This window comes from Pristis pectinata, chromosome 8 (genome assembly GCF_009764475.1).
Source record: "Pristis pectinata isolate sPriPec2 chromosome 8, sPriPec2.1.pri, whole genome shotgun sequence".
Taxonomy (NCBI): domain Eukaryota; kingdom Metazoa; phylum Chordata; class Chondrichthyes; order Rhinopristiformes; family Pristidae; genus Pristis; species Pristis pectinata.
The window spans coordinates 87,465,768-87,537,856 of record NC_067412.1 but is presented as its reverse complement, the minus strand read 5'-3'; the positions used below and the strand labels follow the sequence as shown (position 1 = coordinate 87,537,856).

The following is a 72,089-nucleotide window of genomic DNA, read 5'->3' as shown; positions in this document are numbered from 1 at the left end:
CAGACTTCATCTCAGAGACGGAGCCCCTACGGTACAACACTTCCTTAGATACTGCAGTGGAGTGCCAGCCTAAAGGTTTCTGAAAGGGATTGACAGAAAGACTCATGCCTCTCAGTGGAGAGTATAGGACTGGAATCACAATCTCATTCACATTTAAACTGAAATGAGAACAAGATTCTTTGAAGCAGAGGGAAGTAAACTTTTGCAATCCTCTACCTCAGAGAGTTCAGTTATTGAGTACATTCAAAGCTGAGGTCAATAGATTTATAGTTATGAAGGGGATCAGAAGATCAAGTCAGGTAAGCAGACGTGAGGCATGGGATCAGATTCTACTGGCGGACAGAGCAGACATCTGACCTACATCTGCATTTGCCTCAATATGTTTTAAGTGGAGTTGGCTCACTGCAGGTGACATTGACCACTCTGTAACAGCACAGCCTTCCTCCTGAGTCTGAGCGCCATGCGCTCCAGCCCTATGATGTGGCCATGACTGTGACCATTTTGTTTCATGTGGCAACAGCTTCTACAGATATGAGCCTCGCAGATTCTCTCTGCTCCAGACTGGGCTCAGAATTCCTATTGTGGGATTTCTTCCAATAGCTGCTGTATCACTGTGTTAGAGATGAAACCACTGCAATTTGCAGTCTTAGAAACTTAAAAGCCTCAATATAAATGTGAGCTCAGAACATCTTTTGTTTCATTCACTGCTTTCTGCCACAGAATTTATTTGGGTGGAATGGAGTCAAATATAAGTTAATCATAGTGAATTTAATGTGATGTTAGATTAATATCTCCATTAAAATGATAATAAACATTTGAAATATACTATCAAGTTCGTAAGTTTAAAGACGTAGGGAGTTCAGTTGGATGCTTAGCTAGGTGAACTGCCAGAGGAACATATCTGTTGCTTTGTATGGTCCTTTGCCCTTATCTTTTTTTTGTGTGTTTTCATACCTTTAAGATCTGAGGCAAGAACATTTAGAACATAGAATAGTACAGCACAGGAGCAGGGCCTTCAGCCCACAATGTCTGTGCCAAGTATGATGCCAAATTAAACTAATCCCTTCTGCCTGCTCATGATCCATATCCCTCCATTCATTGCATATTCATGTGTCTATCCAAAAGCCCCTTGAACGTCACTGTCATATCGGCTTCCACCACCACGCCTGGCAGTGCATTCCAGACACCCACCACTCTCTGTGTAAAAAACCTGCCCCACAGATCCCCTTTGAACTTTCCCCCTCTCACCTTAAAGCCTCTAGTATTCAACATTTCTACCCTGGGGAAAAGATTCTGGCTGTCTACCCTATCTATGCCTCTCATAATTTTATAAAGTTCTATTGGTATTGGTATTGGTTTATTGATATTGGTTTATTACTGTCACTTGTACCGAGGTACGGTGAAAAACTTGTCTTGCATGCCAATCGTACAGGTCAATTCATTACACAGTGCATTGAGGTTGTACAAGATAAAACAATACAGAATGCAGTATAAAGCGTCATAGCTACAGAGAAAATGCAGTGCAGGTAGACAATAAGGTGCAAGGTCATAACGAGGTAAATTGTGAGGTCAATAGTCCATCTTATTGTACCAGGGAACCGTTCACTAGTCTTATAACAGCAGGATAGAAGCTCTCCTTGAGCCTGGTGATATGTGCTTTCAGGCTTTTGTATCTTCTGCCCGATGGGAGAGGGGAGAAGAGAAAATGTCCAGGGTGGGTGGGGTCTTTGATTATGCTGGCTGCTTTACCAAGACAGCGATAAGTATAGACAGAGTCCATGGAGGGGAGGCTGGTTTTAGGATGTGCTGAGCAGTGTCCACAACTCTGCAGTTTCTTGTGGTCACGGGCAGAGCAGTTGTCATACCAAGCTGTGATGTATCCAGATAGAATGCTTTCTATGGTGCATCAATAAAAATTGCTGAGTGTCAAAGGGGACATGCCAAATTTCTTTAGCCTCCTGAGTAAGTAGAGGCACTGGTGAGCTTTCTTGGCCATGGTGTCCATGTGTTTGGACCAGGACAAGCTATTGGTGATGGTCACTCCTAGGAACTTGAAGATCTCAACCCTCTTGACCTCAGCACCATTGGTGTAGACAGGAGCACATGCACCACCACCCCTTCCTGAAGAAATGACCAGCTCTTTTGTTTTGCTGACATTGAGGAAAAGGTTGTTATCATGACACCATGTCACTAAGCTCTCTATCTTTATCCTGTACTCTGATTCATCATTATTTGAGATACAGCCCACTATGGTGGTATCATCTGCAAGCTTGTAAATAGAATTGGAGCAGAATCTGGCCACGTAGTGATGAGTGTATAGGGAGTAGAGTAGGGGACTGAGAACACAGCCTTGTGAGGCACCAGTGTTGAGATCTCCTCAGCCTCCGACACTGGAGAAAACAATCATAGTTTGTCCAACCTCTCCTTATAGCCCATACCCTCTGATCCAGGCAGCATCCTGGTAAGCCTCTTCTGCTCCCTCTCCAAAGCCTCCACATCCTTCCTGTAATGGTGCAACCAGAAGCACATGCAATTCTCCAAGTGCAGCAGTTTTATTGAACTGCATCATGACTTCCTCACTTTTATACTCTTTGCCCCTAGTGATGAAGGCAAGCATGCCATACGCCTTCTTTACCACTCTACCTACTTGCATTGCCTCTTTCAGGGAGGTATGGATTGGACCCCAAGATCCCTCTGAACTCACTTTGGTAGGTCAAATATGTTGGCAGGATATAGTATTAATGGTAGGACTCTTGGCAGTGTGGAAGATCAGAGGGATCTTGGGGTCTGAGTCCATAGGACGCTCAAAGCGGCTGCGCAGGTTGACTCTGTGGTTAGGAAGGCATATGGTGTATTGTCCTTCATTAATTGGGGAATTGAATTTAGGAGCTGTGAGGTATTGTTGCAGGTATATAGGTCCCTGGTCAGACCCCACTTGGAGTATTGTGCTCAGTTCTGGTCACCTCACTACAGGAAAGATGTGGAAGCCATAGAGAGGGTGCAGAGGAGATTTACAAGGATGCTGCCTGGAATGCGGAGCATGCCTTACAAAAGCAGGTTGAGGGAACTCGGCCTTTTCTCCTCGGAGAGATGGAGGATGAGGGGGGACCTGATAGGGGTGTATAAGATGATGAGAGGTATTGATAGGGTAGATAGTCAGAGGCTTTTCCCCAGGGCTGAATTGGTGGCCACAAGAGGACATAGGTTTAAGGTGCTGTGAAGTAGATATAGAGGAGATGTCAGGGGTAAGTTTTTTACTCAGAGAGTGGTGAGTGCGTGGAATGGGCTGCTGGAAACGGTGGTGGAGGCGGATACGATAGGGTCTTTCAAGAGACTGTTAGATAGGTACATGGAGCTGAATAAAATAGAGGGCTATGGGTAAGCCTAGTAATTTCTAGGGTAGGGACATGTTCGGCACAGCTTTGTGGGCCGAAGGACCTGAATTGTGCTGTAGGTTTTCTATGTTCTATGTTCTAACAATGCTGTTAATTTTCATAAATTTCCTTCAACATCGCAGCAAAGTTGAAACAACAATAGATACTGAAAAAGGTTTGTTAGTATTTTCTCATCTACATTAGCATTAAATTTAACCGAATGAAAATATGGTTCTTAATGAGAAACTGTGCGTCATTGGCCTCTGATATGACAAGTTTGTTTCCCAGTGCTAATTCAGGAAGTTCCATATTGTAAATTTTTAAAAAAAGATCTCCTCAAATTTCTCACATAATGTTCAGCAGACTTTCTGAAACCTGCTTCCTCTCTAGTGCGGTTGACCTCCAAATTGCTTTAGTTTTCTTTTTCCTTTCACACCAACAGAGGCTGAGGGAAAGAAGTCAATAAAATGGAAGATCAAACCAGTGTTCTTCCACCACCCTACTTTGCTAGTTTGAGTCTTCGTGTGTGGAATGGGGCCTGGTTACGATCTGTTAATTTGACACATGATGTGGCACACTTTTAAAGAAATTAAATGATACTGATATTGTCAGATTACATGAAAATTAATTATTTTTCTGACACCACATTGATTCTTTCAAATAATTAGAATGTCTTAGGAATTGTGTTGCAGTGATGATTGGAACAGCTCAATATTTGTAAGCAATATGGCTGATTTGTTTTAATAAAAAGACTGGGAAACTTTAACCCTCAAATATTTCCAAACAGACTATTAATGTCAGCAAACATAAAGTTAAGACATTGGAAATAAAAAAGAGATAATCTTGGAAATATTCAGAAGGTCAGCCAGCATCTATGGAGAGAGTAATGGAATTAACATTTCAAGGCAGATGTTCGGGCATTGAAATCAGTTAACAAATTTGGATTGAGTATTATGTGATCATCCTATGAACAAAAATTTTTTAAAAATACTGCCTGTACTGTTTGGCCACATTTAAGTCTCACAACAGATCACATTAGGAGACACAAGAGATTGCAGAAGCTTTAATCTGGAACAATAAACAAGCTGTAGGAGGAACTCAGAGGGTCAGGCAGTATCGATGAAAGCAAAGGGATAGTTGACGTTTCGGGTCAAGACCCTGTATCAGGACTTTTGGAGGTCTTCTCAAAATATCCTTAGAAATTTCAATAAAATATGTTAATTTAAAACCCTTCAGTGATGTAGGGAATTGAAGCTGAATGGATTGGACTGCTCCACAGGCTGCTGGCAGGGAGTCACTGCCAAATGGCCTTGTTCTATGCCATAACAATTTTATGATCCTGTGTTCCGTACTGTTCTCTATCATAAAATTTTACCTTAAATAAAAATAAGGATGAAACCAAATCATTTTGCTTCAGAAACAGTCCAGTTAAGTACAGCAGCATTGATACTGTCATCTCATTAACTAATTTTAGGGGATGCTCCCTTGTTTCAATTTATTCCATTATACTTAACAATCTTTACAATTGCAGACACTTCTTCCTCACATACAGACTGCAATGAGCAGAAAGTACTGTACTACACGTGTGTGGATAGAGTTGGTCAGTGTATGCTCATGCAAGATAGAACTTGACCACTTCCAGGCAGACCGGCTATGCCTCAAGTGGTTGATGTCAGCCGATTAAAGCACAGGAGGCAGAGTGTTGTGACTCTTCCTATCTTGGCCAAAGTTATCATGGCAGTCACATTGTAGGCTGTGGCCAACAAGATTTAATCTTTTTTTCAGAACATTACAGCACAGTACAGGCCCTTCAGCCCACGATGTCGTGCCAACATTTTATCCTGCTCTAAGATCTATCTAACCCTTCCCTCCCACATAGCCCTATCATTCATGTGGCTATCTAAGAGTTTCTTAAATGTCACCAATGTATCTGCCCCCACAACCTTTGCCGGCAGTGCGTTCGACACACCCACCACTCTCTGTGTAAAAAACTTTGACATCCCCCTTATGCCTTCCACCAGTCACCTTAAAATTATGCTCCCTCATGTTAGCCATTTTCGTCCTGGGAAAAAGTCTCTGACTGTCCACTCGATCTATGCCTTTATATCTTGTACACCTCTATCAAGTCACCTCTCATCGTCCTTCTCCCCAAAGAGAAAAGCCCTAGCTCGCTCAACCTATCCTCATAAGACATGCTCTCCAATCCAGGCAACATCCTGGTAAATCTCCTCTGCACCCTCTTTAAAGCTTCCACATCCTTTCTATAATGAGGTGACCAGAACTGAACACAATACTCCAAGTGTGGTCTAATTCTTCACTTGTTGAACAAACTCTTTCTTCCCAGTTACTTATGACCATAGGAACATAGAACTAAAAATTCAATTGCATTGTGATTAGTTTTACACCCAATGTCATTGAATGGAAGTGTCAAATCCATTTTTAATCAGGATTGGCTCTTCAAAAATCACATAGCACCAAGTCATAATCATAGAGTTATTGAGTTTTACAGCAGAGAACAGGGCCTCTGGCCCATCAAGTCAATGCTGAGCTTTTTGCCCATCTACTAATCCGATTTGCCTGCACTAGGACCGCCATATACTTCTATGCCTTGCCTGTTTAAGTGCCTGTGTAAATGTCTCTTAATCATAATGATTGTATCTGACTCACCAGCTCCTCTTGTAGAGAGCTCCCACTCTCTTTGTAAAAAAATTCTCCTCTCAAATACCCTTTAAAACTCCATCCTCTCACCTTCAACCTATGCCCTCTTGTTTTTGATACCCCTACCATGGGAAAATCATTATGACTGCCTACCCTGTCTTTGCCTCTTATAGTTTTACGTACTTCTATCAGGTCACCCCTCAACCTCGAGACACAAGAGCCTGTAGAAGCTGGAATCTGGAGCAACAAACAATCTGCTGGAGGAACTCAATTCCTTTCCCCCCGCAGATGCTGCTCGGCCCATTGATTTCCTCCAGCATGTTGTTTGTTGTACCCCTCATCCTCCTATCCTCCAGGAAAAACAAACCCAGCCTGCCCATGTCTCTAATCCAGGCAATGTCCTGGTGAATCTCCTCTGCACTCTTTCCAGCACAACCATATCCTTCCTATGGTGTGGCAAACTGAACCACACACAATCCCCTAAGTGCGGTCTAACCCAACTTTTATATTCTATGCCTTAACCTATGAAGCCAAGCATGTCATATACCTCCTTCACCACCCTATCTACACGTATTGCCACTTACAGGGAACCATGGGCTTGAACCCCAAGGTCTCCCTGTTCATCAACATTCCTTAGCACCCTACCATTTACTGTATATGTCCCACACGATTTGAATTCCCAAAATCCATCACCGTGGACTTGTTGGGATTAAATTCCATCTGCCAACACTCTGCCCAACTTTCCATCTAATCTCTATCCTGCTGTAGCCTTAGACAACCTTCCTCACTACCCACAACACCACCAACTCTCGTGTTATCCACAAACTTACTAATCATACTTCCCACATTCACATCCAAGTCACTACTATATATCACAAACAATAAGGGTCCCAGCACTGATCCCTGTGGTACACCGTTGATCACAGACTTCCAATTGAAAAAGCATCTTTCCACCACTACCCTCTGCCTCCTATTACCAAGCCAAGTTTGGATCCAGTTAGCCAGCTCACGTTACATTCCATGTGCCTTAACCTTCAGGAACCTGCCAAATGTCTTTCTAAACTCCATATAGACAATGTCTATTGCCTTGCCTTCATCAATCCTCTTAGTTACCTCCTTAAAATCTCAATCAAATTAGTGAGGCAGCTTTGCCTCTGTACAAAGCCATGCTGATTGTCCCCGATCAGCCCCTGCCTTTCCAAATGTACATAAATCCTGTCACTTAGGATTTTCTCCCATAATTTCTCTACCTCTGATGTAAGGCTCATTGCCCCGTAGTTAACTGACTTATCCCTGCTGCCCTTCTTAAATAAAGGAACGACATTAGTGATCCCCCACTCTTTTGGTGCCTCACCTGCGGATTATGAAGATGAAAAAGTATACGTCAGGGTCCTAACAATCTTCTCCCTTGCTTCCCATAGCAACCTGGGATAGATCTCATCTGGCCCTGGGGATTTACAACCCTTGTGCATCCCATGACCTCTAATGCTACTTCTTTCTTAAAACTTTCCTACTCTGGATTATCCATGTACCCTCCATGTACTCACTAATTCTGTACCCTTCTCCGTGGTGAATACAGAGAAGAAATATTTATATAGGACCTCACCCACATTGCCTGGCTCCATACGCTGATTACTCCTTTGGTTCCTAAGAGGATCCACTCTTTCTTTGGCTTGACTTGGGATTCTCCTTAATCCTACTTACCAAGGATATTTCATGGCCCCCATTTTTCCCTCCTAATTTCTTTCCAAGTACAAAATGAATCGTGCATTCCTATTCATGTGATGTGCCCACACATCAAAATATTAGAACAGACAGTGAGAGTTTCAGTAGGTTTGTAAAAAGAAGCAGACTAGCAAAGGGCACAGGTAGGCCCCATTCAGACAGAAATGGGAGAATTGATAATGGGAATAAGGCAGAGGAATTAAACAACTACTTTGTGTCTGTCAACATAATTTGCTATTCCATGGGTGAAGAAATTTCTTCTTATCTCAGTTCCAAATGGCCGAACCCTTATTTTGTGTACTTCAATGACATCATCGCCTAATCTTCAAGAGAATAAAAACCCAGTTTGCTTTATCTCTGCTAATAGGCAAACCCTCAATCCCAAGGATCATTCTGGTAAACATTCACTGCATTCCCCCTGTCTCAAATATAACTTTCTTTAGATGAGGAGACCAGACCTTTCAATCTCATACCACTTAAAGAAAACTCCGCTTTTCTATGTTTTTCCACAAAAATAATGGTACGAAATGAATACAAATTGATATTGTTCTTCTGCTCGAGGCTGAAGGCAACCCCACAATCTGTTACTGGTAAATACATTCAGAAATACCATAAAGATAATACTTACGGGAAAATAAATCCTTTATTTCAGTACCCCTCTAGTCATAGCCTGTTACTGTGAGGAAGATCCATTTATTCCTATTCTTTGTTCACTGACTAAAAACCAATTGTCAATCCATGTCAGTACGTTACCCCCGATCCCATGCACTCAAACCTTGTTGATCAATCTTCCACGTGGGACCTTATCAAAAGCCTGAAAATACAAATATACCCCATTCACTAGTTCCCCCTTATCTATTCTACTAGCCAAACTCCATCAGTTTTCCAGTAGATTTTTCAAACATGAGTTTCTTTTGTTAAATCCATGCTGACTCTGCTCAATCCTATAATTCTTTTCGAGATGCTCTGTTAGTATATCTTCATTATAGATTCCAGTATTCCCTAATGCTACTGTTTGGCTAACAGATCAGCAGTTCCCTGTTTCCTGTCTTCCTCCCTTCTGGTGGGGTAACATTTGCTACCCTCCAATCCACAGGAAAATTCCAGAATCTATAAAATTTTGGAAAATGATACCCAGAGCATTCACTGTCTCTGAAGCCACCTCCTTCAAAATTCTGTGATGTAGATCATTGGCCCTTGGGATATATCTGCTTTTAGTGTCTACAACTTCTCTAAATCTTTTGACATTGCCCTCAGTTCCTCTTTCTCACTAGACCTCTGGTTCTCAAGTATTTCTGATATGTTTGTTGTGTCTTATTCCATGCATGCACACATTACCTTAAGCATGGGTAAAAATTCTAGTGGGTCTCATAGAGAATACCTCCACTGTGGAATATAGGGTGGGTAAACCTCAGTAGTAATGACCAACAGCAAGATACTGAGTTAGACATAAAGAGGCCTGGATATCCAAACCACCAGCCTAATCCCTAACTGGGCAGTTCACACATTGCACAAATGAAATGGAGTCTCAGGTAGCTCACCTATGTGAGTGAGAAACTCAACCCGAGGCGGCCACATCATGAAATTCTGTTCCTTTGAGAAGCGAACATCACTGTAGACAGAGCAAATAAAAACAGACCAGAAGTACTGAACAAAAGAGTGCAAAGTGGGGGCCTAAGTACAGATCAGTGGTGAAGAATACAGCAGTTCCATCAGTAGAAAACAAAATGTCACAAAATAATCTTCACCAGGGAGGAATTTTTAAGCCTCCGTTCTTTGCTGTACACCACAGAACTCCAGACCACCAATATCATCTCAACATCTTACCAAACTTTCTCTTGCAAGTTACCTGCAATCAGGTCAATCTTAATTAAGGTGATTCAAAGAGCAATGCAGAGACTCCAGTCCAGAAAACCCCTGAACCTGACGAACTGGACACGTTCCATTCAGCTACTATTGGCTCCAGCTTGTCTGATACATCTTTTGCTTCTGTTAGAAGGGTGTGGGTTCAAATCCTACTCCAGGCACCTGAGCTGCTTATATAATGCTATGTGCCTGTGATACCGCTGCAAGTAAGTTTTTCCATTGCATCTGTGTATACATGTACTTGTGCATATGACAATAAACTCGACTTTTGACTTTTAATACTCCACAACAGTTCTAAGGGAGGTCTGCACTGTCAAAGGTGCTGCCTTTAAGATGAAATGTTAAACTGAAGCCTTGTCTGCACTTTAGTGCATGCAATAGATCAAAAAGCAATATATTGATGAATAGGGGAGCCATCCCAATGTTCTGGCCAATAATTATTCCCTACTCAACAATGTTACAAGAACATTGATCCATAACACAATGATTCTTGATGTGTGCAAGTTGGCTGCAGTATTTCCTACAATGTTGGCTGCAGTTCAATAATACTTCATTGGGTATAAAGCATTTTAGAACAAAGGAAGGATGTCATTAAGCTGGAAAGGGTGCAGAAAAGATTCACTGGGATATTACCACGACTGGAGGGCTTGAGTTATAAGGTGAGACTGGATAGGCTGGGACTTCTTTCCATGGAGTATAGGAGGCTGAAGGATGACCTTATAGAAGTATATAAAATCAGGAGGGGTGTAGAGAAAGTGGATGGTCACAGTCTTTTTCCAGGATAGAGGAGTCTAAACAGATTTAAAAGGGACCCCAGGGGCAACCTTTTCCACACAGAGGGTGGTGGGTATATGGAACGAACTGCCAGAGGAAGCTGTAGAGGTGGGTACAATTACGATGTTTAAAAGACACTTAGACATGGATAGGAAAGGTTTGTGGAGGGGGGTTATTCTGACTGGAGGTCTGTGAGAAGTGTAGCGTCGGGATCAGTGCTGGGGACCCGGTTGTTTGTGATTTATATAAATGATTGGATGAAAGTTTGCAGAAGATGCAAAAATTGATGGGATTGTGGATGATGATGAAGGTTGTCAAAGGATACAGCAGGATATAGGTGAGTTGGGAATATGGGCAGAGAAATGGCAGATGCAGTTTCATCTGGATAAGTGTGAGGTGTTGCACTTTGGGAAGTTGAATGTCAGGAGAAAGTATACAATAAATGGCATGACCCTTAGGAGCAGTGATATACTGAGGGATCTTAGGGTGCGGGTCCATAATATCCTGGAGGTGGCAACACAAGTAGGTAAGGTAGTAAATAAGGCATACAGCATACTTGCCTTTGTCAGTTGGGGCATTGAGAATAAAAGTTGGGAAGTCATGTTGCAGCTGTGTAAAACTTTGGTTAGGCCACACTTGGAGTATTGTGTATAGTTCTGGTTGCTGCATTACAGGAAGGATGTGGAGGCTTCAGAGAGGGTGCAGAAAAGGTTCACCAGGATGTTGCCTGGATTAGAGAGTACTAGCTATAAGGAGAGGTTGGGCAAATTTGGATTGTTTTCTTTGGAGTTTTGGAGGCTGAGGAATGACCAGATAGAAGTATATAAAACTGGGTAGATCAAGTCTTTTTCCCAGGGTAGAAATGTCAAATACAATAGGGCATAGGTTTAAAGTGAGAGGGGGGAAAGTTTAAAAGAGATTTACAAAACAATTTTGTTTCACACAGAGGGTGGTAGGTGCCTGGAATAAGATACCAGGGGAGGTGGTGGAAGCAAATGCAACAGCAACATTTAAGAGGCACTTAGACAGACACAAGAACAGGCAGGGAATGGAAGGATATAGACCACATGCAGCCAAATGTGCAGTTTAAATTAGCATCATGGGTGGCACAGCCATCGTGGGTCGAAGGGCCTGTTCCTGTGCTGTACAGTTCTATGTTCTATGTCCTTCACACAAACTAATGAGATTATATAACACAGCAAGCCACAGGGCCAAGAGACAGTGGCATTGACTTATTGGTCAATCACACAGAACAGGTAAAGCTGTGTTACTGTTGAATAGGAAGGGACAACATGACCATCCTAACTGGCTACATTAGGAGCCTCAGCAAGAATGACCAAACATGAGAACCATTCGAATCACATATCAAATGAAAGGGCATTTTCTTTAAAGAGAACAATATTGTGGAGGTTGAAGACAATATCACGAAAGCCCAAAATAATGTGATATCTGAGAATAAAAAAGCAAGGGTCCTGAGGGAGATTGGGCCTGAAGCAGATGGCTTGCTGCCAAACCTTGCTTTGTGCAAGGTGAAAGATGTCTTGTTTAAAGACACAGAGACTGGAAAGTCAGAAACTGTTGTAAAGATATGAGAGCTGAAAGTTCGAGATGAGGAGCAGAAGCAAAGTTAAACACTTTATGAGCACATTGTTTCATTAAAGAACTTATCCATTGCCTTACAATTTTAGTGTCCATGTGGATTATGCCTAATGCTTTAGGATTGGTATGTGGACTGGTAAATGAACAAATTTAGTCAATGTTGAGAGGACATTTGAACTTCCATGCAGAATTGCTACGTCAATGGAAGTGACATCCAAGAATGGCAAAGAATTTCATCCAGTCCCATACGGTCTAAAGAGTCAAGCTGAGATCAAACTGGAGAGGCTATAACAAAAACGGTGTGCTTACAAAAATTGACCAGAGTGGTTGTTTCTAAGGCAGAAAAAAGACTATGCAGCTGTGCGGGGACTACAAAGTCAAACTCAAACAAACTGTAGATAGTGAACAATATCTGCTATCCATTTCACAACCCTTGTACACAGGGTTAACAGGATCAAAGGTATTCACATAATAGGACCTCTTCCATGCTCTCACACAATTAAACGTTGACTAAAGCAGCCAGCAGTACCTGACCATCAACACACACAAAGGGCTCTACTCATACATAAGGCTACCCTATGGAGTCACAGTTTTTCAGGCTGCAATGGATAAAATCTTGCAAGTGCTTGTGTTACCAAGATAATATGTTGATTGCCAGAAGCACAGAAGTTTCTCTGATATTGAAGGATCCAGGAGATTACATGAGCAAAGTGAAGGATATGCACACTTCTACAACGAAATAAGATGTACCTTGGTTTGAAGGGAGATCCAATGGCCTACAATAAGTGCTAGAAAAAGTAGAGGTCATCACCAATATGTCAAGGACTGAAAATGTGGCAGAGCTAAAGTCATTCTTTGGGATCATGCAGTCTCATATGCGGTTCCTCCCAGAATCTTGCTCACATCATTGCATCACTATTGAAAAAGGATGCAAAGTGGTTGTGGAGCAAGGAGATATAGTTGCATGCGAGGAAAGCAAGAAGAGAAAACCAAGTGAACTTCTCCTTGCTCATTATGATACCATGCTTGAGCTGGAGTCTTCAATGTGATGCGTCAGGTTATAGTGCAGGTGTTGTGATAAGCCATGTGACTGATGAAGGTTATGAGAAACCCATCAATTTCACTTTCCGCTTTTCCACAAGCATTTAAACAACAATCAAGGAAGCATTTGGAAGAGTGTTTGGAATCAAGAAATTCTCACAGTTTCAACTAGGCAAATCCTTTAACCTAATAGTATCGTAAATCGTGACTAGTGACATTAGGTCCCCAATTAGTGATCATTACTGTCCTGTAATCAAAGATCCAAAGATGGACAATCCTTCTATCACAGTAAAATCAAGTACAGAATTTCCAAGTAGAATGGGATTGTAGCTACCTCATGAGAACTTAGATGTCGGAAGTGAAAGTGTGATCTGTACATTAAATGCAGTCAATGACAAATTTTCAGTAAATGAGACTGAAGTTGCAAATAATAACCAGAAAGACCCAGGACTGAAAAGGATCCATTAACAGATATTGAAAAGATTGACGTGATTTGACCAGTGCACAAAAGAGGAACTTAAACTAATTCTACATTCACTGTAATGAGTTGTTACACAAGTGGGGAATCATTATAGAGTGGTAAGACCTGCTGCATTGAGGGAAAAGATTTTGTTTCAATTTCATATTGAAGATGCAGGAATGGATGGTATTAGGAGGAGTTAATTTTGCTGACTCCATTTGGACAGTAATCTTGAACCACTGGTAAGTAATCACAGTATTTGATAAGGTTGTAAGAACAAGCCACAACATTTTTTGCAGTTACAATCATGGCCTAATAGATATTTCCAGAACATAAGGGAATGCCAATTTCCTTGTATGGACTGATAGTTACTCATAATGGATTGAAGCAAAATCCATGTGTTTATGCAACCTAACCGAACTTACTTTAAACATACTATAAACCCAGTCCAAAATATCTTTAGCTACTTCATCAATCACCTTCCTTCCATCATAAATTCAGAGGTGGAGATATTCATTGATGATTGCACAACATTTAGTTCCATGAACAGCTCCTTAGCTAATGAAGCAGCATGTGAATGCTTACACCCAGTCCCAGATGACATTCAGACATGGGCTGATAAATGTCAAGTAACATTCATGCCACAAAACTTTTGGTCAATGACCATCTCCAAACAGAGTGAATCTGACCACCTATCCTAACATTCAATGGTATTATCTGTATTGATCCCTTACTATTGATATTCTGAGGGTCGTCATGGACCAGAAGCTCAAATGGAGTTGGAAATGGAATTGGTTTATTATTGTCACTTGTACCGAGGTACAGTGAAAAACTTGTCTTGATACCGTTCATACAGACCAATTCATTACACAGTGCATTGAGGTAGTACAAGGTAAAACAATACAGAATGCAGAGTAAAGTTTCACAGAGAAAGTGCAGTGAGGTAGATTGTGAGGTCAAGAGTCCATTTTATTGTACTAGGGAACCTTCAATAGTCTTATAACAGCGGGATTGAAGCTGTCCTTGAGTCTGCTGATATGTGCTTTCAGGCTTTTGTATCTTCTGCTAGATGGGAGGGGGGAGAAGAGAGAATGTCCAGGGTGGATGGGGTCTTTGATTATGCTGGCTGCTTTGCTGAGGCAGCAAGAAATATAGACAAAGTGTCTATGGAGGGGAGGCTAGTTTTCATGATGTGCTGAGCTGCAGTTTCTTGCGGTCCCAGGCAGACCAGCTGCCATACCAAGCTGTGATACAACCAGATAGGATGCTTTCTATGGTGCATCAAAAAAAGTGCATCAATGGACCAGCAACATAAGTATTGTGGCTACAAGAGCAGCTCATTGGCTAGGTATCCTGAGGAAAGTAACATACTCCTAATGCCCCAAAGCCTTTCCACTGGCAGAAGCCACAAGCCTGCATGGAATACTCTCCAGTTAACTGGATGAATGCATCTCCAACAACACTCAAGGAATTCAGCATCAGCCAGGATAAAGCAACCTGTCCATCCATCACCTTAAACGTTCATTTCCTCCGCCACCATCGGACAGTGATCGCAGTGTACACCATATATAAAATACTGCAGTTACCCACCTAAGCTAATCTGACAACATCTCCCAAACTCATAAACCCAACCACCAAAAAGGCAAAGCTACAGGCACTTGGGAACACCACCACCTGCAGGTTCCCCTCCAAGTTGCGTGTCATCCTGACTTGGAAATCTATTGACTGTCCTTCATCGTCACTGGGTCTAAATCCTGAAAGTCCCTATCCAAATAGCACTGTGGCATTCTCTTCACTGGAATAACTGCAGCAGTTCAAGAAGACATCTCAGCACCACCCTCTCAAGGAATGGGGCAATAGATCAAGGTGTTGCCAGCTATGCATAGATCCCGAAAAATGCTGTGTTTATGATTTGATGTGCATGTCTCTGTTTGCCTCAAGAACTCATGTCAAAGACCACAATTCCAACTACTGTGTTCGCAAACAGAATGGTTTCAAATTACTTTCATGGAATCAGAGAGAAATACAGCACAGTGAGGGGGAAGGGAACCAGAGGAGTAGGTCAGAGGAAGAAGGGAATGGGGAAAAGTTAGATCAAACAGGTAGAGAGGCTTTGGGGAAGGAGAAGCAGAATACAGGCTGTAAAAGTAGTAAGGTAGATGGACTGAAGTGTGTTTACTTAAACGCAAGAAGTGTCAGGAATAAGGGGGATGAACTGAGGGCTTGGATAAGTATGGGGGACTATGATATCAAGGCTATTACTGAGACGTGGCTGACGTCAGGAGAGGAGTGGATATTGAATATTCCTGGTTTTCGGTGTTTTAAGAGGGATAGGGAAGGGGGGAGAAGAGGTGGAGGGGTGGCGATACTGGTCAGGGACACTGTTATGGCTGTGGAAAAGATGGATGTTGTAGAAGGATCATCTCTAGAGTCTGTATGGGTGGAATTAAGGAACAAGAAAGGAGCAGTTACTCTAATAGGAGTATTCTATAGGCCCCCCGGTAGCAGTAGAGATATAGAGGAGCAGATTGGTAGGCAGTGTTTGGAGAGAAGCAGAAATAACAGGGTTGTTATAATGGGAGACTTCAACTTCCCAAATATAGACTGGAACCTGCTTAGTGCCAAAGGTTTAGATGAGACGGAATTTGTTAAGTGTGTCCAGGAGGGATTCCTGACGCAGTATGTTGACAGGCCGACTAGAGGGAATGCCATGTTAGATCTAGTTTTAGGAAATGAACCGGGACAGGTGAAGGATCTATTGGTGGGTGAGCATTTGGGGGACAGTGACCATTGCTCCATAACCTTTAAAATTGTCATGGACAGGGACAGGTGCAGAGAGGACAAGAGGTTTTTCAATTGGGGAAGGGCGAACTACGAGGCTATAAGGAGAGAACTTGGGAGTGTAAATTGGGATGTCCTTTTTGAAGGAAAATGTACCATGGAGATGTGGTTGATGTTCAGAGATCTTATGCAAGATGTTAGGGACAAATATGTCCCGGTGAGGCAGAGAAGGAATGGCAGGGTGAAGGAACCGTGGGTGACGAGAGAGGTGGAACGACTTGTTAGGGAGAAGAAGGTATCATATGTGAGGTATAAGTAGCAAGGTTCAGACAGGGCCCGTGAGGAATATAGGGTAGCGAGGAAGGAACTTAAGAAAGGGCTGAGGAGAGCTAGACGGGGACATGAAAAGGCTTTGGCTAGTAGGGTTAAGGAAAATCCCAAGGCCTTTTTCAAGTACGTGAAGGGTAGGAGGATGGCTAGGGTGAAGGTAGGTCCGATTAAGGACAAAGGTGGGAGAATTTGCCTGGAGGTGGCGGAAGTGGGAGAAGTTCTCAATGAGTACTTCTCTTCGGTATTCACCAGGGAGAGGGGTCTTGATGATGCAGAGGGGAGTGCTAGTAGGGGTAATGTTCTCGAGGTTGTTGATATCAAGAGAGAGGATGTGTTGAAGTTGTTAAATAATATTAAGACAGATAAATCTCCGGGGCCTGACGGGAATTTCCCCAGGCTGCTTCGAGAGGCTAGGGAGGAGATTGCTGAACCACTGGTAAGGATCTTTGGGTCCTCGTTGTCTACGGGGGTGGTGCCGGAGGATTGGAGAGTTGCGAATGTTGTCCCCTTGTTCAAAAAAGGTAATAGGGATAGGCCAGGGAATTATAGACCGGTGAGTCTCACGTCTGTGGTGGGTAAGCTGTTAGAAAGGATTCTAAGGGATAGGATTTATGAACACCTTGAGAATCATGGACTGATTAGGGACAGCCAGCATGGCTTTGTGAAGGGAAGATCTTGCCTCACAAGCCTGATAGAGTTCTTTGAGGAGGTGACCAGGAAGATTGATGAGGGCAGTGCGGTGGATGTGGTTTACATGGATTTTAGTAAGGCATTTGATAAGGTTCCTCATGGTAGGCTTCTTCAGAAGGTCAGAGGCCAAGGGATCCAAGGAAGCTTGGCTGTGTGGTTTAGGAATTGGCTTGCGTGTAGAAAGCAGAGGGTTGTGGTGGAAGGAGTGCCCTCAGATTGGAAGGCAGTGACCAGTGGTGTCCCGCAGGGATCGGTTCTGGGACCTCTACTTTTTGTGATATTTATAGATGACTTAGATGAGGGGGTGGAGGGCTGGGTTAGTAAGTTTGCAGACGACTCTAAGATAGACGGTGTTGTGGATAGTGTGGAGGGCTGTCGGAGCTTACAGAGGGATATTGATAGGATGCAGAGCTGGGCTGACGAGTGGCAGATGGAGTTCAATCCGGAGAAGTGTGAGGTGGTACACTTTGGAAGGACAAACTCCAGGGCAGAGTACTGGGTGAATGGCAAGGTACTTGGCAGTGTGGAGGAGCAGAGGGATCTGGGGGTTCATATTCACAGTTCATCGAAAGTTGCCTCACAGGTGGAAAGAGCAGTTAAGAAGGCCAATGGGATGTTGGCTTTCATAAGTCGCGGGATTGAGTTTAAGAGCCGCGAGGTGATGATGCAGCTTTACAAAACTCTAGTTAGGCCACACTTAGAGTACTGTGTTCACTTCTGGTCGCCTCATTATAGGAAGGATGTGGAGGCATTGGAGAGGGTGCAGAGGAGATTTACCAGGATGCTGCCTGGATTGGAGAGTATTGAATATGAGGAGAGGCTTAAGGTGCTAGGGCTTTATTCACTGGAAAGGAGGAGGATGAGAGGAGACATGATAGAGGTATATAAAATATTGAGAGGAATAGATAGAGTAGACAGTCAGCGCCTCCTTCCCAGGGCACCAATGCTCAAGACGAGAGGTCATGGCTTTAAGGTTATGGGTGGGAGGTTCAGGGGAGATGTCAGAGGGAGGTTTTTCACCCAGAGAGTGGTTGGTGCATGGAATGCACTGCCTGGGGTGGTGGTGGAGGCAGATACATTGAACAGGTTCAAGAGCTTGTTGGATAGGCATATGGAGGAATGTGAGATAGAGGGATATGCGGGAGGAAGGGGTTAGGTAGTGTGAGGGTGGTCTGATGGACGGTGGGCCGAAGGGCCTGTTTTGTGCTGTATGGTTCTATGGTTCTAACCATCAACCACCCATTTACACCAATCCTACATTAATCCCATTTATTTTTAATTCTCCCACACTCGCATTACTTGCCCCATATTCTACTACTCACCTACAAACTAGGGGCAACTTACAATGGCCAATTAACCTGCCAGCCCATCAGTCTTTGAGAAGTTGGAGGAAACTGGAGCACCCGGGGGAAACACAGGGAGAACGTGCAAACTCCACACAGTGCCCGAGGTCAGGGTTTCTAGTGCTGTGAGGCAGCTGCTCTCCCATCTGTGCTGCTATTTCATCCCTTCTTATCCATTCAGCTTCAAGTGGAGCAGCTGGAAGGTTAGACTTAATAGTTGAAGAAGCTCTCACGAAGCAAGTGTAGCAGGGACATTCAAAACTCAGCAAGAAACATTATTTGGCCAATTTCTTGCTGATGTATAGAACAACTGCAGACATTACCATAGGGTGTACCCTTGTAGAATTCTTCATGAGGAGGAGATGGAAAACCAATGGATGGTTTTCTACAAGATTTGGCCTCTGGAGATTAACGGAACCAATAAGGTCAAAAATATCACAATGACACTAAATGGAAGGAACGAGCTCATTCGTGTTGCTACCCACAGAACAAGTTGAGCTCATACGTGGGAGACAGGAACCACAGCAGACACTTGTGGAACCGACAAATACTTCGTTAGAATTGGTGACAAAACTCAGTGTGTTCCTGTAGATCAAATGATTTTTGGTTGAGGTGAATCAATTCTGGATAGTTAGCCATGGATCACGAAGTTGAAGCCGAGTTGGATTCAAAGCAGGCTTCAGAAGTAAAGCACCAACTATAAGCAAATCTATCAAAGAAACAGAAACAGAGTCTTCTTTGAGCTTCAATCCAGAACCAAACCGTCCAAAAGTAGATTCAATACCAAAACCTATAAGATCAGGAAAAGCCAATAAACAGGCTACTAAACTACATTTATCACGGCTATTTATCTTTGAGAGAAAGTCATTTATAATTATGCAAAATGTGCATATTGATAAGTTACTTGTATCTCATTGAAGGTTTAAAAGGGATATTGACAAAATTATATTTTTGAAAGGTATCAGCACAATGTATCAACACACTCTACACTCTGTATCTATGTGTGTGAAATACCGTGACCTTGTTGAATAGGAGAGTAACATGGTATGCCTACTTTGTAACTATATAACAATGAACGGGACACAACAGAATCTTAAAGCCTCAACATGCATATGGGTTAAGTGCAATTGTGAAGTCATTATTAAAGTTTTTGACCCATTTCTGAGAAAGTATATACACCAAAAACATTAATGTGTCCTTTCTTTTTTACAGATGCCGACTGACCTACTGTCTATTTTTAGCATTTATAGTCTTCTTTCTATTATTTGGTCTGTTGAGTCTGTTCTAAATAGATTTACACATTGATTTCAACAATGTCAGACATTCATAGACTCCTTATTTTCTTTATATTGGATTTCTCGCATTGTCCTTCACATTCTCTTATTTTCCCATGGATATTGAGCTGGTTCTGACAGTTCTTTCAGCTTTTAATTGCCCAGACGCCTGTTAGCAAATATCTTTTCTAAGGTGTATACCTCTTTTCATTGCTTTGCATTGTATTAACATTTCTTAGTAACATTACAAAAATATTAGCTGGTTCTTTTGAAGATTTGGACACTATCCTGTTAGTGCTCAACTTTTTAACTTTCCTGGAATAGATCCAGACTTTTCCTTGTCAGTTCTATCAGAGGGTCTTCTAAAGTTCGGCCATGCCAATTCTGATGAAGATTTATAACCAAACCACCAATGCATTAACTTGAATGACTCAGAAGGCACATTGCCCAAACCCACAAACACCACCACCTACAAAGGTAAAGGAAACAGGTGTAAGAAACACCACTAACTGTGGCATTCCCTTCAAGTTACCCACCACCCTGACATGGAAATATATTGCCATTTCTTCTTCATTGTTGGGTGAAAATCTTGGCTCCTCCTAGCCAACATTGCTGTGAGAGCTCCTTCACCACATGAACTACAGCAATTCAAGAAGGCGGCTCACCACCAAGTTCTCAAGGATGATTAACATTAAATACTGGCCTGGCCAGCAAAGTCCACTTCCCATTAACGATTTTTTTAAAAACTGAGACTTGATCCCAATCTAAGGAATGCTGCATTGTCACAAGTTCTCCCTTTTGTATGAAATGCTAAACTCAGATTTCCATAGTTCATTCAGGTGTGGAGGATCTTCCTACAAATTGAAGAGCCAATAGGTATCTTATTGCCCAGACCAAAATTACCTTTTTTGCCTGCTGATTTCTTTTCAATCCAGATGACCATCGTCAATATTTGTGTACAAGCTATTGCCAATAGGTTTAAGGTGCTGGGGAGTAGATATAGAGGAGATGTCAGGGGTAAATTTATTACTCAGAGTGGTGAGTGCGTGGAATGGGCTGCCAGAAACGGTGGTGGAGGCATATACGATAGGGTCTTTCAAGAGACTGTTAGATAGGTACATGGAGCTTAGAAAAATAGAGGGCTATGGGTAAGCCTAGTAATTTCTAGGGTAGGGACATGTTCGGCACAGCTTTGTGGGCCGAAGGGCCTGAATTGTGCTGTAGTTTTCCTATGTTTCTATGAAATATTCCTTAACCACTGAAAAAAAGGTTAACAGTCATTTTATTCTGCTTTCTGGATTAAATGGCCACCATAATTTGCCTGTGTAACAAGAACAGTATCTCCAATTAATTCCCTGTGTCTAAAGCACTTTGAGAAGTGTCGCTTTATAAAAACATGGTATATTTTATTTGCTGCACGTTTTCATTGTTTTCTACTTTAATTAAATTGTATTAAGCCTTTATCATTGATAACAGAGGTAATCTTGACTTCAGATGATAAGAGCAGCTAAACAATTATTAAAGGCTTCTGCTGATTTTCACTTCTATTGGTTGCTTTGCTAATTTACACTAATTTTTGTTGATAACGTTATCAGGAAACTTTCTCTTCTCGTGTCTTATTTCTTGAGGCAGTGGACTAACTGAGTTTCAGTTTCATAGATGTTATCTTGCTCTAGTAAGCATTGCCCTGAATGATATTTGCTATTAAGTGTGGGTTCCTCACCTCTGGAAAATAAAGCTTACCTGTTCCTATCCTAAACAAATGCCCACATACTATCAGCTGTGTGTAAGTGATAACCTCAAATTCAAGTTGGGATCATGTAGATCCACGTCTCCCTCCACTCCAGAGGTAACAGCAGAAAAATCTAGCTGGTCACTTAAATACTGTACTGAGTAATAGTCTTTCAGTAATATTTGTCCTAGTGATCCCATAGTACCATTTACAGAAGAGAAGGGATATTAACACTTATTCCTCAGCAACACCTAAAACAGATTGAAAGGCAAAAAATAAAGTGCAGATGCTAGATATTTGAAATAAAAACCGAAAATGCTGGTGATATACAGCAGCTGTGTGGAGAGGCAGAGCTAACAGTTCAGGCCGATGACATTTCAGGTTTCCAGCTTTTATTGGCTTTTTTTTCCACTTTTCAATTACTGTTCAATTCACTGTCATTCCTCTTCCAGGAATTCTGAATCCATAGAACCTCCACTCCTCTCTCCAACAGCATTTCCATCCAAATCTTTAACGTTGCTCACTCACAATGTTTCTGTTTCCTTTCTTGTTTCTGTAATGGTGTTGACCAAAAGTCATTCCACAGCCATATCTCTCTCCTTAGCAACCCTTTGCAGCTCCAATTTATTCCATGTGGATTCCACCTGAAATTCCGTCCTTCACAGTTCACACCCATGATCACAGATATCCAGTTTTTCTCAAATCGCTATTCTTGTTGAATTATGAGATCCACTCTTGATGTGCATGTTCTTGACTTCTCTGCAACAACACCAACTTATTCTGTCTCTAAGCTGTCCCAGTCAGCAGTTCCATTTCATTGTTCACCACATTGTTTATTTCAACTAAAGACTTATTTCCTTCTTTTCAGACATCAAAGATGGCAAATTTTGACAGCACTTGGATTCCAATTCTCCTTTCTCGGTCTTCACATTCCATTAACCCCAAGTCTCCATCCAATCCAATCCCTTGCCATGTTTTCACCATTCCTCCTAACCTTCTCCTCCCTGATCCCGAACAATCAGTCCTCAGCAGGGGCCTCAGCTTCTTCCACATACATCACCATCTTAATGAGTTCTGAGCCCTGCATGCTGTTGAATACCTCTTCTACAGCCTTCACCTCCATGTCCATTTCTTTGGCCAAGAGCCTTCGCCCCAGAGACTGTGGACTCCTTCTCCCCGTCTGCAGAATTCCCTATTCACATGGACCCTTCCCTCTGGCCTCATACACTCTCTAGATCTATTCATCACTAATTACCAATGTAATATGGATCATCTCAATTTTTCCACTGCTTTTAACTCACTTCAACCTTACCCCACTGAACTTGCAGCGTCTACTCACTAAAGCCCGACCCCAACAAAGGGGAGTGCTGTTATGGTTTGGCAAGGCTGACCCCCACCTCACAGGGACTGAACTTCAGCTCCCAGGCATGCTCTTCATACCTCCCACTGGACCATCACCCCACCACTGACTTCACTCAGATAGTCACCGATCTCATTTTCTCGGGAGATCCTTGCTTCACAGCCTCCAGCCTCATAGTCCTCCAATCCTGCAGATCCTATTTCTCCCAGCAGTACTGTCCTGGTAGACCCATTGTTGCAGCCTGCTCCTATCCCACAGAACTAATTTCTCCCTGCCTTGATTTCATTCCTTCTTCCCCTATCCAGTCCCTTCCCATCTATATCCATTACACCTCTACTGGCATCCAACCGGTTTGAAAGATCTTCACCACAAATGTCCACTCCCTCTACACGCTAATCCCACAGCACGATGGCCTTCTTCCTTGACAGAGGCTCAACCAGTTCCCCTCCACCACCACCCCTCATTTGCCGGGTGAATTTGTTCTTACATTGAACAACTTCTCCATTAATTCCACTCACTTCATCTAAATAAGAGACATAGCTGTGGGAACTCATGTGTGCCTGACTGTTTGAGGGAGACATGGAGCAGTTCTTGCTTTAGTCCTACACAAATCTCTTCCCTTGCCTCTTTCGCCTGTACATTAGTGAGTCTATTAATGCTGCTTTCTGCACTCATGCAGAACTCAAGAATTTCTTTACCTTTGATGCTAATTTCCACCCTGCTGGCTGTTTTATATCACCCATCACTGACTCATCCTTTCCATTTCTTGGAAAGTTTAACAACCAATATCTATTATAAAACTACAGACTCCATAGCTATCTTAAGTGCACTCCTCCAACTTTGCTTCCTGGGAGGAATCTATTTTTCCAGTTTCTCCAAGTCCATCATATCTGCTCTGATGATGAGACTTTCCCCACCATTGTTTCTGAGATGTCTTCCTTTTTCCTTATCCGTACCTTCCCTCTGCCATAGTTGACAATGGTATATGCTCCATTTACTGCACTCTGCTCTCAACCAGAACAAAGATTCCCCTTGTCCTCACCTTCCAATCCATCATCTTCCATATTCAATGGATCAACCTGCATAAAATCTACCAACTTCAATGGGATTCCACCACCAAACACATCTACCCCTACCTTCCCAGCACTCCCTCCACAACTCCATGGTTCAATCTTCCATCTGTTTCAATTACTTCCCATGCAACCACTGGATATACAACACCTGTCCTTTTGCTTCCACCCTTCTCATCATCCGGAGACCTAAACACTCTTTCCAAGTGAAATAATGATTCATTCACAGTTGTTCCAATTTAGTGTACTACTTTTAGTGCTCACAATGTGATCTCTTCCGCATTGGAGAAACAAAGCACAGATTAAGTGACCCTTTGCAAAACATCTCCCTTCAGTCCACAAGACTGACCCTGAGCTTCCAGTTACCTATCACTTTAATTCCCCATTCTGACTTCTCTGTCTTTGGCCACCTACACTGTTCTGATAAAGCTCAACCTAAGCTCAGGGAATAGCACCTCACCTTCCAACAAGGTTCAATGCAACTCTTAGGACTTAAGAAATTCAACAATTTCAGATAGCCAGCCTTTCCTGTCTCTGTCAGAACTGGGTGAGTTCTGATGCAACCTGTGAGATCATTTCAGGCTTTTCTCTTTCCAAATATGTTATCAGTCCTGCTGAGTATTTCCAGCATCATGAATGTTGATTCACTGGGTTGCAAACTCTTCTATTTTCAATTTTCAGAATTGCTGTGCTCTGCATCTCACATTTCTACCAGTTTCCTTTCTATTACCTTTATTTATCTCCTTTTACACACCTCCTGATAGATCAGCTGCGATTAACACCGTTAGACAGCATCAACAGTATTGGCATCACCAGGATAGTTTTGGTTTCCACTCCCTCCCAGACATTCCCTATGTTCTCTCAACCTCTTCCTCTCTTTGCAACATACAGCACACTTATGCTTCAACTTTTCCAGTTCTGCTAAAAGACCATCAACCTCAAATGCTAATTCTGTTTGTCTCATTACAAATCCTGACTTACCTGCTGAATATCACCAAATTCTTTTTCTGTTTTCAGAGTAGTGTTTGTGGGGCCTTGCTGTGTGTGAATTGGCTATTGTGTTTCCAGCAAAACAACAGTAACCACACCTCAAATGTATTTCATCAATTTTAAAGTGCCACGGGATATTTGGATGATTGTGAAAGGTAACTTATAAATGCACGTCTGTTTTTCATTTCATAAATGTAAACTTTGCCATTCCTAGGGTTCCTTCACACACACATAATACGTTACCACACAGCAAAATTAATATTGCAACAGTTCTTTCTTGCATCACATCAGCAGAACAAAACCTAAGCTTTGCAGACAATATCTTGGAGCGTGAACTCTCAGAAGTTTCACACACTGACCAGTGCTGGACCAGAACTGCAGAAAAGAAATCCGTTTCATGAGAAAACCTTTTGCTCGCCCTGGAGCAACTTGATCACAACCATCAATTCTGATGAAGTTTCGATTGTTGATTGGATGATCAGCCTCCAGCTGCTTTCATTCTGATTGGCCTGCGCTTCCCCTTCCTCTTGGATACAAGGGCAGCCTACTGATTGGCCAGAGATGACGCGTGAAAGCCAAGTGAAGCAAAGTCTGCGCTGTAATTGGTCAAGGGTCCCCACGGTCCCGCCCTCCATGTGAGGGCCAGGCTGGGCTGTGATTGGGTTACGACGGGTTTGAGTGACAGGTGGTACCTCCTTCCTAAGGAGGTTGTGTCCTGACTTGTACGGAGGAAAGGACCGGCTTTGCGGGACAAAGCCCCGGCTCCAGCGAAAGAAACAGGAGAGGGAGGAAAAGAAGCAACAAGGGGGGGATAAAAACTCAATGCAAAGAAAATGATCATCAGTATCAGCGAGGAAAGCGGCAGGAACCCAGAGAACATGGCAGCGGGGGAATATTTAAACCGCTGTCAGAGGATCTCCAGACAGGTAACCGTGCAAAAAACAATATAGATATGAACAAAAGGACTAGCAGAGTAAACAGCAGCACTAGCAGCTCTCTGTACATGTAGATTGGGCTAGTGACAGGGTAGCCACTAACCACTTCAGCATTCCAATTTAATTCATTATCTCACGTTCATGTGTTCCTGCATATCTTTCATTTGCACCATTGAGTCCGGCGACTTGGGTGAAAAAAAAATCATTGTAACTTGTTTTGTCCGTTATGAATTTGCCTTTTCTTTCTTGTCTTCCCCTTGTTAAGATGTGTCTTTTTCCCCCCCCCAATGCAATATTCCTCTTCACCTACCTCCTTTTAAAAAATATTTTTCATGTTTGTGATTTTCAAATGCAAAGGTACAGTGAAAAAAATAAGGTGCATTTTCCAAGTAAATCGATCTCTCTATTGAATTATGAAGTGAACATTTGATTCACTGGGTTGCAAACTTCGCAAAAATTATTTTGAGAGGGTATTGTAACTGGTTTTGTTCCCTCCTTTACCTCCCCCCCCCCCCATTCGACATTAATTGTGTATAAATTAGTGGAATCTTTCCCATTAAGTGCAACCACGTTCCTCGATTGCATTTTACATTAGGTTAGCCAATTAAAGTATGATTGCAATACATAAAAATAGTCATTCTAAAATTACAGCACTGCAAATTCCACCGCATCAGTGTTAAGTAGTGATCCGAGATAGCAAACATGTCTGTGTTGCTTATTTTAAATATTCTAAGTCATTTTGGTCAGGAGCATGATCCCCATTGTAATGCAACGATCCTTTATGAATCGACTAAAATGCAATCTGTTTGCATCGTCTTTCCGTTTTTTTTCTCTCTTCTTTGCATTTTTTTTCTCTCTTTGCTGTAAAGAAAGCATTTGGCCAACATCGATGCCAATCAAAGTTGTTTTTCTCTTCCAGCCGCGCCCGCAGTGTGTGTTCTGCCAGGGCAGGGGGCGCTCCGGCTAAGGATCTGCTTGTTTACATCATTGCTGGACTTATTCCAGGCTCCTTTGTGATTTCACTTAAAGCTGCAGAGGTCCCCTTTCAACCTGCCAAATTCTGCAATTCAGAATCACCCACTGACAAATACATCTGTATGCAGATTGATCTGTAAAGATGGACAAATAGATCTATTGTTGCAACACAATTGCATTTTTATTGAAAAGAGGAAAAATTCCTGGAATGAAATTATTGACTGCTGAGAAGTGACATCAATGAGACAAAGCCTTATTTTTTTCTCTCTTGCTGCATATTTTAATTTTTGTAATCAGACGAGGAGAAAGAAACATGCATCAGTGATTTAAACCATTCATTAATGTTTGTGGTCTGTATTGTTAAGGTTACTTTTTCTGCAGTTGCTGATACAACAGGCTTTCACCTTGCCTGTTATTCATTTTCTCATCCTTTGTGTGCACACAGTGATAGCTCTCTCAACAGCTTTTTTTGCAAGCTTGTCACAAATGGAATACATAATTTGAAAAAAATATACACTGGCTGTTTTCTTATCGAACTGCATCCCTGAGCTTTAGTATTAGGTCCATTATTAAGGATCCCACCACAGCTCCTGTTCTTTAGTTAAAGGTTTGCTGCTGAAACAAAGCTCTGGTAAAGTACTGAAGCTTCACTGCTTCTTTAGTGGGTCATGCTGATTTATATTACCATGGGTCCAAATTTGGCCTGGACAATCCAGTCTTTTGGCTGAATGATCTAATTTCTAAGATGAAAACATGGCCAGAATTTTGCTTTATTAAGGCATCGCTTCTTTATATATCTTAAAAGTTAGGAGTATTAAAGTTTTCAGTGAACTCTCATCCAAGCAGACATCCATCTACCAGACATCTGTCCAATTTTGGACTCTGTGGAAAATCATTATTGTATTTTATTGTCAAAGCGTTTCAGCAGTCCAGTTTTAGATTAGTTTACAAGAACAAAAGCACCCTGAAGAGAAACAAAACTGGGTAAAGATGAATGAATAATATTTTCTAACTTGGAGTCCATTGTTCCAATGTCAAACCAAGTGCAAGTGTGGTTCTGTTTAAAGGCCCTCTATGGGATTGGGGGAATAAAGTGTCAGATCATAATCTTAATGCAGCGAAGCAAATGCCATCATTAATGGAAATAGCTTTTGCACTTCTTCACTGTAATTGTAATCACAGCATTATTGTTCTTCCACAGTCATTTTAGTTCCCTATCACCATTCTCTTTGCTTTCCTGTGCCTCTTCACTTATTACAGGATTAGTGCCTCTTTTGCAAAATAAATCCAATGTCCAGTTTTCTCCTTAAGGTGCTGACTCATGATGCCTTGTGCTTCTGTGGGCTGCAGACTGTTCTGGTGTATCGCGCAAATGACTATTCTTTATCGGTGAATTTTTAAACTGTTAAGGACATCAAGATCATCCCCTAATCTGGCCCTCACTCAGCATTCATTTATGAAAATGCTCTAGCAGGATCACTAACTGACAGATATCTGACAAACTCTACACTGTTCCCATCTGAAGGGCCCTTGAAATAATTGTTGTGTTCTTATTGCCGGTACAATAAGTAAATCAAATCTGGGTGGCCAGCCTCTGAAGTAAATGTTGAGGTATTGTGGGAGCCTTTGCCACAAGACCATCAAGACTGTAGTCTTAATCGGAGGATTCTAGTCATCACCATCTGTGCTGCTCAAGAGGGTGCTAGCCATGCATTCATTGCTGTACTCAGCTAATAATCCAAATCCAATGCTCCAATTGCATAATCTTATTTGCACACTGAGAATGTTGTCTACTACAATGATGGAGCATTTTCGAAAAACTTGGGTGAGATCTGTTTGTATGCTGGTGTTAGCCTGCTGTGGCAGTAAATACACAAATCAAGTATAATTATTTTCAAACCATTACCCCGTGTTAATCACATTCATCTAATAATAAGTACCATTTATGATAAAGGCAGAATATTACTGTTCAGAGTGAGACTGGATGCTGTAATAAAAAGTTCCAGGTAGACAAGAGGCTGAATAGTCCATGCTCATGCTTGCTGCATAGGAGGCCAATGTGTTTTAAACAGCTTAGCTATACCCACCAATGAGAGAAATTTGCTCCCTGCCAGGAGTAAGGGTAAGGTAGCACCTTGGAACACCAGGCATATTTTCTGGAGGACAAGCCATACTTTTAACAATTTATTATCAAAGAGAAAGCAAAAAACTGATGGACTCTTACAATCAGCTTACCTGGCCAGAGCTGAAGTAGGTAAAATCAAATGAATAACTGTCAGGAGGTGTATAGAGGCATACAAATTACTATCTCAAGGACTTTCAAAGCAGGCCATTAATAAAGGTTTATGGAAAAATGTGGCGGTACATCAATTGTTTTTGAGGGGGTGGAGGGGCTATTGAGAAGAATTGGTGATTGAAAAATGAAGCAGGTTCCAACATGATGAGAAAGGAAGATGGAATGCCTGTTACAGCTTCCAGTTCTGGTAAGTTTTCCTCAGAGTTTTGAGCCACTTATGGTGTAGATTACCATGATATGAACAACATTAGGATGTTATTATTTGTGTAATTAGCATTTTATCTTCATTTCACAAAATTTGGTTGACAAAATTAGTTTGGTGGCTTTAGTGACTTAAAGAATAATCCTCAAATTACAGTCAAAATGTATATATTCATAAGTCATTCATTCATATTTATGCAGATTATTCATATTTCTGAATTCATCAACTACTGAAAACTCATAAGAAAATACTATCATCGGGCAAAAGGAAAAAATGTAAGAGAGGATGGATGCTACTGCCATTTAACCTCTTCAGCACCCAAGGAGCCAGGAAGGGAACATGTTGAGGCATTGTAAGCTTAGTTGCTTGATCTTGTACCCAGCCACCTTACAAAAGATTGGGGCTTCTTGGTACCATGGAATTGTGAAGGGACATGTCAGCCACGGGGGTCAGGAATTTCAGGGACCCTCTGTCGACCTGAGAAATTGAAGGGTGAGGAGCACTGCACAGCTTCAGAGCATTGCAAATGTTTTGAATGTTTTGTAGAACTTATGTGCTATGTAAGTTCACATACACCTGGGCAGCTGATTGTCCACTTTAGTCTATGTCAGATACTCAACAGGGTCCAATTCAGGTCTGCCATGGTTCAGAGCTTCATTTAATTCTCTGATTCAGCATGGCTGGACTGATTCACCATGGGGATCCCACTTTGGATGATGCACAGTTCATTCCCGTTCAGACAGTCTTTGTAGTGATGTTGTCCCTCTCAATGTGAAGCATCAAGTAGTTTACAACAATAATCACACATAAGATAGTAGACCAATGACTTTCTTAATCACTTATGTAAAAATATCAATTATTTACTTTAGCATAAGTCACTAAACCATTTTTATTTTGTTGACATGATTGGATTATTAATGCAGGAAACTGGTAATTAGATCAACTCAAACAGGAAATTCACTGTGGGGATACTGATTTTAAAAATAATTATGCACTGGGACTTCTCTTTGCTTAGTTTGAAAAGACTGTTGATAGTGCCTTTCCCAGCTACCCAGAAGTATTCATTGGTCACACAGACCAGGAAGGTCCCAGGACAAGTGATCTGTGCTGATGTCAAGCAAAGGAACCATCCTCTGCTTCCTAAGACAAAAGAGAAAACGACCGTTTTCATACCTGGCTGTCAGTGGCTGCACACCGGAAGGTGTGTCTATAGTGCGCTCTGTGGTCCTTGAGCCCGCCTGCACTGAGTTGAAGAATGTCCATTTAGGTAAAATCCAAGATGGCAGGCGGTGACTGTGGTGATGTACTGGAGGAAGTGTTAAAATCTTTGAGATGTGGAGGAGTCTTCCTCCACAAAGGAAGTCGCAGTATTGCCATGTGTTGAACAAAATCCTTGTTTGCACAACTTTCATTGCATCCTTCTTTGTTTTTTGTGGCTTGTTTTTTTTTAAAGTCTGCCCTAATGTCTAAATGGTTCCTTGATGCTGGTGTTAAAATGTGGTTCAAACTGCGGACAGTTTTCCAGCAGAGACTACTTGTGCAACCAAAGTGAAAAGTGCACATCCATTGGTGCTGATAGTTGACCTTGATGGAATATGCACTAGTCATCCAAGTAAATAAGGACAACTCTCAATCAAAATTGACACCTGGAAATCCCTGATCTCTTTTCCTCTTTTGTATCAAGCTGATTCCCATTTTGAAAAAAACCAATTTCTGGAGTACATTGGGTCATGGACTTGGTTCCTCACTGCTCTGATATGCACAGAAGTTGGTTTACTGTCAGTATTAACTGGCTATAGAGCATTTTCCATTTGTTTCGTGTGTTGTAGAGCTGTAAGCCAATTGTGCAAAAATAATTGGAGTCCTTAGATGGGTGACTTCATTTTCAAATATCTTTTAGATTTGCATTGAACTTTGTCACTGCAGCTAAATTGTTACATTAATCTCAGTCGCTAAGTCGCACATCATGGCAAATTTATTTTGTTTTGGTCTAAGTGCATGAAAATCCTAAAGTTAGATGCTGCCTGGCCTGCTGAATATTTCATGGGGATTTCTTCTTTATATATGGGGTATGAGGAAGGGTTGGAAAATTTGCAGAAAATGGCAGTTTGCCTTATCTTCAGTAAAGTTGACTCCTTAATCACTGATGTGCCAGAATCTGTTATAATTGCTTAAGTACAAACCTGCTGTTAAGTGCAGCAAACTGTACTAGGACTTGTAAGTGACTGATGCACAGAAAGGATTTTTAAACAGTCTATTTGACCCTTGTGTTCAATTCTTGGGAATCCATTATTGGTAGTAATTTGGTGCAAGAACCAAATGTTGCTCCCAAAAGTCTTTAGCAATGTGAAAAAGGAAACAGCAGGAAATAGGTCTCCCAGTCTCTTGAGCTTGATCTCTCAATTGGTAAGATTGTCGTTGATCTATTACTTCAGTACCATTTTCCTGTAGTAATCCTGTAGGTACTGAGTCTCCACAGCCCTCCTGGATGGTGAATTCTAAAGAATGTTTCTCTGAGTGGAGGGTTTTCTTCTCATTGCTGCTAAGTGCCCATTCCCCCTTATTTTGAGACGGTGATCCTGGATTGAGACACTGCAGTTATGGGAAACATCATCCCGTTCTCTATGCTCTCAAGCCCCATAAGAATTATGTGCATTTCAAGGTGTATTGGCTCTGATACTCAGGACGGTTTGGTCAACCTGATGCCTTAGTGTTGCCAAGTAACGAAGAGAAATCCCAGTTCACTGGCAGCTGCTCAGGATGCCAAGGGATGGGCAATATGTACAGCCTGACTCAGATTTTTAGGCCAAACATGAAAGAAGGGCACCAGAATTTTTTAGACTATGATCTGGCCGAGCTGATGGGGTTAGTGGGAGTACAAGAAATTCGTCAGCATTTCTGCCTTGGGGGGGTGGAGGTGGGGGTTTGGTGGGGGGGGGGGGAGCAGAAATGCTTATAAAGCATTTCTGCAGCCCCCACCCCCCACCCCCAAAACACTACACCAACCTATCCTGCTGGAAACTCCAGAACCAGTCTGCAGGTTTCCCCTCAGCTTTGGAGACACGAGACTGCAGATGCTGGAACCAGTGTAAATGAACGGTCTTGACCTGAAACATCGACTGTCCATCTCCCTCCACAGTTCCTCCAGCAGTTTGTTTTTTTTTTGTTCCCTTAGCATCAGTATAAGCAACCAGTTTACTGGCCTCTAAAATAAGAGCCTCAAGGCTGTTTCCCCCCTCACCCCTGCCTATTGTCACCAGGAGTTTTCCAGTGCCATTACATCCACTTGCTTGTAAGAGAATTGACAGGCCAGGGCAATGCCTCAGTAAGGCAAGAGTGCTATCCAACAAGTTGAGGTCTCCTCGAGGGCATGTGAAGGTACCATTGAAGAACAACAGTGAACTAGTTAGGGTTCCAGCATTCTGCAGTCCCTTGTGTCACCTACAGCATTCCATGAGTCATGTTTTTTCATACCATTTCGCACATTAGCCTGATTTATTAAATTTAATTGTACAACCTGCTGTGGTAGGATTGAACTCAAATCCCAGGTTTGTCAACCAGAATCACAACCACCCGAGTGCTCTCATTACCAAATGCCCTAATGACATATATCTTTGTTTTATTCAATTGCTTTGTCAGTTAATCACTTGACAGTTGGATAAATAGCAATGTCATCATGAGCTTTGCAAATACAAGGAAGTAATTGAAACTGTAATGCCATTTATACACTGATGTGTCCTTGCGTGTTTATGTATCTGGTATCGAATGAAATTGGTGGATTGGGAGTAGACTGATCATGTGCTTAAGTCACCAAGTCTTTGAGACAGGGAATCCTTAACCTGTAAAACATGCATCACTATTCTCCTCCTGTGACAGTATGCCTTTAAATTAAAGAAAGTGGGTCCTTTTTAAGTCTTTCATACACAGGAACAAATGTGTGTCTGCATTGGCCATCTGTGTGTCTCTACTAATCTACTTACCAGAATATGAACTGTATTTGAGAACGATCCTTTTATTATACCTTTGAGTATGAACAAACAGAATCTCTGAACATAAAAATGTGTCACCTGGCCTAAAGCAGAACATTTGAAATAGAATTTGGGTAAAATTAAATAATTAACCTGCATAGTACCTTACTGCACATCAAAGTATTCAATTTGACAAATTTCTTGGATCCACTGCCCATAAGCACACTGAAGATTGTCTTCAGCACAAAAGAATCCTTTCAGGTATCTGGGCTATTTGAACTTGTAGTTGAAAGATTATTTGTAGCCATTGGCTAAGATGCCTGGCATTTGACTATTTGACTTTCAGTACATGTTGCTGTTGTGATAATCTGGTGTATGATACTTCTGTTTGAAGCTGACCAGGCCTGAAGAAGTTAATAACAAGAAACATCTTTCATTGGTAGTAAACAGCTGAGTGTTTGAAAATTATATAAGATTACCTTCAAACTCTGAGCCTGTCTTGGATGTATTGAATAAATATTTTCTAGCATAGACAACCTATGCAATCTGTTAAGGAATCTGCTGAGTTTCCCACATCTGCATTAAGAAGCAGTTTGGGATAAAAGCTCCAGTGCTTTTTCACATAATGGTTCTTGCTGCATCTAAACAGAAAATTTGAAAGTCCAAAGCCGTTGAAGATGTATTCAGTGGGGGGGGGGGTGGAAACATAACTCATCAGAGAAGGATATGGATTGCTTAACCTTGCTGGAGGATGTTAGCATTTGGCAGTGTTAGAATTGGAAATGAATAACTGGAAATTAGTGTTTTGTTCAGTGGATGCACATTGAAATGCTGTCTGTTGATTTGCCTGGTGACTCCTGCATACTGAAACTTCTGAATTCAGTATTAGAAAGGTTTTTTTTTAAATAAGTTGACACTGGTGGCGCTCTGCTATAGAAAATGCAAGGAGGTTAAATTTATTTTTTTTTTGGAATGATAGGGAGTGGTGGTACTACTATTGGCAGGTAGGAGGATGAGGAAAGTGCATGGATGAGTTAAACAATCCAAGCCAGGGATCAAATGGAAGTGGGTGGGATTTCTGGCTGCTGCCCCAACCCACTTCCACTGGATCGGGAATCACTAAACATGCAGGTTGGTGTCCTTGTCGCATCTGTGTCCTATCAGGAGATTGTCCCAGAAGAGTAGGTTAAGACGTGCAATAAGGAACCAGCAATAAAGAGGATAAAGCTAACTTTAGCCGTGGGGATGAAAAAATAAGAAAAGGCTCATTCCTTAAGGATCACCAACAAAATTCCTGCTGTCCCTGCTTTTTGGGCTGTGCTCTTCCAGCAGAAACACATGGGTTTCCCTATTTCTTCCCCACCCCACTTGTCCACCGCAACTGAGATGCAGGGAACTGGATGAGGCACTGATAGCTTAGTTCTTCACTGTGGGAATGAATGTTATTAAGAGTGACGATCTAGCTGCAAGCTTCCATACTGGGTTTCCCTTCTATTCTACCACCATGGCATCCAGCAAAGCCACTGGTCATGGCCATCTGAGCACTGGATTATCTCAACAGTGATATATTGCAATCTAATTCCTGCAATGAGTCAGTTAAAGTGGACTTGAGAGAGTGGTATCTGCAGGGAAGAGAGCTGAAGAAAAAGGAATAATCTGCAGGATTGATGAAGGCAGAATGCATGAAGAAAGATCAGAAGGTTAAGTTGAGCATGTGTGAGTTATTGGATGGGGCTTTGACAATGGTGAGAGCATACTTTGCCATAGTATGTTCCCAGAATTGTCAGGAAAAGAAAATTCTTGACAAAACAATTGCTGGAGAGAGTTGGCTTGTTTTGTAGTGAGAAAAGGTGTAATAACAGGAATTTTGGAGGTGTTGGTATTTTATGAGAAAGATGGTGGTTGCCGATTAAGGAGGTGAGGAATTGATCAAATATTTACCCTTGTGGATGAGGTAAGTGAGCTGAGTCATTGAAAATGGGAGCCCCTACGAAAAGTGGGGAAGGCTACGATTAGGGCCTAGCAGATATGCAGAATAGGTACTAAATAAATAGTCTGAGAGACCATAAGATTGTGTCTGTGGTTGAGATTGGGTAGTGCTAAAAGAAACCACCACTAAAGAGAGCGGACACATTCTGAGGAATGATGTGTGTGATGGTGAGATTATATGGCCATGAATGTGGATGAGGAAGCCGATCAGTGTGTGAAATTGAGGAAGGCAAACAGGGCAAGAATGTCATTGCCCGATGGGCAGTGTGAGTCTTAGTGGAGATTAAAATCACCTTGGGTGTAGAATCCTTCAGAATAAAGGTGGTAGGAAAAGAGAGGCCAACCTTAAAGAATGGTACTGGGATTTGCTGCAAACAGCTATGGTACAAAGAAGGAGAGTCCCAGGAAATTTGGGTGGGTATGAGATGGAGATGTTAAAACCTTCTGCACGCCATCATAGCTAGCAGCAGTACATTCTGGTCCTTCGAATGTGCTGCAACCAGTCATCTGTTGAAGAAACTGAAGTTGTGAATGGCAGCTTACTGGAAAAGGATTACTGGCTTTGGAGAAAAGGTTCTTGCACCCTCTGTTTGGTACTTGATTGGTGCATTTTCTGAAGCTCCCACCTCAGCAGCTGAAACGATAAGCTTTGGGTTAGAAATTTGCTTGGGCATTGACACCAAATCTGCACAATCCAATCAACTGCGTGTTAAACTTGCTGCCTGAGATTTTAATTTTATTGACTCCAGTGGAATTAAATTTCAGAGGCTCCTGATACAACCAGACCTGTTTTGCCAGAGACCAATTTCTCACCCCCCAGGATGATGCTGACAGAGTCACACAATCTGGTGAATTGTTCACCATAACTTTTAAGATGAATTGCTTTTACTTGTTTGTCACGTTTTGAAAGCTCCGAAGCACACTTGCCATTTGTTTAATATCAACAAGTGGCTGAACCTCTGGTGTAGAGGGATATGTTTAACAGGATTGTTAATTCTAAGGTGACGCACTTCATAATGGGAAATGGAAATCACAGTGATTGGTGTGCCAGAAGTGGTAATCTAATATGTGAGCCAAGAAGTTCACTGTATTCCCAAGATGCTATTAATGGTTGGCACTATGCCTCACACGTTAAAGGGACCAGGAGGGGCAGGGATTCATTTGTTTCATCTGTAGATAATCTGTATTCTAATGTGCTTGTGAGGATGATGCTTCTCATTGTATTTTACCAGGTTTCTATGCTGGTGAGCTGTGCAGTGTTAGCTTACTGAATAAGTAATATCCTTGCCTTGACTTGCATCCAAACCTTGGGTTACTGGTGTTTCTCTCCATTCCATTCAAGCAGAAAGCTACTTGCATTGGGGTCTCTCTCAAGAAACCACTCAATTGGGACAATTCATATATCAGCTACAAAAAGAAAAGAAACTGTAGTATTTAAGAACAGAAGACAAAGAGTATGAAAATAGACCATTTGGTCAGTCCATGAAGTCAATTGTTCATAAGGTCATGTAAACATTTATCATGAATGAAGAAAGAAAATATATGTAATACAGTGTACCATATCCCCAGCTATAGCTGGAGACAGATTACGTTGTCCAACTGTTTTTTTTAGTTCTGCAAAGGATGTATACTGTTTCCTACATTACAACAGTGAGGACACTTTAAATGTAATTCATTTGGTGTGTAGTGCTTCTGAATGACGTGAGATTATGAATGGCACTCTATAAATGTCAATTCTTTCTTGCATTACCCTATTATCTTAAGTCTGTATACTGCATACAGTATTTACTGAATGGAGGGACTCCATATTACTTCATTGGTCATTATTAATGATGGTCCAAATAAACTTACCACTGCCTGTGTGAGTGATGTGCACCCAAGTCTGCCAACTGTCTGTCTGAAATCAGTTTTCAAAATTAACTTTTGAAGAAAAAAACTTTATAGAAACTGGTTAGACTTAATTCTGGTACGTGCATTAAATACTTAAAGGGGGTATATGTAGATTGAAATTTTTGCAGCTTATTCCTAGGTTTCATTAAATTACAATCTGAGCAACTTTTGTGATTTGACTCAGTTTTGACTTGTGGGTATCTGCAATTTCGGAACCCTTCAACGCATTCTTATAAATAGAATATTTCATTTGCAAAACTCTGAATTAACTATCTCAAAATTCTCCCAACATTTCCAGGACCTGCCACAGACCTGTTTGCATCAATAATTCATCCTGGCATCATCCAGCTTTAAATACAATCTCTGGACAAAGCCCAAGTTTGAAAGGGTAGCAGAGAAAGGAGGTGAATGACGAGGGCCATGAACTCTGAGCCTCTATCCTTTGAAATATCTTGACATTCCAGCATTTAGAAGGGCTGTGTGTGATTTCAATCAGCAGATCACTGAAAATGGCTTCTGGGTAAATAAACTGCTTTGCATAATTCTTAAAGCTAGCATGTATATTCAAAACTGTCAGTGGTTTTGTATTCTAAACCAGTGAACAAGTGGCAGGTTCAATGCTCTCAGCCACAGCAGTGGAATATGTAGACAAGCCACAGATTGTTTTTGAGATGATATTCTTTTTGCCCAAGAGCAGCTTCTATTGGAATGAGGAATGGCAGAAAATGAATGGTTCATTAAATCATTAAAATGTTACAGGGAAAGGAATCTGGGAAAAATGCTGGGGAAGGCCATGAGTGGTGGAGAAGCACTCTCCCAAACTTGCGCTTTCCCCTGATAGCATCACTATTGTATAGAAAAAGTCATGATACCAAAAAATATTGTGCACAATAATGGCAATCTGAATGCACAACATACCCATCCAGTGAGCGGCTGAGGTACAGGTTGAATATGTGACTCTGTATACTTTGGAATTTCTGTTGTAGACCTGGATTGTCTAAGAGAGTTTAACCCAACAATGAGAGCAAAAGAAGTTAGGCCACTTCTTCATAAAAGGAACATATTTTAAAACAAAGCAAATAAGAGAGACAAATTGCTATTATGTGCTCTGTAATGGCCTTTTGTCCAATCATTGAATGCACACAGTCTGTTTCCCAGGAAAAGGGAACCAAAAACTAGACTGCATAGGTTTAAGGTCAGAGGGGAAAGATTTAAAAGGGACCTGAGGGGCAACTTCTTCACGCAGAGAGTGATGCATAGATGGTACGAGCTGCCAGAGAAAGTAGTTGAGGTGGATATAATAATAATGTTTAAAAGACATTTGGATAAGTACATGGACAGGAAAGGTTTAGAGGGATACAGGTTCAACTGTGGGCACATGGGACTAACTTGGGTGGGCACCTTGTCGGCATGGGTGAGTTGAGCAGAAGGGCCTGTTTCCATGCTGTATTACTCTGTGACAATCTATTTAATTACCAGAGAAAAGGCCTTGCCAAGTTTCTCCAAACCCTTCCAAATACTTGTCTCACCTTGCACCCTGTGTCATTGATCCACATGTGCATAGCCTCTGCAGCTCAAGGACTGATGTAGTATTTGGTTATCTCTTCTACACTTATCCTTGCAGTTATCAATCTCGCACGTTAAGAATATTTACTTAGCTCTTTTTTAAAATGTACATACCAACATATTATCAGCTTTTTTTTATCAGAGAGCCTGTGCAATATTCATTACTCTGTGGGGAAGATGCAACTTCTCTCTAGCCTTGTTGAGAATTTTTAATTTTGTCTTGATGTCTTTCTGTTCTTCATTTAACAGGCATACTTCTCCTAAGCAACGTGGGTCCTGGTTTAATTCCTTTATTGGGTCCGTGTATTCTTTTGCAGTAGGGTCGATCTTAGCAGAACTTTCTATTCTAAGCTATAAGTCATTGATGTGAGAAGACATACCATTGTACCGATGGGAAATTATCCAACCTAGATCCTGAAGCAACCAATTCAAGTCATTGTATTGGGTACCAAGAGGTTTCCTCGCCAGATATTTCTGATACCATTTATTACCATATTCTTAAGCAGCTTTCTCAGGTTGTTACTTACATATACAATTTTATCTCTGGATTTTCTGGTTGATCCTCCCCACCTGCCAGTTTCTCCTGCAGCTGTGGATATGCTGACATATCCCAATGTGGGTCTTCAGTAGCGGCACCCTAGTTATACATTGACTGATTTTGTTGGTGACTTTGGGAAGAATATCTCAAGCTTAAGCAACCATCTCAATTGCTGACCTGTTGATAAAAATGACTCAGAACTTAGTTCTGTTGCAGTTTGGACTCCACTGTACCAGTGGCGGGTCTTCGTGTATCAATTTGTAACCCGCAAACCTCTCCCTTCAGAAATCCCTCACTGAACCATGATTTGTTGTAGCATGTAATTGTTTCAGAGGCTGGTTTATTGATTGATAGCTGGCACAATTCTTGCGGATCTTTCTGTGTTCCCATCAATCCCTCTCCTGTGACTTGGCTCCCCCCCCCCCCCCCCCCCCCCCCCCTCCCCCCCCCCCCCCCCCCCCCCCCCCCCCCCAGTTATGGCTGCACCTTGTTTTCCTGCCTCCCTACAACCTGCGAGCTTGGTTTTTGCAGTGATTTAATTGGTGCTTACTGCTTCCGTAGAAGTTAATCAATAACAGAAGCTGACTGAGAAAGAATTGTCAGTTCTAATTCTTATCATTAAAGTGATTGTGGGAAGCTGAAAAAGGACCCATTGCTTCTCCATTCTTCCCATTGGACTCCGTTCCCTTTTTACTCTCTTGAAGTGCCCTCTTTTTCACCTTCCCCTCATCGTGGTTTTCTGTCCTCTCCCTTTCTCTTTCCCTTTCTCTACATTTCTCTTCCTTTCTGTTCAGCCCAGGTACTCTGCAGAGAATAATATCAGCTGGCAGTCAGGTCCCATCTCGGAAGCGGGTTCAGTGATGCTGGCCCATGTTGCAATAAGAATCTTGGGAGGTTCAACAAATATGAAGATTAACATCCCTGAATGTGTCAACAAAGTTGCTTCTGCAGTTTTACAGAGGCTACTCTGAACTGTCAATGATTAGAACATTTTTTCTTTTAGTGTAAATTTTGTGTATGGATACTTAGTCTATTTTTGTTGTGGGGCTGAGATTACACTGCAGCTATGTTGAGAATTAATGACTTTGTTTTTGCCTGATTTTAATCAGCAGTGGACTCCTGGGAACTGCATCATAGAAGTGCTAATTACTGCTCATAATCCAAAATCTGCAGTAAATGGAAAATAAGTGCTACAGAGGATTAAACACACTTTGTTTCTCCCAACCCGCTCCATCCTTCAAGCACATTACACACATCTTTGCGTCGACATTAAAATCTGAGATCATCCTCTCGCCAAATCTCCCAAATTACCATTCCACCTGCTTGGTCTTGAACAGTTTGTTTACTTTTTTTTTGCAAATGAATGTGTATGGAAGTATTCCAATATCCGCACGTGCAGTTTTCAGCAGGGGCTGGGTCAGCAGATAGAGATCAAGAGTGGGAATTCTCGGAGTCTTTTTTCCTTTTAGCTATTCTGAGCAACCCAAACAAAGATCTCTGCATTTTGCTGCTTTTCCTGAAGTTGGTGTCCACATTGTCTTGTGATTCCATAGCAGACCTCCAGTATTCCCTTGTTTTACACTAGCCTACCTGATGTGACATGGCAGTTTGACTATGTAGATCATTATGGGCATGCTGTCTTTAGCAGGAGCCACTGTGTAGAATGGGAGAACATCCTGTTCCTTGCCCGTGCACTCTCACACCAACTAGCACTTGGTTGGGTCAATTAGCTAAGCTGGGGTTCCAGCGTAAAGTTGCTCAAAGTATTGCTACAACAGTTTCCAATTAATCTAGAGGAGTTTAGTAAAGAAGACAAAAGCAAAGATGTGCCGCTGAGGCTCTATAAAGGGTTGGTCAGACTACATTTGGAATATTGTGAGCATTATGGGCCCTGTATCTTAGAAGAGATGTGCTGACCCTGGAGAGAGTGCAGGGGAGGTTCACAAGAATGATCTCGGGAATGAAAGGCCTAATGTATGAGGAGCGTTTGATGGGTCTGGGCCTGTACTCGCTGGAGTTCAGAAGGATGAGGGAGGGATCTCATGGAAACTTGCTGAATACTGAAAGGTCTGGATAGATTAGACGTGGAGAGGATGTTCCCATTAGTAAGAGAGTCCAGGATCCAAGGGCAGAATAAAGGGACATCCTTTTAAAACTGAGATGAGAAGGAATTTCTTCCACCAGATGGTGGTGAATCTGTGGAATTCATGGCCACAGAGGGCTGTGGAGGCCATTGGGTGTATTTAAGGCAGAGACTGATAGGTGTTTGATTAGTAAAGGGTTAGGGGTTATGAGGAGAAGGCAATAGAATGGGTTGAAAAAAGTCAGCCATGATTGAATAGCGGAGCAGACTCGATGGGCTGATTGGCCTAATTCTTCTCCTATATCTTATGGTCAGAATTGGCCTGTGATTGGGTTAAGGACTTCCATCAATATGTAATTCCACAGCCCTAGAGGGGATTGGTGCTCATGGACTGGGATTGGAACAAGCTGTCAATGGCTAAAGAATCCACTGTTTGGATATGTGTGTTGCTGGTGTGTTCAGCATTTACAGGGAGCTGCAATGTATTTGATGGGTGAATGGAAGAGCAAATCTGTAATTAAGGAGGAGAAGAATTGGTAACCTTAGATGTGAGGTAACTGACAGGAGAATCTGAGACAAAACAAGGCAAAACAGGGTTTCCATAGGGAGGTGTGATCCAGAATTGGAAGCTGATCCAATGTTAATTTTCAAAAGGGAATTGGATTGAGCATCTGAAAAGGAAAATTTAAATGGTCTTGGGCATGTACAGGCAGTTCCCATGTTACGAATGCCCGACTTACTGACACCCGTGCACATGAACGAGTTCCAACAATATTATTAAATTCCAAAGTCCAACATATGTGCATACATTTGTTCCTGCAAATGGCAGAACTAGTTTCCTCTCTCTCCACTTCTAGTAATTGTTCTTTCTTATCAGCCTTGTGTGCTTTTCTTTCTAAAGTAATGCTTTTGAAGGCATTCTTTACAATACTCTGGAGGTATGATGACCGTATCGAGTTGACTTCTGTATTTCTGTAAAAACAGAACCTGTTCTTTACCCAAGGAAGGCATGTAGATTCCTTGGCACATGGAAAGAAAATGTCACCGCTTATGGTATATATCCTTTTCCAATTTTCCTACACTGCAGTTCAATGCAGATTAATCCACCACCTATCATTTGTGTCTGAGCTGCTAGAGTTTCCTTCCCACAGTCTTTCACCGTGGTTATCATCAGAAAACTTCAGCATTGTTCTCAATTCCAAGGTTGAGTCAAAAATTATCATCCTCTCCTTCCCGAATTGTTCTGCAATTGAACAGCCTCTGTCATGTGATCACATTTCCCTTAATGCCAGATTATGCATTTTGCAGCACGTGGTCACTGTGGTGGGAAGAACCAGGCACTACATTAATGCCTCACCAAAGTTAAAGCAGGAGAACACTCGTAGCTCTCTTATCCTTCAGTCAGGCAACCTGAGGTGAATCATCATCAACACCAATGCCATGCCATTCATGACTTTGTCATTCTGCTGTTGAAAGCATTGAACTCCAGCAAGTTGTGCTGTGTGCATTAGGTCGGATTTTATTTTTCCATGAATTATCTACTACATTTTTTTTTCTTCAAGCAACCCCTCTGGGTCGAGGATGACTCATTTCCACTCTGGTTCTTTGGGTTCTGAGGTGGCTGAAGGGTCCCATATATGCTCTGCGGACTCTGCTGCCAGTGGGACAGGTGGGTGGGTTGTTTGGGAGGTGGTGCACTCCTTTTGCTGTTAGTGCGTGAGCTTCACACACTCCTGGTATAGACACAAAGTGCCAAGCACCTTCCTGGGTACTCTTCAATTTTGAGCAATCATGGTCATTGCACGGCATTGTAGTTTGCTGCAGGAGATCCGTCCTGTCTGGATCTGTGGCAGCCACAACTCACCACTATCTTTCCAGCCAAAGTATCTCCATTTTCCAGTGACTGATTTGCCCAAAACTGCTCAATCCAAAGAACTTTGAACAAAAATCCATTTTAGGGGTGGGGGAGAGTTGAGAAGGATCATTGTTAGAAACCAACACACCAGGGTTAGCATGTCATGGTCATTCCGATCCATTACTTGAAATGGGGAGCAGTGAAATTCTGAGGACTTAATGAAGCTCAGCAAGTAAAAGCATATGTGTGGTCCATTTGGCTTGATCTAAACCAAAGTAGATTTGTTTCTAAATGTTTTGGGATTGGAATCTTATGAGCAAAAGATTGCTGGGTAGAAATAACAACAGAAAATCATGAGGTTGAAGCTATTTTTTAACTTGCCTTCCACGTTGTCTGAAAATAAATGGTTAAAAACTGTTAATGATCAGCAGGAGTTTAGGCAGGGCCTAAACTTGGGATGGGAGCTGATGGGTAATCCAATCTGGCATCAGCTGTCCTCAGTGATGGATGAGGCTTCCCACGGGTGAGCAGCTGTTGTGCCTGTCAACAGCACAGCCGGTGTGTGGAGTTGGTCACGTTTCAGTGCTGGTGAGGTTTGGCAGTGGTTGAATAGGATGTCAGATGAACCTGTTAACCCTTCTTTCATTGAAAGAATGCTAGTTTATGACTGTTGGTAATTGACCTAAGAAACTTTTAAGTATGCTGCCCTCCTACTTGCTAGTAATACAGACATTTAAGTTTTCCCACTTATTGAATGATGTTCTTTTTATCCAGTCAGAGGTTCTGAGCTAGGCCAGCATTTTATACCCATCCCTAATTGAACTGAGACTACTTCATAAGTAAGTTGCTGTGGTCTGGAGTCACATAGACTAGATGAAAGCTCCAGATCTCCTTCCCCAAAAGGCATCAGTGAACCAGTTGTTTCAGGGTCACCACTGTAGAGATTTATTCTTGAGTGTATTGAATCAACTGAATATAATTGTTTTTGAGATGACATTCAGGCCATTAGAGGTTTACTTCATGCAACTTGTTTGTTAAACAGAAACTAGTGCAGAACCATCCTCGATATATTTACCAAGACTTATGCAGAACCTTCTGCCATACTGAAAGCCAGTGTCTAAGGTCAGTGACTTCAGCTCCCAGGACTTCAGGTTGCAGCATGATCCCTGACCAGTTTTACTTTCTCTCAGTCAGGCCAGCATGGAGGCAGTGCCATTGGCTATCAGAAGGGACAGCTAGCCAGGACTGCACACAGCAATCCCTACTGAAAGTGCTCATTTACAGATGCTCTGCTCTTGTCAGGACATCATGCTTGTGTCAACACTCAATAACCATCTCTCTTCTATTCACAAAATATAACCTGCCTTGATATGTTTCCAATGTATAGAAGAGTAACTTGGCATTTTGGGAAGACAGAATGGAACAGATGGGAAGGATAATCAACTAAAACCACTGTTGACAGGAAGTTTTTAAGAGGCATATAAAGGAAAGATAGCTAAGGTAGTTTAGTGGTTTTAGACAAACCTTTGTCCTGCAAAGTTTTGCTGTGGAGCAGCTTGTTCCATAGGTCACTGAATCTCTGTAATAAGGACCTCCTGAGATCTATCCTAGTTCTATGCTTGCGTAATTTATACTCGTGTGTCCTGATCCTTTCTAACCTATCTAACTCAAATAGTCTATCCACATGGACCAAATCTAATCACTTCACTATATAAAGACCTCATTCAAATCTCTATTTGGTCTGTTTTGTTAGAATAATAAGACAAATGTCCAAACCTATTCTGATAACCAGGCACTAAAACTGGGCCTAGAAATTCTAATAAATCTAACGGGGTGCACTGGATTGGCTTTACACTGAGGCACCAACTCTGACTTGACCCTGTGCACTTCGATTGTACTTGAGACCCATTGCAAAGTCAGGCTTGGAAGGGCCACTGCCATGAAAGAAAAACAAAATAAAAGCTGCAGGCATTGGAAGTCTGAAATAAAGACAGAAAATGCTAGAAATACCCAGCAGACCAGGCAGCATCTGTGGAAGGAGAAATAGAGGTACCTGAAATGTTCACTGAAGAATAATGGATAATAATTGAGATTTGAGTTACAGGCTAGAGTCTACATGAATTCTTCAGTTGGCATAAGTGTTGGACAATGGATAGCAGTGCTTGATTTCTTTTAGGGGTGTACTGGTACAGTGTTTGTTACTGGACTAGCAATCTAAAGCCTGAACTAATAATTCAGAGGCATGAGTTCAAAACCCACCATGGCAGCTGGGTGATTTAAATCCCATTAATTAAATAGATTCTATTTATTTATGGTGACCATGAAACCACAGTAATTTATGGTCAAAACCCAGATGGTTCACCAGTGTCTGTTAGGGAAAAGAAATCTCTTGTCCTTAATCAGTCTGGACTCCATGTGGCTCCAGGGCCAAAACAATGGAGTTTACTCTTCATTTGCCTTCTGAAGTGACCCAGCAAGCCAATGTATTCAAGGATAATTAGGAAAGTACAATGAAGGCTGGTTTTGGCACCCCCATGATCTGTGAAGGAATAATGAAAACAACAACTTTGTCCTTCAGAGTTGTTTTCAGTGGTCTACAATCTCTTCTTGAGAGAGTTTTGTTTAACATCTCATCCAAAGGAGAAAACTGGAGTGTTAGTGTTAATTTTTGTGTTCGAGTGGGACTAGAGCCCACAACCTTCTGATTCTTGGGCAAGAGTACTACAGACCGAGCCACAGCTGACACTTTCATTAAAGTGAATGTTGTGCTATAGTGTGTAATGTTGACTACTGTTCCAAGAATGAGAAGTATTTGGATATGAGCCTAGAACAAGCCTGTGTGGTGGTTGCAGAGCAGATCGTTACTTTCAAGGAAACTTGGGGGGTTGGCCTTGAGAATTGAACCAAGTCTTGCTTTTGGCATGTACGGGGTTGACTAGTGCTCCTTAAGTGGACAGTGTTTAAGTTGTATTATTATACAAGGCTTTTAACGAGCATGTTGTGTTACATGGTCATCTTTTCACAGAAGGCATTGAATTCCAGTGAAATCTAACAGATGCATGAAATTTTCAAATTGCATCCCATGTTGGTCTGGACCAGATCCTGGTATCTGTTCACACATACTTCTTTAATTGCTTTGGCAGACTGACTTACATTGGGCGATTCAAGGCTTTATTTAAAGGGCTTTGCTACTTTTACTTTGCAGTGAGCCAAATCTATCATGTAATTCATGTGCCCTCCATCCATACAAACTATTGGCCCAAACCCCCTTCTCTCCAACCTCCCCGTGAAGCTGAAGCTGAGTTGGTAGCGCTGTTTCGTCTTGAATCAGAAGGCTGTGGGACCAAGCCTGACTTTAGGAGATCTGAGCCTGTGAACCAGACTGACACTTCAGTGCTATTCTGCAGGAGGATCAACCTGTCAATGATGCCATACTTGGATGAGACATTAAAGCAATGCTTTATCTACTGTCTCAGATGAATATAAAATAACCCAAAGCAGTCTTAAAAGAAGATCAGGGGAGTTGGTATACTGGCGAATATTGATCCCTCAAGCAGGAATATTTAAAAGAAATAAACATCTAGTGAATTTGCATTTGTGGCAGCTTGCTGAGCCTAATTTGGCTACCACATTTCCTACATGACTTACTTTACTCCATAAAATACTGTTTTGGTTGTAAAGTCCTTCAGGATATTCAAATGCTATGAAAGGCACAACAAAAATGCAGTACTTTCTGCCTTTTAACAGGCAAGGACATTCCAATCCTCCTCTTTCACCCACTCTAGGAATATTTTTTTTGCAAGTATTTGGGATGAGATAACAGTTCTATTGTTTTCAATAGCCCTTGTTAATGGTGTCTTGTCTAACCTTGGTTCATGCTTAGGAAATGTTTGGAGCTCTCCTGCTTGAATCTGTAGATATCCACTCTGTTAAAGATGTTGGGTGTTGACAATCTTCTTCTTAAAACCTTTCCTTTCAATGGAGCATGACCCCCATAATTTGTCTGAACAAAAGTAAATCCTGACGTATGACCACAGGGTCTCATTCATCAAGGGCAGATTAAAAATCGAGACACAAGAGACTACAAATATTGGAATCTGGAGCGAAAAATGAGCTGCTGGAAGAACTTGGTGTGTCAGGCAGCACCTGTAGAAGGAAATGGACAGGCAATGTTTTGGTATTTAAAATGAACGAGCAAGGAATGAGCACAAAATATTCCTCCAGCAACTCCAGGAAAACTTAACTACCTATTTGGTGTTTATTTAGCAGAGGACAAGGGCAAAGAATTTTCTTTGTGAAAGAAAGAGTTAATATTTTTTCTTGGGTACGAGGAAAGTGAATTTTAATGTTTAAATAGAACTCCTTGATACAGGAAACCAAATAAGGTTTCCTCTCAAACTGTAAAAGGCAAAAGAAAGCTGTCAGCTGCAGTCGCTATACAAGGCTTTGAATCGTTTTGCGCTGACATGCGGTAAATGTAACGATCCAAAGTTCCTCTTTGTTCCACCTTTTGTACCGTTGCTTTAAGCCAACCAATGTGATGCATTGCACAGAGCAAGATGTTACCAGCCCTCTTGAGATTATCACACTAGCTTTGCAACTTGGATGGAAGAAGTCTTGCAGCGACGTTTTAAAGAAACGTTAAATTTACCTTTGTGCTCTTTAAGGTAGGAGATGTCAGTGCTAAGGAACGGAACACTTTGGCATTTCAGGCACCTCGTGTCAGCATTAAGAAGCCCATTGTCAGTTCTGACCTACCTCAATGAACAAAGTGCAGAAACATCTTCCCAAGCCTCCACGTATGAGATTGGCATTTGCATACAATGAGCTCAATATGTATTTGAGTTCCTTTGAAAAAAGGCTCACACCTTCCCCAGCCTGCAACTGTTCCAGTGGGTTGTAGCCCAAATTCTAGGCCAGATATTTTTGTTTGAAACAAATTTGCAATCCCACTTGAAGCTATTGAGCGAATATCTTTATTTTTCCTGCTGCTATTGTGTGGAATGCAATGTGTTATTCAAATGCTGAGAGACAGGATCTTTGTGGACCTAGCTGTGCCAACACTTACTTGGAGGATCTTGTTGTTGACTTTGGGTTGAAAAAATTGGAAAGAGTTTCTCAGTACTGGCTGCTTGAGAATATGGTTGTGATTTTTGAGTAGGCAGGTGACTGAGCAATTCACGGTGTGTGCATGTGGGGCGGAGTACTCGGAGGACAGCAGGTCTTCAGGATGTACTGATTATGCTGGGTTCGACGTGAATGGTCCTCGGTCTACCTCTGCAAAGAGACTGCAGGGACCTTCTGGTTAAAAGAAGTGACATTGTCCTGAATAATGATCTTACAAAATGCTGCGCAGTGTTTAGAAACACCTGCAGGTGCCAGAATAACATATTTTCATTGCTGGGTTCATATTGCCGGTTATTTCAAGTGTTCTAGTGACCAGTTCCTCCATGGACCTCTCGTTGGGCTTACAGTTTTAAAAAATACATAAGTATAAGACTTGGAAATGCATAGTATTCTTTACTGGGGCTAATGGAGTGCATTCCTCCTTGGGGCTATGGAAAGCCACGATATTGCATCTGAAATCTGCAAAACAGGCCCACATTTCTTCTTTAAAAAGTCATTTGTTTTATTCCAAGCTAAGTGATGTTTGACCATTAACCATTAATTTAACCGTTCAATTGTGGCCAATATATATCACACTCTGTGTTCTGCCCCTTTCCCTTTCGTAATCTTTGTATGGCTATGCCTTGGCCGTTCTGTTTCTCTACCATCCACCCTTCTATCCCTGATCATATTTCACCATTTTTTCTGCAGCTCATACTTTCATCTCACTGTTTTGCTCTGCTAATTTATTTATTTCACTAGTGCTGCTTCCCTAGACTTTTTTTTCCTGTTTTCTGTGTCTCCTGTTTCTCCTATGCTTCCAACTTTCATCTCCTTTGTTTCTGTAGACTTCATTCCCACTCTTTTCTCTGGTTGATTTCCAGGCCTCCTCTCTGCTAGGCCTCGCTATAGTGCGATATGTTGGTTAGAGTAAGGAACACAGTGAAACTCCAATGATCTGCTGCCCAGGATCTGGCTCACCAGACGTTTGCCGCGCTCTGTCCGCTCATGACCCTGGTTCACATGCTCCCTTTAAACTAACTGAAGCCTTGTTTCCAATCTCCCTTTTAAATGTAACAGATTCCCTAGAAAACGTATTATCTTAGGGAACTTTTTTTTAGAAAAAGTGATTTAAAAAGTGTGTTGGAATATTATTAGAATTGCATCCAGTGGTTGTGGAAAATCTCACTGTGGTTTGAATGGCACTTCCAAGTCCTAGGCATGTTGGATTAACAGAGTTTTACTGTACTCTGGTAGATTATCACTCCAGTGCTGTGTTGACATGGCCTAGATTCGAGCAGCACGACTGTTCCACATTTCACTCGGCAGACGCTTATTTGTAGCGCTCTATCGCATGAGCTGGGTGTGCTTTTCTCCGCCCTTTGGTTATTTTAAAACTCACTCGTCAGCCTCGTGTTTATAGTCAGGGCTTCTTGGAGCCAGAAACTTCCCTTGCCTGATCCACAGTCATTGGACTACTTTGTATGGTTGTAGGTGCTGCCTCACTCATAGTTCCATGGGCAGGTCCTACCCTGCATTACATCACCCCATTAACCACTAACCTGGTGAGTGTTGGTTGCTGATTCAGTCATGGAGGCTATGCTGAGTCTGCTGTTTGAGAAGTGACTTTACAGCCAACAACAATAGCTTTGAATTGTGTCAAGTTTTTGCAAAGTATCTCAAGGTCTTGTTTTTTTTTAAAAGAGCTGTAACCAGACACTATTTGACCCTGTCATATGGAGATATTAGGGCCAGAGATCAGATGCTGCTTGAAAGAGATTTTTCAAGAAGATTTCACTGTGCCTTCAAGCTTTTTGCCTGTTATCCAAAATCTGTTCTCTGAGGTATTCACATCAAAATGCTACCTAAGATGCCCCTTCAGACTGAGCTTGGAGTTTAATCTCGCTCATACTCAATACCTTCAAAATCACTTAAGTCCTAAAGTCATACAGCACTGAAACAGGCCCTTCAGTCTGAGTTCCTGCTGATATCAAGTATCCATTTATCCTTGTACCATTTTATTCTCCCCCTATTCCTATTAACTCCCACCAGATTCTACCACTCACCTGCACACATGGTGCAATTTTCAGTGGCCAATTAACCTATCAATCTGCAGGTTTTTGGGATGTGGAAGGAAACTGGAGTACCCGGAGGAAACTTGTGCAGTTATAGGAAGAACGTGCAAACTTCACACACAAAGTTTGGCGGGCAGAATTGAACCCAGGTCACCAAAGATGTTATGCAACAGCTCTGCTATCTAGGCTGCTGTTCCACAGTCTTGTCTTTTGTCCCAGAATCTCCAGATACTTTTTCTTTTGAAAACTGGCTGCTAAAGTGTAAGAAGCAGGACTAAGGAGTCACAAGGCAGCAGTGTTATTAAATAAACTCATAGCTCAACAGCAGCATTCTGTATATTTCCAGATTTCTGCATTCCCTGTTATTACCCAAAAATGCATCAGTCTTGGTGTGAGTATTGTTGTCAACAGAACATTCTCAGGCTCAAAAATTTGACCGACTCACGGCAGTTTGAAGAAGTTTCTTCTCCTCTCAGTCCTAAGTGGCTAACCTGTTATCCTGAGACTGTGCCACCCAGCTCTGGATTCCTGAGTCATATGTCTTGATGAGGTCATCTATCCTTCTAAACTCCAGAGGAAAGAGACCTACTCATTTTTTCCTTGTAACCCCTTGAGGATCAGATCAGTGAAGCTGTTCTGCAACAACTTGAATCAAAGAACATCCTTCCTTGAAATTCTGATTTTTTTTTTTCCAAATAAGTTCTGGGAAAACTGGCTTTTTGTTAAAAAGAAAGTGTTAGATTTGTTTTGAGTATTTTGCAGAGGTGCCGAGACCAAATTTGCACATGGTACAGGAGGTGTGGGTGCACCCAACAACGCTGTACGGTTTTCAACACAATAAACACAATACTTTTTTGCCGTGCTATTTGTTTGCTGCATCTGGTGTCCTGATTCTCTCTTGATTTGTTTCCTATTCCTTTTCAAACTGTGGCAGCACCCTTACAATAGGCCTTGAACTTTTAACTTCTAAATATGTAAAAGTACTAATTGGAAATTGATGATTGACCTACATTCTTGCTTGCTGGATGTGAATGGGAGCTTGAATTATTGCATCAATCGAATGTTTAGTAACAAGTTTCCTGGTTCTCTTCCAGGAACGGGCGAACAGAGTCCCTCGACCGTGCAGTAATGGACAAAATGCATTGATACCAGAGCATGAGGTAATGTTGAAATTAATTCTGTCTTTTCCAAATAATTTTTGGGCAACTTCTGTGAAAAGGAAACACTGTTAGGATTATTTAGAGACGCATACAAATGATAGGCAACCTTGCCGCAAGAGAATAAACCACAGAACAGGCCCTCCTTCCCAGACACTCCACTGATTAGTGTGCATCTGTAAAACATAAGCAGTGAACGAGTTATTCAATCACAAGGGCATCATTACCAAAGAATAATTTTTTTTTCCCCTGTCCTGTTGGCTCGTGTGTTGTACGATAAAATTCAGTTCACAGGTTCAATAGTCACTGCAGTTTTCCCTATTGCTGGTCTGGTCTAGTACATCTCTCAATGTGAGTTGATCTAATCCTTGAGTTTTGGAAAAACATTTCCAGAGTAATTATTGGAAATGTTTAAATTTATCACTTTTTAATTGTTTTGGGATTGTGTTTTTTTAAAATTTTTGATTTTTCTCCCCCCCCCCCCCCCTTTTTTTTCTGGAGCTGTCATCAACATTGGACAGCAGATTAAACGTGGAGACTTGCTCCTACACCTGTACTATTGTACAGCCAGCCATCACTGTTTCTCAGCAACCTAAGGTGACTCTTTTCCCCCTCCAGTTTTCCTTGCCCCTGCCAGAGAGGTTTATCATGATTGCTGATACTAAGTGCGAACAAGTGTATCAGCTGCTGCTGGTGACTCTAGGCATTTGGTCTCGGGACTTCACAAGCTGACGCTAACTTATAGCTTGGACTCTCAGAAGTTATTCAGTAACATTCAAAGATGAATTTCTCATTCCTGATCCTGTGTGTGATGGTTTCCATCACACAAAAATTCAACATCAGCTGGCACAGCTAGTAGAGCCTCTACCTCGCAGTGCCAGGGACCCGAGTTCAATCCTGGCCTCTGTCTGTGGGGAGTGTGCACCTTCTCCCTATGACCACATGGGTTTCCTCCAGTTGCTCCAGTTTCCTCCCACATCCCAAAGAAGTGTGGGTTGGTAGATTAATTGGCCACTGTAAGTTGCCCCTTAGTGTGTAGGTGAGTGGTAGAATCGGGAGGGAGTTGATAGAATGTAGAGAGAATGGAATTAATGTAGGATTAGAGTAAATGGATGGTTGATAGTCGGCACAGACTAAGTGGGCCGAAGGGCCTGTTTCCCTGCTGTATCTCTGATTCTAAAAGCACCTTGTAGCTTGTGTGAACACAGTGGGGAAATATAACCATGAGAATAGAAGATTAAATCTTTCTTGTTATTATTGCATTGTGCTTCTTGTCTTTTCCTTTGCAAGATGAGCACTTTGATATTTGGTATAGATGGAGCTAAAGGAAGATTTGGTGAGATTAATTAACATGCAGTTAGCCTGAAGTGAACAGATTTTAAGGAATTAGACTGACTTTTCTGTTGTTCTTGTTTTCACCATTAGATCAATAAGGTGGGTGCAGAGAATGACCGTGCCCACCTGTTTGTGAAGGCGCTAGGTAGCAGGAGCTGCCTGGACGGAGTCGTACAACTCATGGGATGTCACCCTCAGTACCTGGAGTCGTTCCTGAAAACCCAACACTACCTGCTGCACATGGATGGACCCCTCCCTTTCCACTACCGACACTACATCGCCATCATGGTAAAGCCAGCATGCGTTTTAAGGCTGTTAACACCGTTTAGTGTGACGTTAACAAAATCCCCCATATCACGAAGTTCCAGACTGTGGCCTGTCAGTGTGGCAGAGAAGGGCATTCAGAAGGGGTATTCAACTAGAGTGCACCACAACACAAACAGGCCATCTGCTCTGTGTCAAAGTCACAAACTTGGTTGACCACGGGAACTCCCGTGAAGGGGGACGTGCATAGCCATTATAACCTTGGGGTTGGAGTTTTATGAAGAAAAAATTGGTTAAAAATCTTTCTTCAGTTTCCTTCTTATCCTTGTGTTACGTTTCAACATATTAGTGAATGACAAATTGTATTTGTATAACAATTGAGAAGCAAAAGCAGATTCCTTGGAGACACTGCCTGACTTGCTGAGTGTTTCCAGCATTTTCTGTTCTTATTTTGTAGTTATGTAGCACCTTTATAATGCTGTAAAATTTCTCAAGTCATTTCATAGAAGTAAACCTGAGCCATGTAAAGAAATACTGGGCATTTGATCTAAAGCTTGATTAAAGGGAAGATGAAAGGTGGAATGTGGGAAGACTTAAGGCCGGGTTCAAGAATTTGGATCCAGGCAGCTGAGGTGCTGTAGCTTGGGACAAAGAAAATCTGGGAAGCATCTGGCTAGAGTCAGAAAAACGTTGAGATCTTGGATTTGTAGGTTTGGAGGAAATTATGGAATTGGGGAGGGCTGAGGCCAAGAAAGAAAAGAGATGAGACTTTGGAATTTGAGGTGCTTGTGAAGCTAATGGCAGTTGTGCTGCTGCCCAGCATCTTCACAGTGACCAGCCTGCCTTTAGTGAGATTCCAAGAGAAGCGGTTGTTCCAGCTCAAGTGATGGCATGTTATCATCATGTTCTAGTCCTGACATGCATCCTCTAGTGTTGGAATTGGGTACTGCGATAATTCGGTCCAACATGAAGACAAATGTGTGCCGAAACAAATAGATCCCCACACAAGACTTCCCTAAACCTTCCATTGGTTTCAGTCTTGAGTCCCTGGAGGAAGAGATTCTTTAGGCTGCAGTCTCCTTATTAGATTCAACACTGCACTAAAAATTCAGCCTTGAGCTATTTTTAGAACTTTGTTGGCACTCATCTCCTTCAGCCTGCCTGGTTTTTGTACTATTTCCCAGGACTTCTCTTGCCCTCTGGAGAATCCCTGTCACCTGTTTTATTACTTTCCCTGAAAGAGTTTAGTGACATTTGTTGGGTTAATGAAGGAGGCAGGTTAATGCTGAATTCTCTCTGTTACTAATAGTGAAGTAAGACATTCGCTGTGTATGGTCAAATTATAAACGGTGGACTTTACACCGGTGCACCTGGTGAGTGTGGGAATTCCTGAAGTGTCTTCACTAGCAGCTCCCTCTTGGTGATCACACAATAACTTGCCCCTCCCCACTGCCTCCACGCCTTCCTCCTTTGTCTCAGTGGAAGAAAATGTGATGCATTGTTTAGCTTATCGTTTGCTACAAGCCCATGATCCTAAAACTGATTTTTGTCAAACCTGCTTTCTCCTTCTCACCTTGCTAGGCGGCAGCCCGACACCAGTCCTTATATTTGGTAGAGGTTCACATTAATCAGTTTTTGCAGGTGGGTGGTGACCCACAGTGGCTGCAGGGGCTTGACTGCATCCCACAGAGACTGAGGAACCTCAATGAGATCAACAAGATCCTGGCACATCGGCCCTGGCTCATTACCAAGCAACACATTGAGGTGAGCTTCATCCTTGTATCTACCATTTCCTCCACGTGATGTGATCACTTTGAAAGCAATACGCTTCGAATGGAAGGTTTATAATGTCAGTGAGGTTCATTCAATCACTGTGGTTTTTGTAGCACAATAACAAACTGCTGGAAAAAAACTCAGTCCTGATGCATGGTTCAAAATAGTGACCAACCCGCTGCCTCCATAGATGTTGCTTGACTCGCTGAGTTCCTCCAGCTGTTTGTTTTGTGCTCCAGATTTTCGAATCTGCAGTCTTTTGTGTATACACAGTGTTTTGTATCGGGATCTAAATTTCTTCTGTTTTTATAAAATATTTAGCTTATCCTGCCAATGTTAACTCTGAATTGCCCAGCTGGTCCTCCCCATAGCATTCTCAAGTGTTTAATCTAGTTCCCTGTTGTAGTTGCTTCAGGCAGTCCATTCTACAACAGAACTCTCCACATAAAGAATTATCAATTTTCCCTTGCTTCATAATATTGGAGACCTAGGAATAGGTTTCATTTCTTCAAGCCCTGGTGGAAAAAAAATTAAACTCGGATCCTTTATTAACATTCTGAACTTTGTATCCATTTAGAATCTGCTGAAGATTGGAGAGCACTGTTGGTCACTGGCAGAGCTGGTACACGGGGTCGTGCTGCTGGCTCACTACCACTCGCTGGCGAGTTTTGTCTTTGGCTGCGGGATAAGTGCTGAGGGAGGCCATGAAGGCGGTCACGTCCTGCGGCCATCGTCGATTAACAACCAGTGCTCCGGCGACACTACCAACGGGAATGGCAACATCCCGGACCCCTCCCTAGTGCACCGCAGGCGACGGGTAAGCAACAGCTGGTAGGATGGGCAATGTTATGTCGTATAGAGAGCTGGGGTACTGGTACAGGGGAGCCCTGGTTAACCCTGTAGGAAAATTCTTTACTTAATCATGAATTGTCATTGTACCAGCCTTGGCAGAGAGACTTTCAGAAACAGTCCTGTATTTTTCTGGGTGGAGCAACAAACAATCTGCTAGAGGAACTCCACAGATCAAGCAACATCTGTGGGAGGAAAAGTATTGTTGACGATGAAGGGTTTTGACCCCAAACATTGACGATTCCCACCACCACCACCCCCCCCCCCCCCAACTGAGTTCCTGCAGCAGATTTTGTTGCTCCAGAATCCAGCATCTGCAGTCTCTTCTGTCTCCATTTTCTGTGTGAAGTTTGACTAAAATCACTTGGCTGCCACCAGCTCAACTTGATGTGGCCACCTTTTCACACCTTGACAGTAATTTTCTGTTTTACCCTTTTAAGGCGTGCGTCTGCACTGAGTGGTGCTTGCATCTGCAGCTTTGGTAAAACTATGTGCAAGGCAGCAATAATCACAGTCACAACTTTCTGAAAGTCTTAAAGTGCTGACCGCTGCTGAAATTAATTTCCCTCTGGCACTGCATCCAGACAGTCTCTGGTCATGCCTGAGCTGAGACAGAAGGTACAGCAACTTCAGCTGGGTGTCTAGTCCTGAGTTCATCCAAGCTCAGATACCATACAGCACCAGTCACTGCATTGCATTCAGCCGCCTTTTGATCTCCTTAACCTTGTGCTGGGGTACTGATGCAACATTGGACTCTCCTGGCTGAGAACCACGCATCTGACTTGACTTTCTAAAGGCCAAGCCTTTGGGGGAACCTCTTCTGTGGTTCTGTTTCCGAGGTGATCTTTTCTCAAAGATTAGTGTCAATTCAAGCAATTTCCTAATCATCAGAGCAGTCAAGGGAAGGGGCATAAACGTTGGCTCATGGGGCATAAATTACTTTGGACTTTAGGCTTTCTGCACAGGGAATGGGGTTTTGTCATCAACGCAGTAGTTCAGTGGAAGGGGTGAAATGCATTGTCAGGGTGTTGGGGAAAAGAAGCTGCGTTGTGCAGTCCTGACCCTGTGGTGTGGCAAGTAGGCGGATAAGTCTGGTGTTCCTGGGAAAGAGCCAGTCGGGACATTGCCAAGTGACTTTATTCCCATTCCTTCCAGTCAGTGGATTATTCCAGTGATTCCGAATGTTTGGCGGACAGGATGCAGAAATTCCAGGCAGAGAAGGAGAATGAAGAGGAAATGCTGAGGGAAGAAACGTGGATTGGGTCAGAGACAGAAAAAGACACAAGTCCACCAGCGGTGACTCGGGGTAAGCAAGGTCCCTTCAGTCGGTCCTCTGCTTTACTGATCTGCTGTACAGTTTTCTTTTTTTTTGCTTCTTTTATCTTGAGCAGATTGGCAGCCTCTCAGAAGTCTCTTCCTGTGCTGCCTTTAAAATACAGCAGAGATTTTGGGGAGATGGCTATTCCTCAAATATTTACTTCATTTCTCTGCAATTAGAGTCGTGCAGCACTGAAACAGGCCCTTCGGCCCAACCAGTCCATCCCAACCAAGATTCCCATCTAAGCTCATCCCATTTGCCTGCGTTTGGCCCATGTCCCTCCAAACCATTCCTATCCATGTACCTGTCCACCTTGCCAATGATTAGTTTCTCTTGTCTGGCATATGCCTGGCTTTTGTGAATTTTCTCCTCAGTTGCTGAGGCGACCCCCTCTGATACTTGTGATCCCAACACATTAGGTCGCAATGTAAGAACATCAGTAGTGGAATGGAAGGTATCTCAGAGGTCCATTCATTGGTTCTCCTCAGTATGCTGATCTATGTGACAGTTTCCCAGCCACACCAAGGGGAAGTCCAAGGGAGAGTCATCTCTGGGCCACTCCATCGTGATGGCCAAGTGATCAACATGTACCACGCAACCAAGATTGTGAAGCATGTCACCTTGCAAAACCTGGACTGTAAACAGAAAAGGGAAATGAGTACCTTTGGCCAGTGGACCAGAGCAGGATGAGATTCTGCCTTTTGTGGGTGCTTTTTAATCTTCTCTCTCTGATATCTTACACTTTGATTGCACAGCTCCAGAAGACAAACCTGTTACAGTTCCAGACTTGTCCTGTTACGTAGAAGACCCCGAGTTTGGTTATCCCGAGTTTTCCCGAAGAAGTGGAGAGCAGCTTCCTGTTTTCCGAGCTCAGGTAAAATTTGATCAGTAGAATCTTCAGCTGTGGCAAAGGATGTCCTGCAGCGTGATATTGCAACTTTTTGGAATCCCTATTTGAAGTTAAGGTAGAGAGACTATGGTACAATGGCATAGTGGTTAGGTTACTGAACTAACAATCCAGAAGCTGGGAATGATGATCTGGAGACTTGTTCAAATCCACCATGATAACGGGGATTCAAATTAAGTTAAAGGAGTTCTAGGATTCTAATGTTATTAATGGTGACCATAAAGCTTGCTGTCCTGTCAGTAACATTCTGTAGTGAAGGAAATCTGCTAATCTTGCCTTGTTTTGCCCAGAATCCAAAGCAATGTGGGCAACTCTGAACTTCCCTCTGAAATGGTCCAGCAAGTTCAAGGACAGTTAGGGATAGACAGTGATGTCCACATCCAAAGGATGAATATGTTAAAAGCTTGCTCTGTACAGATTGTTGAAGGAACTTGTTGAAAAAATTTCAAATATAAACTTTATTCATAATTTTAAAATAGTGCAAAAACAAAACCTTAACATTCATGGTTGTTACATTCAGTAGTGTAAACTTGTTGAGGGGCTTGTTAAACTTGTTAAACTTCATTGTTTGAGGGGCTACCCCACCCAACTCTGCCATGGAATCTGAAATTGATGTAGAAGTTGACATGGACACATACTCCAATCTAAGACTAACTTGCTGCTGACCAGGGGCTCCATACATTACAGTCTCGATGACCAATCAATGCTCATGCATATGGACTGTGAACTTGCAGTGCAGATTTAAAGTTGGAGGCTGATTTGTAAGACTGACTAATGTATTTATAGGCCATTGAGATAGCAATTTAAAAAAAACGTATTCCTTCTCCTTGTCCAGTGTCCCAGCTCTCCCTAGTGGTTGTTTGCTGTTGGTGTTAAATTGCTGTTTCTCCTCCAGGACTATTCCTGGGAAGATCATGGGTTCTCGCTCGTGAACCGTCTGTATTCGGACATCGGTCACCTCCTTGATGAGAAGTTCCGCACTGTGTACAGTTTGAAGAATGGCACTATGGCCAAACAACGAGGCTGTGACTTCTCGGTGCTAAAGAGAGGCATTTGGAACTACATCCATTGCATGTTTGGCATTAGGTAACTCTGTCATTTATACAACATCATTTTCAACAAAACCACAGAGTTCTCAAAATTTAAAGTCATGGAAAGAGCAAAAACAAGGAAGTAACTCTAACACAGATGTGTGAGCAAGAACATATCTATAAAACTTCATTGTATTTCTCTATCGCTAAATCTGGGTGGGTCAAATAATTTGTCCAAGTGGAATACGCTTCCATAGCAGTTGGTCCCTTTCTGTGATTCATTTGTAATTTTTGAATGAGTTTTGTCGCCCACTAGCGTTGCTGGATAATTATCAAGGTTGGGAGTATCGCACAAGTTCCCCTCCTCTTCAGTCCAGTATGGCTGCCTCCCAGCAACCTTGCCTGCCTTAAAAACGCAGGAAGGACTTCAACTAAAGTCTTTGTAATCTGCAGCAAAAGCAAACTGCTGGAGGAACTCAATGGGTTGAGCAGTATCTTTGGGGGAGAAAAAGGAAATGTTAATGTTTCAGGTTGAGACCCTGCATCAGGGTCTGTATGGACTGTGAACTTGTAGTGCAGCTTTAACGGACCTGATGCAGTCTCGCCCCGAAACATTGACAATCCCTTTTCCATCACAGACCCATTGAGTTTATCCAGCAGTTTGTTTTTTGCTCCAGATTCCGGCATCTGCAGTCTCTTGTATCTCCATCTCTATGATTTTAGTACTGCTGTAGGGAGTGAGTACTGCTATTGGTGTTAAATTGCTGCTTCTCCTCCAGGACTATTCCTGGGAAGACCATGGGTTCTCGCTCACATCAGTGGCATCATGGTGCACATATCAGTGTTTAAAAGCTACTGATTTAAAAAAAGATTGGGTAGAAGGGGTTTCACCAACAGCATTTACAGTACACACCCACATTATGGAGTTGCTTTCCTAAAAAACCGTCCACATCAGGATATTGCAAAATGTGAACCGTTGACAAAAATTGACAAAATTTGTTGTTGCTTTTACATTTTGCTTTATTTTTTGCCCCCAAATAAATTCCATAAGACTGAATTTTTATTCCGCATCTCAAATTTTTTGGTAGTAATTTCTGACCATAAGGGTGAATTTCCCTTACCCCAGCTGCTGTAAACCAGGGTACACTACAAAAGCATAGAAGAAACTGTCTTAAATAATTCATATAAATCCACTGACATGGATGCACAGGAGAACAATGATGGCGTTGATTGATGTTATCATTCTCTTGAATGCGACAGGTACGATGATTATGACTATGGTGAAGTGAATCATTTCCTGGAGAGGAATCTGAAGGTTTACTTGAAGACTGTGACTTGCTATCCAGAAAAAACAAAACCTCAAATGTTTGAGAGGTACTGGAAACAGTTTAAATACTCAGAAAAGGTGAGTGCTAAACCACAATGGCACTGACAGTGAAACCCAACTGAGGCACTGTAAAGAGAAAGGTCCTCTAATTAGTACCACCTTAAAGTCACTGCATAATGCTGGAGTGCATTATTAGCGAGGCATGTTTCCCCTGAATCACTGTATGAGGGGCTAGTTACGTGTCAATGGTGATGTTTTCTTCACTGTTTCTTTGGACAATGGTTGTCTAGAGATTCATGCACACTCCAATGGGTGCTCCAGATGGGTGCAGCAATGGGGGGTCAACAACTGTTTGGTTGTTGTCCCTCCACTGAAAACTACACTTGCGCCTAGGGCAAGTGGCCAGTCATTTCACATTTTTGCTGTGGGGAAATGTGTAGCTGGTAGTCCTTGTGGAGATTGGGATTTGGGGAGCACTGAGTGTTTGGATGCCTGTGCTGTGGGGCTGGGGTGTGACCATCGGTGCTCAGGTACACCACAACTGTGGGGTAAGATTGGGTGATGCACAGCTGTCTTAGTTTACAGATTTAAATAAAACAGGAAAATTAATGTTTATTGTAAACTACCCAAGTACGTCATTGCTATAGTTTTAACACACATACATTTATTCTTGTCTTACTATATTTCCTGTGGATATTGGGATATGGTAGCATATGTTACTGGGCCAGAGGCTTGGATTTGATAATCCGAAAACATGGGCTCAAATCATTGAAAATTAACATTCAGCCCACTCTGTCAGTGCTGGTGGAAAAGAAGCCACCAACTTAGTATCTGTCTGTAGCCCTGTATTTTACAGCTTTTCAAGTATTGTTCAAATGTGATGAGGGCCTCCACCACTGTCAGTCAGTTAAGCATCACCAACTTCACCTCAAATTCTTCTATCGATTACCTCAAGTGTATGCCCTTGATTTTTGCTAAAGGTTGTAGCCCTTTCCTATTTACTGTGTCAAAGCTCCTCATAGTTTCATTTCAGCAATCCCCACTTATTTGTCACTGTTGGCATGCAACTAAGGAAAGCTGAACTTGCACTCGGGAAAACATTTAGAACAGCACAGGAACAGACCCATTGGCCCATGATGTTGTGTCGAACTAATTCACTCCTATTTACACTTGCCTGTCTCTTCCTCTGTTCTAGGTTCGTGTGAATCTGTTGATCCTGGAAGCTCGGATGCAGGCAGAGCTTCTCTATGCACTGCATGCAATAACCCACTACATGATCTCGTAAGAAGATCATAAAGAAGGATCTCCTTACCTGCGGGGAACTTTTTTTAAAATAAAGACTGGACTTAAGCTTAAAGACTTGAACGTCTTCTTGGATGGAGGCATTGCAGGGCAGCTGGAACCATGTCGCAGTGTCTGCGACAGTTAATGTGCAATTATTGACAATGACACAATCAAGCATTGTGACTGTATGTACAGAGAGTGATGTTACTTCACAAAAGTGTTTCATGCCTCAATACCAAGTATTCACTTGAGGATCTTCAATCTCTCTAAGTTTTCAGATGTCAAAAGGCTATCGCATCAGTGGTTTGCGTGACTACCATCAAGCGTACAGAATATTTTCAAGCCTTGATGTTGGGACGGATGAGCCCCTTTTTTGGAAAAGAAAGACTTATTTTTGCTATGAATAGTAATAACAGATAATATGTTTGACACGTGTTGAGTCTGTTTCATATTGGAATGGCGTTTCCAGATCCTTGCCATATTACTTTTGGTTTTATGACTTATCCAAAGCCTTTGTGTGTTTGGGTGTGTGTGTGTTGGGGGTGTGTTAGGTGGGTTGGGGGGGTGGGAGGGAAGGGCAAGGGGAGGGGGCAGAGGTTAACTGTGCCAATGAGCTGTGAATTTAGTAAATCTCGGGTGACTGAATTGGGGAAGAAAGGAAGGATAGTGAGCCAGTGGGGCATAACTTTTCTTGAGCTTGTCCAAAAAAGGCACTAATGAATGAAACATGTGAATCTTCTTCCCTGCCCTAGTTAGTGGTTACAGAAGGAAACACTGCCATAATGCGGTGTGCCAAATGAGCATGGTTGACTCTCTTAAACCTACTGAACAGTCAATGACAGGATCCACATTGTTGGCCAGTGTTAAAATGGATTCGGAATCCAAATTTACACAGGTCAACATCAATGGTTTTAAGTTGTTCATTAATCTAGTAGTGTCCAACCCTTCCAATGTTTTGAGGTAATTTTGAGCCTCCTTGCCTGAAATTCTCTTGCAAGTTGCATGTGCAATTGGATGGTTGACAGCACTGCATGCTTGTGCTTTTTCCGTTTTTAAAGTAGAAAGCACTTAAGGCGTCAGACAGATTTCTTGAACTTTGAATGAGTATGGAAGCCATTGGATTGGTGACACAAACTTAACTGGAGTTGGATCACTGTTGAACTGTGTTTTATTTATTATTTTTACATTCTATATCCAGTAACAGTGTTACATTACAGGAAGGAGAAAGAAATGGGAAGTCAAAAAGATAACCCTACCTTAAAAAGTGTATAATTGGCTTGTTCAACAATTTCACCTGTAGCTGGTGCTCACCATGCATGTAATATGGTCATTGCCACTACAACCAAAAGAAGGACAACCCATCATTTTCCATTTATTGTTAGATAGTGAAACATAGAGGAAGTCTGGACCTTGTGGGAGTACTCATACTACAAACTACAATTGGGAGTGGACTCCAACAAGCCTGGCTCCTCTGCTTGTTACCATGCAACCAACCACACCCCTCCCCAATTTTTAAAAGAAAAAGAAAAAAAAAATTGTTGGTGCTGGTCTATCACTAGGTATAATGAGTATAAAAATACTAAAATAACACTTTTTTTTCTTCCTTCTAGCGGTATAAATGTGACTGTAAAAACAGGTTTTTAATTATAAAAAAAAGGAATATATTATAAATGGACACCATTTTGGAACAAATGGTCCTGTGGCTAATGATGCACAAAATGAGAGTCTCGCGTGGTCACGATCTGGATCATCACCTTCATCGTGATTAGAATCTTTTTACGTGATGTGTTCTAATTGTGCAATACATTTACATGGGGATTATTGGTTTAGCGATTGACTCTCGTTCCAAAATGGAGTAGCATTCAGTCATCAATCTCATGAGCCTCGTGTTCGTACATGGGGATTTCTGTTTTTCAAGGATATTCTTACAATCCAAGAATAAGGAAAAATTCTGAGCTATTGCAACATATCTGTCGCTGCTGTTGTTGTCTTTGATGTAACTTGGGAGCTTCAAAGCTCTGCAGTAGCATTTTATTTGCACCAAAATAAAAAAAATAACATTTTTAAAACTGTGAGGGGAAAAAAGTGGTCTGTTGTGAAATCGTCTCTGACTCTGCTGATTTCTGAGTGCATAAGTTAAAGTTTCCCCTGTATTCACTCCCATTTTTCTCTTTCAAAATACTGAATTGTGACTGGGGTAGGCTTCTAGGGCACCAGTACCCCTGTACCTCGGACAAAAGACCTATCTCATTCAAGCATACATTTAAATCAGGAATTAAAAAATCAATGGAAAAGAGGAGGCCAGACTGGTTTTGTCCATCCTTGTGCACCTTAACACAGCAATTTGAGAACAAGTGAAACATCCCAGCCAACTCATTAATTCTTTCCAGAACAGGCTTATAATTTGGAACACCCTAGTCTCTGCAGCCCAGTAATACAACATCTGAAGCATATTTCAAGATGCTTTTCATAAATTATGACCACAATATACCTTTTGCGCAAGTAAATTTTGACCATTGGACAGTAATGGGATAGGTTCTGTTGCACTTTCAAAGTGGGGCAGCTTGAGCTCCAGTAGGGGACTGAGTACTAGTGTCCATTTGTGGAATTATCCTGATCAAATTCAAAATGAGCCACTGGTGTAAAACATTTGCATTTGCTGCCAATTTAGGAAAGGAGTTGCCATGCTTGACAGGTCAGAGGGTGATTGTTTACTGTAGGTTTTCATTTGGTGTGGCAGGAAGTTCTGAAATAAGGTGCCAATAAAAAAGTGTATTGAGGGTAAAGAAATTGCAGGAGAAAGGGCAGGGAAATGGAGGGAACTGGATTGCTTTTCGAAGGATTTGGCACCAAGTGGAATACATGCACATCTTCGGTGCTACACTGTTCTAGGACAAGGGCTGAACTTTTTCAGCTTTTTCCCAATAATAAAAATGCACCATGGAAGACAACTTTAACACCAATAAAACTGCATTGGCAATGTACTTTGCTTTAATAATGTGACCTTTAAAAAGCAGATATTGTGCAAAGGCTAATGTCCAATTAGATCAGTTTGTGGGAACATAATAGAATATATTACTCAGTAATGTGATTGGGTAGCCCAGGATGCAGTAAAGTCCCAGAATTTGAGTGCTGGTATTACTATCATTATCAATTGGAATTTATTATCGAAACCAAAAATTTACGCTTTTGCCTCAAAGTTTATTTCATAACCAAGTATGTTTGATTTTGCCAAATAATAGTAATAACCAAAGGAAACCCCAAACTGAACCAAATATTTTAAGAAAGCATCCAGTCTATGATGAACAAACACGTGACACTTCATTTATCCATTCAAGTGATTTTTTCCTAGCCCCACAGGACACAATCACTGTGTCCATCTGCACCAAGTGCCACATAGCACATCTTTCTTGATGGCCATTCTTTCCCACTGTGAGGTATGTGTAAATATGTTGCAGGTCAAACATAAAACTGCTGATGACATTATAGTCAAACGATTTTCTTTAGATTCTTGTTAGCAGGTGCATCACTCTCCTGTGTGCAAAAAAAAATCTCCTGAGTTCTGATAATTATTTTAAATTACACAGCCTTGTTCTATATCATTTGATACAAATCATCTGTAGGTCTATTAGTGGTGCTCTTGCTCTACAGTCAAGAAGTTGTGGTTTCAAATTCCCCTCCAGAGTGAGTGCTGCACTGTTGGAGGTACAGTGCTTTGAATGAGATGCTTAAACAAAACCCCATCAGTCCTTCTGGATGTAGAGGAGCTGAGGTATCCCCAGTGACATGGCTGATAATTTTCTTCAACAGAACAGGTTATCTGATCATTATGTTGCAGTTTGTGCATACGTTGTTCCCATGTTTCTTAATTTAAAACACTGAAAACATTTGAAAAGTCCTTTGTTAACTTTAAAGGGATGTTTTGTAAGACATTTGAAAGGTGCTATACGAATGCAACTCTAGATTAGTCTGAAATGCAACAGCACCCTTAACTGGCAGGAGGTGTGTACTACAGCTACAGGTTGCTATCACCATTTAAAAATGGCAGCATAAATTATATTTAACTTCGGGAAAATCTTCTTTCCTAAAATGTCCCTTTGAAAATTGTGGTTGTTGATGGCTCCCTCGAAGTTTACCATTAGAGCTCTGTGGATTTGCATTTTTTTTTAAACCTTGCAGGATACACTGACTTGGAACTTGCTGAATGTGCCTCAACATCCACACTCGCTGCTGTGGTTCACATTACCTTACCAAAAGGTAAGTCTGCATCCAAAATGGTGAGGGCCCAAGGGTGGGCAGAGACAGCCGAAAAAACTTTTGACAGCTGGAAAAACCACTCAAGTGGGCTTTGCATTCTGTCAAAGTTCAAGAATGCCCTGAAACATCACAGCTCCAAGGATCTGGGTTCAATCCTGACCTTGGTGCTTTCTGCAGAGTTTGCAAGTTCTTTCTGTGACTGTGTTTATCTGTGCTCTGGTTTCCTATCTCTTCCCAAGGGCATGGGTTAATTGGATACTATAGAGCACCCCAGTATAGAACAGTGGCAGAAAGAATCAAAGGGGGTGTTGAGAGAGAAGACATTGCAAAGCAACACAGAGGTGCAACTAGTAGTTGCCTCACAGCTTGTGACTCAGGTTCAATCCTGACCTCTAGTACTGTCTGTGTGGACTTTGCACATTCTCGCTGTAACTACTTGGATTTCCCCCTGGATATTCCAGTTTCCCCTGACATCCCAAAGACATGAGGTTGTTAGGCTAACTGGTCACTGTACATTTGCCACTATTGTATAGGTGAATAGAGGGAAAAGACTATTTCACTGCTGCATGACTCTAGGACACAGGGAATGGGACTAATGGGATTGCTCTGCTGGAAGCTGGCATAAATCTGATGGGCCAAATGTCCTCCTGTGTTGTAATAAGAAAGAAAAACTTGCAACTTATTCCTACTGTTTTGCTCAACTGTTGTTCCTATCCATTCAGATGAATTTGCTGGTGAATGACCCAGTGCAGGTTTAGTGGGCAGATTCCCCAGAGCAGGTGCTGGGGACCTGTTTTTCACTCTTCCAGTGGATTCGTGCAGCCAGTATGTAGGCAACAGAACCCAAACAGCAAGTTGCACAGAGCCCCTGAACTTGCAAGGGTAAATGCCAGTGTATATGTAAACTGGCTGATCTCTCCTTTCATGTTCCGACTCACTGACACTTCAAGTGCCATTGTTCAAGTAATTGCTTCATTGTTTTCTTTTTGGATGAGATAGTCAACAATTTTCTACCTGCTTCACTCTTGGGCATCAAAGGGCCATCTCACTAAAAAAGAACAGTAAGTTCTCCTAATGTCTAAAAAAATCACAAAAAAACACTCATTAATATCAACCTAATTCAGTGATTGTGAGGTAGTTGTGATTTTTCTCCAAATGCTACATAAATGCACATACTACTAATATATTGAAGTGACGATGATTTCAGCTGAGAGTGGGAGTGAAAACTGGAGGAGCACTCACTGGGAAATCTCTCTCCATTTACTTACATATATGACACTGTCTAGTGTAGAAAGGCAGGCACAGTAGTGTAGCAGCTAGCGTAACGCTATTACAGTGCCAGCAACCTGGGTTCAATTCCGGCCACTGTCTGTAAGGAGTTTGTACGTTCTCCCCGTGTCTGCGTGGGTTTCCTCCGGGTGCTCCAGTTTCCTCCCACATTCCAAAGATGTACGGGTTAGGAAGTTATGGGCATGCTATGTTGGCGCTGGAAGTGTGGCAACACTTGCAGGCTGCCCCCAGAACACTCTATACAAAAGATGTATCTCACTGTGTGTTTCAATGTACATGTGACTGATAAAGAAATCTTATATCAGATAGTGTATTCTAGTCACATAATACATGAATGATCTACTTGTAGAAAATGTTAGCAGTACCGACTTACCACATTTAAAAAAAACAGATCCTGGCTTTTCATTCCTATACAGTATATGAACCGAAAAGAACAACTTCAGTTTGTTACACTGAGAAACTTTAGTGCTGATGAGTAATCTCCCTCCTGCAGCATATTGTTGTTCACATTAAAAGCACACTACTTACTCCAAATGTTGCATGTCCCATCTGGGAGCTTGGAGAGAATGGGGGAGAAATGGTCTGGTGGTGGAATGCATGCATTGAAGTCGTGATGAGTGATTAACTGAAGGAGTACAAGGCTCAAAATGTATGCTCCAACTTATAATGATTGTAGCTGTTTATTGCCACATATAGTACAAGTTCACAATTAGTTGGCTAATGGAAGTCATTCCAAAGAATTGGGAAGCGTGCTGGAATGCATGACAAGACATAGCAGCTAGAGGGCACCTTGGTTTACAGATGTGACTCCAATGGGTGCTGTTAGGTTAAATGGCCACTGTAAAATGTCCTCTGTGTGAACATGGGGAGGGGGTTGATGGGAATGGGGGGAGAATAAAATGGGATTTGCGTAAATGAGTGCTTGTTGGTTGGTGTAGATTCAGTAGGTTGAGGGGCCTGCTTCCACAATGTATGAATCTATGGCTCTCTATCTCTTGGTGGATGAGGTGGAGGTAAAAAGAAAAGTCCTCTGGTGTGGAAGCCATCTAAGTCCATTCTGTTTTAATGAAACATAGAACATAGAACACTACAGCACAGTACAGGCCCTTCGGCCCGCAATGTTGTGCCGACATTTTATCCTGTTCTAAGATTGATCTAACCCTTCCCTCCCACATAGCCCCCTATTTTTCTATCATTCATGTGTCTATCTAAGAGCCTCTTAAATGTCCCTACTGTATCTTCCCCCACAACCTCTGCCGGCAGTGCGTTCCACGCACCCACCACTCTCTGTGTAAAAAACTTACCACTGACATCCCCCTTATACCTTCCTCCAATCACCTTAAAATTATGTCCCCTCATGTTAGCCATTGTCGCCCTGGGAAAAAGTGTCTGACTGTCCATGGTAGAAGAAACTGCTGGAGGGGGATATTAATACAATAACCCTACATGCACAGCAAAGGTTAAGTAATGCATCACCCATGACAGCTGTACCAATAGTTTCACAAACTGCTCTGTGCTTATACTAATTACCTAATAATAATCTCTGCCAATCATGACTCCTCCATAACAGCATGTCAATCAAACCCTCTAAAATTTAGTACTGGTACAGGCCTTGCATCAACATCTCAAAGCTTCCGAAGACTTTCAGTTCCTCAGTCACGTAGGCATATACACTGTATCACACCCGTACTCTTGCAAGAGGATGTGGCACCCATTCAGCACTGGCAACAGTTGTCTGATTGTGGACAAATGAGGTGGTCAAGAGAGTGGATAGAATATCAACCTAATGGGTTGTTTCCTTGTAAATAATGTTGGATGTCTCCAGGATTGGAGCCACCTAGCCAAATGAAGAATATTCCATCAACCACGTGAATTGGGTCATAAAGATGTTAGAATAAATTTGGAGAGTTGGAAACCGAGACCAAGGTCACAGAATACCCAGTGTCTGATCTGTCTTTGTTTTCAAGATATCATTTGACAAGTCCTGATACAGGCAAGTTTCTGATCAATGGTAATCCTCAGAATATAGATGGTGGGGTCTTTGGTGACGATAATGGGAGAGATTTTCTCTTGATGGAGTTGGTTATTGATTAAAATTAGTGAGATATGATTGTCACATAACGGTCCGTGCCTAAATTTGTCCGGGCATGTTCTTGGGTTTCCTCTTTGCCTTGGCTTTGTTGACACAGCTTGGGTTCCTCACTGGAACTAAAAGATAATTAATTGGGATCTCACAGCATAGTCAGAGAGATCTCCATGGTAGCTCCATCTCCTCCTCCTGCAGCCTGAGAGGAGCCACGACAAAGCGAGATGCGCTCTCTGGTGCCTGCTGTGAGAATCGTATCCAAACAAAGCTCTATTCCCTTCCTCTGCCTGTATCTTCCAATAACATGGCCTGGTATTTGAATCCTCTCCTCTTCCAGTCCAGAGACACAGCAGGAGTACACATTTTTCCCAAGCCACTCAGATGGTAAAGAAGTTACCTTCTCCAATAACATCTTCAGCACAATGGTTGCAAATCAACAAAACTCAACCTCCAGCAAACCTACAAAACAGTAAAGATCCTTTTCAACAGCACAGGTGGTGGTGAGGTTGGGGTGCTGAGTTGAAAAACACGATGATGCTGGAGGAACTCAGCAGGCCAGGCAGCATCCGTGGAGAAAAGCAGGCGGTCAATGTTTCGGCTCAGGACCCTTCTTCAGGACTGAAGATAGGAAAAGGGGAAGCCCAATCTATAGGAGGGAAAAGCAGAGCAGTGATAGGTGGACAAAAGGGGGGAGGTGGGGTGGACACAAGGTGGTGATAGGTAGATGCAGGGAAGAGATAGTGTTAGGCAGGTGCGGGGGAGGAGGAGGGAGCAGATCCACTGGGGGATGGGTCAAAGGTAAGGAGAGAAAGGGAAAAAAGATAGGAAAGAAAGAGGCTAGGAAAGGGAAGAAGAAACATTGGGGGGGGGGCGGTGGGGAAGGGGTTGGAACAACACCTCTTTTTTCATCTTGGAACCTTGCAGCCTAACAGCATGAACGTTGAATTCTCCCACTTTAAGCATTTCCCACCCCCCATGCTTCTTCTCTTTATCCCTTTCCTAGCCTTTTTTTCCGACCCTTTTCTTCCTTTCTCTCCTTACCTTTGACCCATCCCCCAGTGGATCTGCTCTCCCCTCCTCCCCCGCACCTGCCTATCACTATCTCTTACCTGTATCTACCTATCACCACCTTGTGCCCACCCCACCTCCCCTCTTTTGTCCACCTATCACTGCTCTGCTTCTCCCTCCTATATATTGGCCTTCCCCTTTTCCTATCTTCAGTCCTGAACCGAAACGTTGACCGCCTGCTTTTCTCCACGGATGCTGCCTGGCCTGCTGAGTTCCTCCAGCATCATCGTGTTTTTCATCCAGATTCCAGCATCTGCAGTCCTTTATTTCTCTGGGGTGCTGAATTGTTTCAATTAATGTCGTTAGCTGGGTCATTACAATCCATTTAGGAAAACTGGTGTCAAATCACCATTGCACAGGAATTGATTCCATCCAGTCCCTACTCTATCCACCCTGTGGAAGGCACATGCTAACCAATTTGCTCTATAGTCCAATTTGAAATCTAAATTGGAAGCAAATTGACACCTGTAGCATAAAAATTGGCCCCATGAAGTCTAATTTCACAGTCATTGCCTTTTCTCAATCTACCTCCACTCAGGCAGAATAAATAAGAAATGTGTTCACTCCCACAGTTACGAGGCTCCCAGGATAATGCTGAAGCATTTAGGACTTCAAAAGAATGATTTGTAATGTGGGAATAAGATTTATGTCAACATTGCTAATCCAGAAATACTATGTCATTGCTAATAAGTTAGCCTCCATAACTCTCTGGGACAGAGAATTCTGGAGATTCACTACCCTCTCTGAGAAGGAGTTTCTACATACACCAGTTTTAGATGTCCCCTTGTTCGAGACTTTCCCACTAATGAAAACATTTTTGATATCTACCTATCATACCCCCTTAGGATCTTATATGTTTCAATAAGATCACCTCTCATTCTTGTAAACTCTAAATACAGGCCCACCTTGTATAGCCTCTCTTGATTAATTAATCAATCAATCAATCAATCAATCAATCAATCAATCAATCTCTTAATTAATATTGCTTCTTAGTTAAGAGGACAAAAACTGTGCATAGTATTCCAGGTGTTGCCTTACCAACATCCCGTGCAACTTTAACAAAATTTGCCTATTTCTAAACTCAAACCCTTCTGCAATGAAGGCCAATATACCATTTGCCCTCTTAACCACTTGCAGCACCTTCCTGCTAATTATTGGCAGCATCTACAGGAGGTGTTGCCTCAAGGTGGTGGCATCTATCATCAAGGATCCCCACCATCTGGTTCATGCCCTCTTCTCAATGCTACCATCAGGCAGGAGGTACAGACACCTGACGTCCCACACCACCAGGTTCAGGAACAGCTACTTTCCTACAACCATCAGGTTCTTGACAAGCTCTCTGCACAACCCTAACCTTACCTCATCAATGGAACACTCCTGACCACCTCTTGCCCTACTGTGGACTTGGGTCTGATTTTTTTTTGCACTAAGGTTTTGTTTTTGAAGTCCTTTTTTCTCTCTCTCTTCACTGTCTTCTATAATTGAGGTACAATATATATTCTGTGTGTTGTCTGTACCTATGTTCCTGTGATAAGATATCTTTATTAGTCACGTACATCAAAACACACAGTGAAATACATCTTTTTGCCTAGCCTTCT

At 42.1% G+C, this 72,089-nt stretch overlaps 1 protein-coding gene across 2 annotated transcripts; it reads left to right on the top strand.

The window, feature by feature from the left end:
* Positions 1 to 25,787: 25,787 nt before the first annotated feature.
* Positions 25,788 to 63,862, top strand: LOC127573053 (sestrin-1-like). Of its 2 annotated transcripts, none has more exons than XM_052020850.1 (10): positions 25,788 to 25,993; positions 51,640 to 51,705; positions 53,128 to 53,325; positions 54,883 to 55,065; positions 55,652 to 55,891; positions 57,079 to 57,229; positions 57,997 to 58,115; positions 59,044 to 59,234; positions 60,440 to 60,584; positions 61,702 to 63,862. In XM_052020850.1, exons 1-10 carry the CDS (start codon positions 25,901 to 25,903, stop codon positions 61,789 to 61,791), a joined length of 1,476 nt encoding a protein of 491 aa, XP_051876810.1. In that variant the 5' UTR covers positions 25,788 to 25,900; the 3' UTR covers positions 61,792 to 63,862. The 2 variants fall into 2 exon arrangements, with proteins under 2 accessions (XP_051876810.1, XP_051876811.1); XM_052020851.1 differs by lacking the exon at positions 25,788 to 25,993 and adding an exon at positions 37,695 to 37,842 and having other exon boundaries at positions 61,702 to 62,322.
* The last annotated feature ends 8,227 nt before the right edge of the window (positions 63,863 to 72,089 follow it).

Bases quoted from the DNA above. Each gene is read 5' to 3' on its own strand.
- LOC127573053 (XM_052020850.1), top strand. From the start codon at position 25,901: ATGATCATCAGTATCAGCGAGGAAAGCGGCAGGAACCCAGAGAACATG. The intron at 57,230-57,996 runs GTAAGCAAGGTC...TTGATTGCACAG, and splicing joins TCCACCAGCGGTGACTCGGG to CTCCAGAAGACAAACCTGTT. The intron at 60,585-61,701 runs GTGAGTGCTAAA...CCTCTGTTCTAG, and splicing joins AGTTTAAATACTCAGAAAAG to GTTCGTGTGAATCTGTTGAT.